At 37.4% G+C, this 72,089-nt stretch overlaps 1 protein-coding gene and 1 long non-coding RNA gene across 4 annotated transcripts; one reads left to right on the top strand and one right to left on the bottom strand.

The window, feature by feature from the left end:
* The first annotated feature begins 21,711 nt into the window (after positions 1 to 21,711).
* TfIIB (transcription factor IIB) lies at positions 21,712 to 69,787 on the top strand. 3 transcript variants are annotated; one of them, XM_070106592.1, is made up of 5 exons: positions 21,712 to 21,875; positions 21,939 to 22,353; positions 36,366 to 36,600; positions 36,669 to 36,790; positions 68,680 to 69,787. In XM_070106592.1, the coding sequence occupies exons 1-5, from the start codon at positions 21,856 to 21,858 to the stop codon at positions 68,962 to 68,964; spliced, it is 1,077 nt and encodes a 358-aa protein (XP_069962693.1). In that variant the 5' UTR covers positions 21,712 to 21,855; the 3' UTR covers positions 68,965 to 69,787. The 3 variants fall into 3 exon arrangements, with proteins under 3 accessions (XP_069962693.1, XP_069962694.1, XP_014099460.1); XM_070106593.1 differs by lacking the exon at positions 68,680 to 69,787 and adding an exon at positions 58,705 to 59,133 and having other exon boundaries at positions 21,714 to 21,875; XM_014243985.3 differs by lacking the exon at positions 68,680 to 69,787 and adding an exon at positions 49,809 to 50,049 and having other exon boundaries at positions 21,714 to 21,875.
* On the bottom strand, positions 24,027 to 61,638 carry LOC138856174 (uncharacterized). The gene is made up of 4 exons (XR_011395230.1): positions 61,412 to 61,638; positions 32,052 to 32,496; positions 24,471 to 24,503; positions 24,027 to 24,327 (listed from the first exon to the last, which is right to left on the bottom strand). It is a non-coding gene; the product is annotated as an uncharacterized lncRNA (long non-coding RNA).
* Positions 69,788 to 72,089: the final 2,302 nt, after the last annotated feature.

The raw sequence follows: 72,089 nt of genomic DNA, 5'->3' as shown, positions 1-72,089 counted from the left end.
GCTCTGAAGAGCAAATGAGAGATACTCGAGGTCATAGGTCTCGGCGTGAAGACCCCGAGGTGCGATCTGTTGAGCAAATTGCAAATACTGTTCAACATAGAACAAGGCGGCAAGATCCGCAAATTCGCTCTGAAGAGCAAATAAGAGATACTCGAGGTCATAGGTCTCGGCGTGAAGACCCCGAGGTGCGATCTGTTGAGCAAATTGCAAATACTGTTCAACATAGAACAAGGCGACAAGATCCGCAAATTCGCTCTGAAGAGCAAATAAGAGATACTCGCGGTCATAGGTCTCGGCGTGAAGACCCCGAGGTTCGATCTGTTGAGCAAATTGCAAATACTGTTCAACATAGAACAAGGCGACAAGATCCGCAAATTCGCTCTGAAGAGCAAATAAGAGATACTCGAGGTCATAGGTCTCGGCATGAAGACCCCGAGGTTCGATCTGTTGAGCAAATTGCAAATACTGTTCAACATAGAACAAGGCGGTAAGATCCTCAAATTCGCTCTGAAGAGTAAATGAGAGATACTCGAGGTCATAGGTCTCGGCGTGAAGACCCCGAGGTTCGATCTGTTGAGCAAATTGCAAATACTGTTGAACATAGAACAAGGCGGAAAGATCTGCAAATTCGCTCTGAAGAGCAAATAAGAGATACTCGAGGTCAAAGGTCTCGGCATGAAGACCCCTAGGTTCGATCTGTTGAGCAAGTTGCAAATACTGTTCAACATAGAACAAGGCGGTAAGATCCTCAAATTCGCTCTGAAGAGTAAATGAGAGATACTCGAGGTCATAGGTCTCGGCGTGAAGACCCCGAGGTTCGATCTGTTGAGCAAATTGCAAATACTGTTGAACATAGAACAAGGCGGAAAGATCTGCAAATTCGCTCTGAAGAGCAAATAAGAGATACTCGAGGTCAAAGGTCTCGGCATGAAGACCCCTAGGTTCGATCTGTTGAGCAAGTTGCAAATACTGTTCAACATAGAACAAGGCGGCAAGATCCCCAAATTCGCTCTGAAGAGCAAATAAGAAATACTCGAGGTCATAGGTCTCGGCGTGAAGACCCCGAGGTTCGATCTGTTGAGCAAATTGCAAATACTGTTCAACATAGAACAAGGCGACAAGATCCGCAAATTCGCTCTGAAGAGCAAATAAGAGATACTCGAGGTCATAGGTCTCGGCGTGAAGACCCCGAGGTTCGATCTGTTGAGCAAATTGCAAATACTGTTCAACATAGAACAAGGCGGCAAGATCCGCAAATTCGCTCTGAAGAGCAAATAAGAGATACTCGCGGTCATAGGTCTCGGCGTGAAGACCCCGAGGTTCGATCTGTTGAGCAAATTGCAAATACTGTTCAACATAGAACAAGGCGACAAGATCCGCAAATTCGCTCTGAAGAGCAACTAAGAGATACTCGAGGTCATAGGTCTCGGCATGAAGACCCGGAGGTTCGATCTGTTGAGCAAGTTGCAAATACTGTTCAACATAGAACAAGGCGGCAAGATCCCCAAATTCGCTCTGAAGAGCAAATAAGAGATACTCGAAGTCATAGGTCTCGGCGTGAAGACCCCGAGGTGCGATCTGTTGAGCAAATTGCAAATACTGTTCAACATAGAACAAGGCGACAAGATCCGCAAATTCGCTCTGAAGAGCAAATAAGAGATACTCGCGGTCATAGGTCTCGGCGTGAAGACCCCGAGGTTCGATCTGTTGAGCAAATTGCAAATACTGTTCAACATAGAACAAGGCGACAAGATCCGCAAATTCGCTCTGAAGAGCAACTAAGAGATACTCGAGGTCATAGGTCTCGGCATGAAGACCCCGAGGTTCGATCTGTTGAGCAAATTGCAAATACTGTTCAACATAGAACAAGGCGGCAAGATCCGCAAATTCGCTCTGAAGAGCAAATAAGAGATACTCGAGGTCATAGGTCTCGACGTGAAGACCCCGAGGTGCGATCTGTTGAGCAAATTGCAAATACTGTTCAACATAGAACAAGGCGGCAAGATCCGCAAATTCGCTCTGAAGAGCAAATAAGAGATACTCGCGGTCATAGGTCTCGGCGTGAAGACCCCGAGGTTCGATCTGTTGAGCAATTTGCAAATACTGTTCAACATAGAACAAGGCGACAAGATCCGCAAATTCGCTCTGAAGAGCAAATAAGAGATACTCGAGGTCATAGGTCTCGGCGTGAAGACCCCGAGGTTCGATCTGTTGAGCAAATTGCAAATACTGTTCAACATAGAACAAGGCGGCAAGATCCGCAAATTCACTCTGAAGAGCAAATAAGAGATACTCGAGGTCATAGGTCTCGGCATGAAGACCCCGAGGTTCGATCTGTGGAGCAAATTGCAAATACTGTTCAACATAGAACAAGGCGGTAAGATCCCCAAATTCGCTCTGAGGAGTAAATGAGAGATACTCGAGGTCATAGGTCTCGGCGTGAAGACCCCGAGGTGCGATCTGTTGAGCAAATTGCAAATACTGTTCAACATAGAACAAGGCGGCAAGATCCGCAAATTCGCTCTGAAGAGCAAATAAGAGATACTCGAGGTCATAGGTCTCGGCATGAAGACCCCGAGGTTCGATCTGTTGAGCAAGTTGCAAATACTGTTCAACATAGAACAAGGCGGTAGGATCCCCAAATTCGCTCTGAAGAGTAAATGAGAGATACTCGAGGTCATAAGTCTCGAAGTGAAGACCCCGAGGTTCGATCTGTTGAGCAAGTTGCAAATACTGTTCAACATAGAACAAGGCGGTAAGATCCTCAAATTCGCTCTGAAGAGTAAATGAGAGATACTCGAGGTCATAGGTCTCGGCGTGAAGACCCCGAGGTTCGATCTGTTGAGCAAATTGCAAATACTGTTGAACATAGAACAAGGCGGAAAGATCTGCAAATTCGCTCTGAAGAGCAAATAAGAGATACTCGAGGTCAAAGGTCTCGGCATGAAGACCCCTAGGTTCGATCTGTTGAGCAAGTTGCAAATACTGTTCAACATAGAACAAGGCGGCAAGATCCCCAAATTCGCTCTGAAGAGCAAATAAGTAATACTCGAGGTCATAGGTCTCGGCGTGAAGACCCCGAGGTTCGATCTGTTGAGCAAATTGCAAATACTGTTCAACATAGAACAAGGCTACAAGATCCGCAAATTCGCTCTGAAGAGCAAATAAGAGATACTCGAGGTCATAGGTCTCGGCGTGCAGACCCCGAGGTTCGATCTGTTGAGCAAATTGCAAATACTGTTCAACATAGAACAAGGCGGCAAGATCCGCAAATTCGCTCTGAAGAGCAAATAAGAGATACTCGCGGTCATAGGTCTCGGCGTGAAGACCCCGAGGTTCGATCTGTTGAGCAAATTGCAAATACTGTTCAACATAGAACAAGGCGGCAAGATCCGCAAATTCGCTCTGAAGAGCAACTAAGAGATACTCGAGGTCATAGGTCTCGGCATGAAGACCCGGAGGTTCGATCTGTTGAGCAAGTTGCAAATACTGTTCAACATAGAACAAGGCGGCAAGATCCCCAAATTCGCTCTGAAGAGCAAATGAGAGATACTCGAAGTCATAGGTCTCGGCGTGAAGACCCCGAGGTGCGATCTGTTGAGCAAATTGCAAATACTGTTCAACATAGAACAAGGCGGCAAGATCCGCAAATTCGCTCTGAAGAGCAAATAAGAGATACTCGCGGTCATAGGTCTCGGCGTGAAGACCCCGAGGTTCGATCTGTTGAGCAAATTGCAAATACTGTTCAACATAGAACAAGGCGACAAGATCCGCAAATTCGCTCTGAAGAGCAACTAAGAGATACTCGAGGTCATAGGTCTCGGCATGAAGACCCCGAGGTTCGATCTGTTGAGCAAGTTGCAAATACTGTTCAACATAGAACAAGGCGGCAAGATCCCCAAATTCGCTCTGAAGAGCAAATGAGAGATACTCGAGGTCATAGGTCTCGGCGTGAAGACCCCGAGGTGCGATCTGTTGAGCAAATTGCAAATACTGTTCAACATAGAACAAGGCGGCAAGATCCGCAAATTCGCTCTGAAGAGCAAATAAGAGATACTCGAGGTCATAGGTCTCGGCGTGAAGACCCCGAGGTGCAATCTGTTGAGCAAATTGCAAATACTGTTCAACATAGAACAAGGCGACAAGATCCGCAAATTCGCTCTGAAGAGCAAATAAGAGATACTCGCGGTCATAGGTCTCGGCGTGAAGACCCCGAGGTTCGATCTGTTGAGCAAATTGCAAATACTGTTCAACATAGAACAAGGCGACAAGATCCCCAAATTCGCTCTGAAGAGCAAATAAGAAATACTCGAGGTCATAGGTCTCAGCGTGAAGACCCCGAGGTTCGATCTGTTGAGCAAATTGCAAATACTGTTCAACATAGAACAAGGCGACAAGATCCGCAAATTCGCTCTGAAGAGCAAATAAGAGATACTCGAGGTCATAGGTCTCGGCATGAAGACCCCGAGGTTCGATCTGTTGAGCAAGTTGCAAATACTGTTCATCATAGAACAAGGCGACAAGATCCGCAAATTCGCTCTGAAGAGCAAATAAGAGATACTCGCGGTCATAGGTCTCGGCGTGAAGACCCCGAGGTTCGATCTGTTGAGCAAATTGCAAATACTGTTCAACATAGAACAAGGCGACAAGATCCGCAAATTCGCTCTGAAGAGCAAATAAGAGATACTCGAGGTCATAGGTCTCGGCGTGAAGACCCCGAGGTTCGATCTGTTGAGCAAATTGCAAATACTGTTCAACATAGAACAAGGCGGCAAGATCCGCAAATTCGCTCTGAAGAGCAAATAAGAGATACTCGAGGTCATAGGTCTCGGCGTGAAGACCCCGAGGTTCGATCTGTTGAGCAAATTGCAAATACTGTTCAACATAGAACAAGGCGACAAGATCCGCAAATTCGCTCTGAAAAGCAAATAAGAGATACTCGAGGTCATAGGTCTCGGCGTGAAGACCCCGAGGTTCGATCTGTTGAGCAAATTGCAAATACTGTTCAACATAGAACAAGGCGGCAAGATCCGCAAATTCGCTCTGAAGAGCAAATAAGAGATACTCGAGGTCATAGGTCTCGGCGTGAAGACCCCGAGGTTCGATCTGTTGAGCAAATTGCAAATACTGTTCAACATAGAACAAGGCGGTAAGATCCCCAAATTCGCTCTGAAGAGTAAATGAGAGATACTCGAGGTCATAACTCTCGAAGTGAAGACCCCGAGGTTCGATCTGTTGAGCAAATTGCAAATACTGTTCAACATAGAACAAGGCGGCAAGATCCGCAAATTCGCTCTGAAGAGCAAATAAGAGATACTCGAGGTCATAGGTCTCGGCATGAAGACCCCGAGGTTCGATCTGTTGAGCAAGTTGCAAATACTGTTCAACATAGAACAAGGCGGTAGGATCCCCAAATTCGCTCTGAAGAGTAAATGAGAGATACTCGAGGTCATAAGTCTCGAAGTGAAGACCCCGAGGTTCGATCTGTTGAGCAAATTGCAAATACTGTTGAACATAGAACAAGGCGGCAAGATCTGCAAATTCGCTCGGAAGAGCAAATAAGAGATACTCGAGGTCATAGGTCTCGGCATGAAGACCCCGAGGTTCGATCTGTTGAGCAAATTGCAAATACTGTTCAACATAGAACAAGGCGGCAAGATCCCCAAATTCGCTCTGAAGAGCAAATAAGAGATACTCGAGGTCATAGGTCTCGGCATGAAGGCCCCGAGGTTCGATCTGTTGAGCAAGTTGCAAATACTGTTCAACATAGAACAAGGCGGTAGGATCCCCAAATTCGCTCTGAAGAGTAAATGAGAGATACTCGAGGTCATAAGTCTCGAAGTGAAGACCCCGAGGTTCGATCTGTTGAGCAAATTGCAAATACTGTTGAACATAGAACAAGGCGGCAAGATCTGCAAATTCGCTCTGAAGAGCAAATAAGAGATACTCGAGGTCATAGGTCTCGGCATGAAGACCCCGAGGTTCGATCTGTTGAGCGAATTGCAAATACTGTTCAACATAGAACAAGTCGGCAAGATCCCCAAATTCGCTCTGAAGAGCAAATAAGAGATACTCGAGGTCATAGGTCTCGGCGTGAAGACCCCGAGGTGCGATCTGTTGAGCAAGTTGCAAATACTGTTCAACATAGAACAAGGCGGCAAGATCCCCAAATTCGCTCTGATGAGCAAATAAGAAATACTCGTGGTCATAGGTCTCGGCGTGAAGACCCCGAGGTTTGATCTGTTGAGCAAATTGCAAATACTGTTCAACATAGAACAAGGCGGTAGGATCCCCAAATTCGCTCTGAAGAGTAAATGAGAGATACTCGAGGTCATAGGTCTCAGCGTGAAGACCCCGAGGTGCGATCTGTTGAGCAAATTGCAAATACTGTTCAACATAGAACAAGGCGGCAAGATCCGCAAATTCGCTCTGAAGAGCAAATAAGAGATACTCGAGGTCATAGGTCTCGGCATGAAGACCCCGAGGTTCGATCTGTTGAGCAAGTTGCAAATACTGTTCAACATAGAACAAGGCGGCAAGATCCCCAAATTCGCTCTGATGAGCAAATAAGAAATACTCGAGGTCATAGGTCTCGGCGTGAAGACCCCGAGGTTTGATCTGTTGAGCAAATTGCAAATACTGTTCAACATAGAACAAGGCGGTAAAATCCCCAAATTCGATCTGAAGAGTAAATGAGAGATACTCGAGGTCATAGGTCTCGGCGTGAAGACCCCGAGGTTCGATCTGTTGAGCAAGTTGCAAATACTGTTCAACATAAAACAAGGCGGTAGGATCCCCAAATTCGCTCTGAAGAGTAAATGAGAGATACTCGAGGTCATAGGTCTCGGCGTGAAGACCCCGAGGTGCGATCTGTTGAGCAAATTGCAAATACTGTTCGACATAGAACAAGGCGGCAAGATCCGCAAATTCGCTCTGAAGAGCAAATAAGAGATACTCGAGGTCATAGGTCTCGGCATGAAGACCCCGAGGTTCGATCTGTTGAGCAAGTTGCAAATACTGTTCAACATAGAACAAGGCGGCAAGATCCCCAAATTCGCTCTGATGAGCAAATAAGAAATACTCGAGGTCATAGGTCTCGGCGTGAAGACCCCGAGGTTTGATCTGTTGAGCAAATTGCAAATACTGTTCAACATAGAACAAGGCGGTAGGATCCCCAAATTCGCTCTGAAGAGTAAATGAGAGATACTCGAGGTCATAAGTCTCGAAGTGAAGACCCCGAGGTTCGATCTGTTGAGCAAGTTGCAAATACTGTTCAACATAGAACAAGGCGGCAAGATCCCCAAATTCGCTCTGAAGAGCAAATAAGAAATACTCGAGGTCATAGGTCTCGGCGTGAAGACCCCGAGGTTCGATCTGTTGAGCAAATTGCAAATTCTGTTCAACATAGAACAAGGCGGCAAGATCCGCAAATTCGCTCTGAAGAGCAAATAAGAGATACTCGAGGTCATAGGTCTCGGCGTGAAGACCCCGAGGTTCGATCTGTTGAGCAAATTGCAAATACTGTTCAACATAGAACAAGGCGGTAAGATCCCCAAATTCGCTCTGAAGAGTAAATGAGAGATACTCGAGGTCATAAGTCTCGAAGTGAAGACCCCGAGGTTCGATCTGTTGAGCAAGTTGCAAATACTGTGCAACATAGAACAAGGCGGCAAGATCTACAAATTCGCTCTGAAGAGCAAATAAGAAATACTCGAGGTCATAGATCTCGTCGAGAAAATCCTATGGTACATTATGATGAACAAAGTAGGAACAAAGTATGATCCCTTCATAGAGAACTTCGCGCAAGAAATCCTGAGTATAGGATTTAAGAGCGCATTCGTGATCAAATGCAAAGAGAACATGCTAGAAGAAATCCTGAAATAAGGAGAGAGGAGCGTGGTAGAGAAACACAACGTCGACAGCTTAGTAGAAGGGGTATGAGGGAATAAATTTTGAATCAGAGACGTCTTAAACAAGGTCAAGTTCGCCTTCGTAGAGATAACCCACTCAATAGATAAATTGAAAACCAAAGGCAGTCCCAACGAATCCGATTAACGAGAGAAAATAATGTTATAGAAACTGATAATAGTGGCAATTTAACAGATTTCAAAAACATTTATTTCCAAAATATATATAAGGGCCCTACTGAAATATGTATTTGCTGCGACGGCTTATGGTTTTCACACCAAGTTCGCAAATTAAATTTCGAAACTATTGCGCAAGGTCACCCGAATGCTGCATCCGCCTTCTTTTCCCGATTGGTTCAATCTTTTCATGCGGCACAAACTTCTCATGATAATCCCTCAGGTAATAATATTTCCACGGTTCTTTTACCTTCAGAGCTAAATCCAGGCGGTCAAGAAACTCTTTTGGACAATATTCCTGTAGAAAACTTAGACCATAACCGTTTAGATATAGCGCCAGGTGAAGGACAAAGACCAATTGACATAGTTCAAGATAATAATTCACAAGAGTTGTCATTTAGAACAATATACGTTGGGCAGAAGCGTACATGCTCTGAAACGTATAGCAAAATAATACGTTCTGAAACTCGCGTGTACCATTCCAAAGTTGTTCTATGATTACAAAAAATTAGAACTGCTACAAATTAAGAATAGTACATCCATTTGCCTTAGAAAGTTTTCAGGTCGCAACCGAGTTACGGCCCAAAATCTATTAAACGAAAACTTTGTTCAAAACTTGATTCAACACGATGATGGTTAAAAGGTTTTGAAAGGCGTTAAATCCTCACCTGCGCACTGGGAAGCTGAGAAGAAAAAGGCAATCGCTATGATTCGCCAATTTGGGCTTCCAACCTTCTTTATCACTTTATCGGCTGCAGAATCTCAGTGGGTTGAGCTTTTGGTCATCCTCTCTAAAACTGTTGATTCTAAAGATATTTCGGAAGAGGAAGCCAACAGTTTAACAACCCAAGATAGATATCGCTTAATTCGGTCAGACGCGGTTATTTGTGCTAGATATTTTGACTACCGCTATCGACAAATTCTTAAGCTTTTTAAAGATAACGCTAGCATTTTTGGAGATCATTTTGTTACAAATTTCTATTGGAGAGTGGAGTTTCAACAGAGAGGTTCCCCGCATGTACATGGTATGTATTGGCTTAATAATGCTCCCAGGATCAACCTTCAAGATCCTCAGACATTACCTGATGTCATTAGTTTTATTGACAATTATATTTCTACCGATGGTTCGATCTGCCACTTAGAAAATTATTTGGGTTATCAAAAGCATAACCACAGCCGGTCTTGTACTAGGGAAATAAGAGCACAACAGTTTTATCGTTTTGGTATACCATATCCGCCAATGCCCTCAACGCAAATACTGTTACCTCTTACAGAAACAAGTCAAAATTCAGAAAGACACAAGGAAAACTTTTTCAAAATTCAAAACGTTTTAAATTCAAATATGACTACAGAAGACATTTCTAATTTAAACGATTTTGAACACTTCCTGTCTGTTAGTAGAGTAAATATGTCTTTTGATGACTATTTGTTAGCCCTTAGCTCAAGTTTAACAAAACGCAAATTTTTCTAAAAAGAAAATTACAGGATCGTTTTATAAACGCTTATAATCCTCTAATTTTGGAACTCCATAGAGCAAATATGGATATCCAATATATACTGGATGCATATGCTTGCTGTTCATATATAATTTATTATATTAACAAGTCTAACAGGGGAATTTCTAGGCTCTTAAATGAAGCTATATCAGAGTTAAATGCTGGAAATTATACTATTAAGCAAAAACTTAAACATATAGGTCACAAACTTATATCAGCCACAGAAATATCTGCACAAGAAGCAGTATATTGCTGCATTGGGCTCCATCTTTCGGAAGCAAGTAATGCAGAAAAATTTATATATACCTTTCGACCTGAGGAACGTGTTCGAATGGTAAAACCTAAAACGGAACTTCAGAACCTTCCTTCAGGTTCGACTGAAATATTCGTAGCCGGTATTTTAGAACGTTATATTCAAAGATCCGATTAGTTAGAAACTCTTTGTTTAGCTGATTTTTTATCTAGGTATAAATATTTTAAATCTAGTAGAAGAGCACAAGATAGTGATCATGAAGAAGAAGAGAGGGAAGACGATAATTTACCAGAAAGCGGGGTTGTCATGCCTCTTAAAGACGGTAGCGGTATTGTGAAAAAACGTACCAACCCTTGTATTATTCGGTACAGAAGGTTTAACCCAGATTTGGCCAGAGTTGAGTATTTCCGCGAAATGTTAATGTTTTACTATCCTTGGCGGCATGAACAGCAAGATCTCATTGAACACGATAATGTGCAGACTTGCATAACACATCGTATTATAATTGAGAAAAAATCAAAGAAAATATGATGTTTTTGAGCAAAGAGAACTTCAAAATGTTCTACAAAGTCTTTATAATGAAATAGACTTGGACGAGGTGCTCAAAATGAAGGTGCTCAAAATGAATGAAATAAACCCAAATATAAATTTGCTGGACTTGCATGGCGAAGATTCAACAGATAATGGCACTGAATCTGATTGCAATATTAGACTTATTAAACTACCCCCTTCATTCCAGTTGAGGAATTATTTTCTTTAGTTCAAAGTCTAAATACTAAGCAAAGAACCTATTTGACACATTTGATGCACCACCTAAAACCAAATCTCCCATTTTATGAGTTCATTGGCGGCGGTGCAGGTGTAGGAAAGAGTCGTTTGATAACTGCAATATATCAAGCTCTTAACCATCGTTACAATTCTACACCTGGATCCAATCCAAGTTCCTTAAAAGTTCTTCTTTGCGCACCTACGGGTAAAGCAGCATTCGGAATAGGTGGAATGACCTTTCGTTCAATACTCTCTTTACCTGACAGTTAATTCATTGTATTCCAGACTTATCGATTTAAAATCAATAATCATAATAATTGATGAAATATCGCTGGTAGGTGCTCGTATGTTTAGCTCTATTGATGCGAGATTAAAACGAATTTTCAAAACAGACAGCCCGTTCGGTGGTATACCGATGACAGTGTTTGGTGATTTGAAGCAACTCTCACCTGTTGGAGATAGGTGGATATTCTCTCTTAATCCCAATGATGCATACAGCACTTTAGTTGGTTCCCCTTTGTGGGAGTTATTTAAATACTTTGAATTAACAGAGATAACGAGACAACGGTAGGATCAGGCCTTTGCAATTGCATTAAATCATATGGCATCCGGTACTATGACAAATGAGGACATATCACTCATTGAAACTCGAGTAGTTAATTTCGAAGAAGTTCCCGATGATGCCATACATTTATTTTGGTCCAATGAAGAGACAAATAATTTCAATGCCCTTAAGCTCAGTCGAATCCCAACAGAAGCTTTCCTTTCAACTGCAAAAGACTCAGTTAAAGGAATTGGTATAAATGAAAATGATAATATTTTGGAAAGAGTTAAACTTTTCAAAACTTCTGAAACGCAGGGACTGCCCTATGAATTGACACTAAAAACCTCCGCCAAATATATAATTATTTTGAACATAAACACGTGTGATGGCTTGGTTAATGGGGCAGCTGAACAACTGATGCAAATTGATTTCCATTGTTCTTTTCCAACAATTCTGTGGATTAAATTTTTGGAACCTTCTGTTGGTTTTATAGCACGATCAAAAAAGCCTCATCCTCAAGAAAGTTCTTGAACATCAATTGAAAATGTTTTAAAATCTTTTTATTGTAAAAGAAATGAACAAATTTCAATTGAAAGAAATCAGTTTCCAGTTGTTCCGGCTGAGGAAATAACTATTCATAAAAGTGAGGGTGCCACATATAATATAGTTGTAGTTCATAATCGATCCAGAATGCCTAGAGCCTCAATATATGTCGCTTGTAGTGGAGCTACTTCTGCAGAAGGTCCATTCATCATAGGAAATTTTATTCCTCCTAACAAATTTTCTGAATCGGATCCCCTATTTAGGGAACTGAGGGAATTGAACACAAATAAAGCTTTGACAACAAGTTTCAATTTTATGATTTCCCGAACATCAGGACATCAAATTTTATTCCATAATGTTCAGAGTCTTCACGCTCACATTAATGATATAAAAAGCGACTGTTTGATGCTATCTTCAGATATTTTATGTTTTGTAGAAACTTGGAGTTATCCTTGCGAAAGTTTTGATATACCAGGATTTACTCCAATTAACGAGCTGAGGATAGATAGCACGGAAACAACCAACAGAAATAAACGGGGCATTATAATATATGCAAAGCTTAGTATTGCTTGCTCTATAGAATCAAAGGCTGTAAAGAAAATTTATTCAGGCCGCAAAGTGTTAGAAGCGGTTTTGTTTCAATATTAATATTCTGGTTCTATATAGAAATTCAGCTTTCTCTGTCAGACAATTAATTGTAGAACTTCAGGAAGTCCTTACTTCAAATATAATCGAATTGGAATGGTATAGGAATTTTGACAGTAGTTTTTAAGACAATTTTAAGAAAAATATGTAAATAATCTAATTAAAAAAATTTAAATTATATATAAAATTTGTTATTATATATGACATTATTATATAAATATATGATGGAAATTAAATAGTATAAGGAAAAAAGAAATATAATTTGGATATATGTATAAGAATCTCTACAAAAATTTATGTTTAATATTGGAAATATTATATACAAATTAATATAATAATAATTATATCATTTTTAAAGTTGTTAATATTTATTATTTTTAAGCTATACATATCGATATAATAAATAAAAAATGTTATTCATTGTCCAAAAATGATTTCTTTTCATACTTCTCAATACAGTTGTAATGCATTCTATATAAAATCAATTATAAGCGTATACAAAAAACACAAGAACGATTTCTCATAATTTGAGTAAATTTAGTTTACAAATTGTTCTAATTATTTTCCTGTGAGTGAAAAGTAAATAACTAAGGCAACAGTTCCTACTTCTAATTATTAAAATATATAAAGAAGTCTCAAACGAATATACCATTTAACTTTGCGAGAGGTTACATCCGAACTTAGTTTTTTGTACATATTCCTTCATTTAATCTGTTTCTTCGTTTTAGCATTTTAAGTTTAATTGTTTTTCATTTCCAGTTAGTATTCACTGTTAACATATTAGCTTTATTGAAATTTTTTTATGTACAACATTTGGTGTAAGATTTACTTAGGCTGAAAAACAACACTATTGAATTAAATTATATAAAAATTTTAGTATGATATTTGTTCAAATTTAGCCTATAATAACTATTTATAACAAAATATAACAACATTTCACCCTAGGTGTCCCGCCTCAATAGCTATAAAGGCGGAAAACGTGGAAATATTTCAATTCAAAAAAAATAAATTAAAAATTTACACTATGAGTAATAAATATAGTATAAAATTGTGCAATAATGGTCAAATATTTATTAATATATTGTAACTGTGTGTATTTGATTTCAAAATTGTTTGAGCAGAAAATAATCCGACATACCCATCGTCTCTTAATTACCTCCTCTGTGGATATACTTATATAATCAGTACCCGCAAGTATTTTTTGTTATTTATAAATATTAGGTGGAAAACTGCGTTTATTGCTGGATATAAATAATAATGTTCTTGCGATGATATATATATTTTTTTTACAATAATTCGATTATTTCGGTATGTGATTAATTATCTTACATTTTTATTCGGCTCGATTTTTATATAATTATATAATAATATAATATTTCCATTAATTTAAATATTTTTATATACAGTAACATATTTTTTATTTATTTTTACTTTTTCGCGGAGGAAATGGATGCACCATTTTGGTGTATCTGAGTCTGACATGGTATGGTACCACCATAAAAATTGGTTAGGGTTAACAGAAGATAACCCCACCATAAATATTTGTTAGTGCCAACAGTGAAGATAATATCGGACTGTGGAAGTTTAGATAAATACTTTAAGTTCCATACAGGTTATTTTCGGCTGTTTCAAGGAGTACATCAGGAGGTGTCCCTTCAATACAATATACAATACGTAAGAAACACTCATATTCCCCACCTTTAGGAAATTTGAAAATTTGGGGCGAAAAATTGTAAAACGCAAACAGATACGAACCTAGGTGAAAGAACTCCTCGGAAAAGAAAATTTTTAAATTGAAAACCATAGCTCTGGGGGTTCACTTCATATTCCCTCTAGCTTACAGATATTTAAAGCCCTATTCTAATTGGCCATCACTAAGAACTTTGACACAATTTATTCAAAGTTGGCCAAGAATTTCTGATAGCACGTACAGCAGCATAACAACTCTGGAATTTTGAAGCCGTGTCAATTTGCTGCGATGAAATGTCTCTGAAGACCCATTAGCAGTATGATAAAAGTAGATATGGGAATTTAACTGTTGGCCTGGAGGACTATGACGATGGGCGATTATGGCGACGAAAATCGTAATATATGTACATCATCGGCGGTGTCCACACGCTGAATTTGGCTAGAGTCGACTCGGTTGAATGTTATCCTCAAACATTAACTTTGGTTGTTTGTTGTAGTTCAAAAACGCCAACAACAAACAGAAATTCTGATATCCAAAATACCGAATTCACTTCACTGTCTTCCTAATACAAGGTGGTCTGCTAGAATCATGGCCGTCAAGTCATTTTGAAAGAATCTTCCCGGATCGATAAACCATTTGAAAGAAGTTAAAAAACTCAACCTTATCGTCGAAACTCGTCGGAACGTTGATGGAATTTTGAAATATAAAAGCTAATTTGAGTGCGTTTTGATGGTCTCCATATGGCTTAAAATCCTTCAGTCCATTAATGAAAGAAACTTAGTTCTAACTAATTTCATTTCAATTTGAATAAGATGTTTCTGTCTTCTTATAAACTGCCAAGTCTTGCTATCCCTATATTCATATTATGGTATAATCTGAAAAATAAATGTTTGGCTGAAAGTCATTATTGATGATTTTCAAAGTCGTACAAAACAAATTTGTTCCACCCAACATTTAAAACAGATGTGATGAGAGCATAAAACACTACGTTGTATTTGACTTATTCTTCAAAAACATATAAGTAGTAAGTGGGAAGATAGTTAATAACATTGATAAAGAATTATAAACATTCCTGCAGAGAGGCAGCCCGGGTGTCTGCCTATGATAACTTTGACTCATCTAAGACCCACAACTTTTGAAAAAATAAGTATGCATTTACCATAGCTACAAAGTTTTTGAGAAACACGGTTGCTAGTGCAATGTTCCCATTATACAGATTTTCTTAATACAGCCGAATTTGTTCTTTTTTTTATCAATAATAATGTAAGAACTACTCCGTACATGTCGTCATGTCTTTTCCGAAAATCGTGGTCCTTAGAACCGCTAATTATGTGACTAAGGGAATTCGTGAACTTTTGATTCTTAAGTACTAGTGTCCAGAGCCAGTTATGACGCTTTGATTGATGATATTCCTTGGTAAACATATAAAAGTTTGCCAACACCACCCGTAGAAGTACTTCAGAAAAAGTCATGTCATGTAGTTATAAGCTATTATAGTTTAGGGTGTATCAAAGTAAATTTTTTGGTTATATAAATAAATGCAAATATAGGGGAGGTAAATGAAAAAATTGCCCATGATTTTAATTTTTGTTTGTGGTATAATACTGGCCACATATTAGCTCTGGAATCAATTAGATGCACACTAAAACTAGAAAGTATTTCTTCACATATTGAGCATTCATGTGGCGGCACATTTACTTCAACAAAAGCAATGTAATTGTAGTAGGAGTATGGTGAATGGTGACTTATAAGCAATAATGGACAAAATCTTAGCATGTGCTAAAAGAGCGCAGAAACCCATTTACATACAACTTTCCTTGCCTTACGTGACAGCGAAGAAAAGTAAGGTAAGTAAAGGCTATGACAGAATGAACGCTTGCTTCTCACTTCTCCCTGACATTTAATGTTTCGTGTTTTGTTTTTTTCGTCTTACTTGAAAAGAAAGTGCGAGAATTGAATTTTGGTCTGATTGATATTGCAGTGATAATATTAAAAATGTTTTAGCTGTACAAGTGTCTCAAAAATATACGATCAAGGCGACGGATGTGGGTCAAGATAAAGATATAAACGGATTCTTTGCAGCTAATTTTGTCCAACTTTATAAAAATCCAGAGCAATTCAAAATAACCACGCGCATGAACTATTTGCTCTTATTAAGGAAAAGTGAACAAAGCATTCAAACAGACCATCAATTACGCTCACGTAAGTAGTTTATAATAAGTGTGTAAGTTAAAATGTTTTCAAGGAAATGTTTACCATTCGTTCAAAATGGGACGATCGACTGTGAACAGTATTACAATATTTAAAACATGTAATATTTTGTGTAATGAGATCAATAACATTTATTTATCAGTTCCAAACAAGCATGAGTGGAAACGAATTTGTAAAGACTTTCAAGCAATATGGAATTTTCCCAACGGTGTTGTAGAAATCGACGACAAGCACAAATGTCGTACTAATTCCGGTTCCCTATATTATAATTATAAAGGTAATTACTTCATCGTACTTTTAGCAAGCTGTCAAGGATGACATAATGCAAGACTCTCTCATTTTCGCTGATTTTTCTGTATTCTTTTTCCCTGATTATTAAAATCAGGGAATTTCGAACAGCTGATGTCAAAATAGGCGGGATGCCAGAAATAAACCCGCTAAAAATAGCTAACAAAAGCAGTGCGAAACGAAATTTCAAGGAACGACACAAATACTTTTGTATAACGTGCAACTAAATTTTATTTGTTAATTTAATTTAAAACGTTCATTATAAAACCATTATCTTTTATTATGACTTGTATTGTTTCTTTGTTATAATTTTTTTTTATTTATATGCTATTTTTTTATGTTATATGATTTTTTAAAAATTTTATAATATAAATACAAGTATATAGGGATGTATATGCGTTATATAGGCCTACTCGGGGACGGAGCACTTAAAAATAATATCGAAATGCAAAATCCCCCCTAGTTTTTTTTATAATACCCAATTCATTTTCGTCCGACAGTGGCATGATTGGCAAATGTTATAAAAAAATGTGGGTTTTGACAGCTCTCTCTCGATTCAAAGAGTCTCGCATCATTTCACCCTTGAAGCTGTGATGCAATCTAAACATTTACCAACATAGATATTGGTGCCTATGGCTTCTGTTGAGTGATACGGTAAAAAAAAACCAGCTGTTTGTCAAATTACGAAATAGTTGAGAGTTGCCCAACATTGTGTTTGGCTTCGCAACGAAAACTTTTTATGTGAACATACTCATACAAAAGCATACATCGAACTTTTCTGTTAAAACAAATGTCTGACGTGAAGCGAAGCAAAAGTTCTATGTGAATTGACCGTAAGCAGGGCAAAACCTTAAAATGCGCTAAAAGAGCGTAAGGGATCGTATACGTATACACACAAATTGTAACTAATGCTGGAAACAGTCACCGACGTTCCGCTCTTCCGTACTTACCGCCCGTATTAATCAAAATTTGTCAAAAGTTATGCCCGTAGTGGAAATGTAGAAATCAACTATTAAAAATAGTCTACCTAGTTATAAATAATTGTTTTGGATAAGATAACTTATTTCCACGAATAAAAAAACCATTTTCGCGGATATCTCACCATACCAGCACCACGACGGGATAAAGCTATCGTCGCTTTCTCAGTCAGTCTATTATCAGCAGCATAGATAAAATGATCCGAAACTCCTCTCTTTGCCTTTCGAGAGAGCTCATGAACTTTCAGTGCTGTCAAGAAAAACCACGAGTTCATGAGCTACTGAACAGATGACAACCAAAACAATGAACTGCCAGATAAAATCCCGTTAAAATTAACTGACAAAATCAGTTCATTATTTTTCGTAAGAAAGTTTAATGCTGAAGCAGCAATAGTTAATGTGATATTGTTAATTAAAAATATTTATATAAGTGTTTATATATAAAATAAAATTGAGTAGGTGGTAAAATATCTTCAAATCCCTACGGAAGCATAAGAGTGTAAACTTTATTTTTTGAATTTTTTTCCCATATATGTAAATATATAAAGTTGAGTTATTTTCATAGCTCTTATTTTCTTTTCGGTCCTTATAGTTATAAATAATTAAATATTACTGAAAAATATATTTGATATTTTGTTTATAAAATTTTAAGATAAATTGATCCGAAACTCTTTGATTTGAGAGAGCGCTGTCAAAGTCCACATTTTTTATAACATTTGACAATGGTGCCACTAGTGAAAGAAATACGTTTTGAGATTTTTTAATGTATTTTTTGGGTATTTTTCGGTTTCCATTTTACGGAAAAATATACATAATTAAAATTAGTTTAACAAGCTAAATATCCTATACGACTTCTATATATATGTACGTGTATATTTTAATCACAAAAGATATTCTAAATTAACTTTTAAAACTCATTTTAATAAAATATTTTAATATTTCAAAATAAGCTAAACATGAACATTACTTAGTTTTTATATACTGAATAAACAAATATCTTTCGATAATTTATTCGGAAGTCAAAGTTTACATAACATTTGCCGGGAATTCTAGACAAAATATGTATATAGGTTGACAATTGGTACTGCTAAGCAAAACAATACTCTGCGACAAAATACACGCTCTTTCTTAAAATCAAAGCTATATTAAATCTCTTTAAATAAAGATTACAAATATACGTAAAAGTCAACAAAAAATCTGATCTCACAAATTACCCACTGATTTCGCATTTTATTTCTGCGGGATTTTTAGTGGTAGTTCATTGTTTTGGTTGTCATCCGTTCAGTAGCTCATGAACTCGTGGTTTTTCTTGGCAGCACTGAAAGTTCATGAGCTCTCTCAGAAAGCAAAGAGAGGAGTTTCGGATCATTTTATCTATGCCGACCGTATTAAACCAAATTTGCTAACGACGGGTTGGGTGGTTATACGCTGCGATTAAGAAGCCGTCATGTCAAAGCGCGTACTTCTACTCCTGCTGTAGTGTAAAAGTAACAAGTAAGGAAGGGCTAAGTTCGGATGTAACCGAACATTTTATACTCTCGCAAAGTCAAATAGTATACTCGTTTGAGATTTCTTTGTGGATTGACTGATATTTTCGGTAGAAGGTCAACTATAGGCACTGGGGTCCACATATTTAGTACTTAGCGGCTTGAACAGTTTTGGTTCGATTTAGAATATTTTTGGCCACTAGGTGGCATACTTTAATCGCATTATTCGCGCAAAGTTTTATCCCGATAGAGTCATTGTTGCCTGATTTGCATAGTGGAAAGTGAAAGAATCAGATGGAATTTAAAATGGTGTTATATGGGAAGTAGGCGTGGTTGTAGTCCGATTTCGCCAATTTTCGCAATATAACATAGAAATATGAAAAGAACGTTATGCACCGAATTCGGTTCAAATCGGTTAAGCAGATCCCAAGATATGGGTTTTCAGCGAAAAGTGGGCTGTGCCACGCCCACTGTCTAATTTTGAACGCGGTTCCTATAAAGTCATCTCATACCATCCCAGAGGTAAAATTTAATGTCTCTGGCGTGTTTAGTGCTTGATTTATCGCGCTTTTAGTAGTTTTTAACAGTACCGTTATATGGGGAGTGGGCGGAGTTGCCAACCGATTTCAACTATTTTCACAAGGTCAATAGAAGTGCTAAAAACATTTGCTTCCAGTGAAGTTTGTTGTTATAGCATTAGCGGTTTAGGAGATATGCACATTAAACATATTAGAGGCGGGACCACGCCCACTTTTTAAAACAAATTCATAACTGCAGATGCCCCTCCCTAATGTGATCCTGTGTATTAAATAACAGTCTTGTATCTTATTGCGGAGCTTAGTTATGGCAATTTATTTGTTTTTGATTAATGGCGTTTTGTGAGCGTGGCAGTGGTCCGATTACGCCCATCTGCAATACCAACCGTCTCACGGTACCAAGAAATATGTCTACCAAGTTTCATAAAGATATCTCAATTTTTACACAAGTTAGAGCTTGCACGGACGGACGGACAGACAGTCACCCGGATTTCAACTCTTCTCTTCATCCTGATCATTTATATATATATAACGCTATATCTAACTCGATTAGTTTTAGGTGATACAAACAACAGTTAGGCGAACAAAACTATTATACTCTGTAGCAACAGGTTGCGAGAGTATAAAAATTATGACAATGAAAACCATATAAATAAAAATACCGTTTTTACCACTTCGCTGAGCTGTGTTTCAACTTAGGGCCTTAATAGACCAAGACCATAAACTTGCCAATTTTGAAATCACGGGAATGAGCGGAAGAGTAGTCCGAAATTCAAACAAAATCTACCTCATTACCCTAATTTCCCCCAAAGCGGATAAGCGCATTCCAGCAGAAGCTATTGTTTTACCGCAACTAACAAATATGCTTCCAAGCTATCACATAAATAGCAAGCATTGGCAAAAGGTTTCACACCTCAAGTTAGACATTCTATTAGGTAGCTATCTCATACCTTAGATACTACTCGAGGGAGAAAGTTTCAAACACACTATTGGCACAAAATTATATGTCCATGATTTTATCCATGACCAGGGATAATGGGATGCCCAACTCTTTCCAGTGTGAGATCGTCTCAAAATTGTCGTTTTTTATAACATTTTCCATTGTAGCCAGTATCCGTTAAACATATGCAGCAATAATTAAACCCTGTTTTGTTATTTTGTAATATATTAAAACAATTGATTTTTGAACTTTTAATGCTTAATCAAAAAAATATATGTATTAACTCTCAATTAATAAATGATTTTTATAATTTTCAATCGAAAATTAATACAACTAAGCATTTTTCAATTTTTGTTAGTGATCTTCAACAGCAGCAACAAATCTCTCTGTTCACTATTTTTCTGTAGGTTTTTAATCTGGCCGTCCCTATTTTTCCAATTGCTAAACGTCAGACCTCCTGAACTTTGACAGTTGCCTGAGTTCAGGAGGTTTTGACGTTTAGCTATTGCGCTCTCATTTCCAGTGAGAGACGAGTTGTTCATCTCTTTATCTCTGTCAATGACGGTCGGTAACTACGGAAGGGAGGAATGTCGGTGACTGTTTGGGCTATCAATCTGTCAACATGAAAATTTCGTTGCCGTGCAGTCGTCTTTGTGTTCAGAGCATAATACTTCTATTATGGTATTGTGACGAACACGGATGATAGAACAAAATCAAGTCGACGATAAATTCTCAGAAGCAACTAGACAACGAATTCGAAGTTGCCAGAATGTTCTATAAGCGATACTCTGTTAAAGATCTACTATATTAGGGCTGCCAGATTGTGCAGCAAACACAGTTTTAGTTAGAGTGTTGCCGCGTAAAGAGCAATTAAGATATATGTAAGTAAGAAGTTGTAAACTCGAATAACGAGTAATAAGTGTTAAGTTGTTGGTATTAAAATTATGAGTAAGTTTATAGCCATTAAATTGGGACTTTTATTTAACAATCCAGTGATCGAACTCAAGTGTTAGTTACAAGGTAGGTGCTTTATTGAGAAATCCGTTACAGTATTGTTACCACATATATAAGTTACTGATAGAAACCTTAACCTTTTCTTGTAGCTCTGTTACGTATTTAGTCGGCGACTTAACCGATTAATGGCTCATAAGGATGTTGCCAATTAAAGCAATATGCAGGCTCCAATCGAGATGTTGATAGCAATAAAGTTGTCTGAATAACATTTATTGATTGCCTAGATCTCCTGCTAGGGTTAGCTTTCAGCGCTAATAAGTCTCAGAATAGGACGGTTTCTGTGTTTATGTACTAATTGAGATCTAAAGAAAAGTAGTTTCTCCAAAAATTTTCTAGTAATATTTACTATATATCCCAATATTTTCAATATTAGAAAGAAATGTCGAATATAAGTAGTAGGTGAGTATATCAAGTGTTTTGTAATGTATATTAATACCGAAAGTGTTGCATATACATATTAAGATCCGATAGCAGTAGCAAATTATGCTGCTATGCTCATCCTGAAGCACCATTAATTGAGGACTACAGGGCTGGAGACATGATTTGTTCAGAATGTGGACTTGTAGTTGGTGATCGTGTTATTGATGTAGGCTCGGAGTGGCGTACGTTTAGTAATGAAAAAAGTGGTGTTGATCCAAGCCGTGTCGGAGGAGCTGAAAATCCGTTGCTTGGTGGGGGCGATCTGTCAACAATAATTGGTCCGGGAACAGGCTCTGCATCTTATGACGCATTTGGTGCACCAAAATATCAAAATAGACGCACAATGAGTAGCTCTGATAGATCATTGATATCAGCCTTCAAAGAAATATCTACAATGGCTGATCGGATAAATCTTCCAAAAACAATAGTTGATCGGGCTAACAATCTCTTTAAACAGGTAGGTAAAGTGTAAATTTTGGGTAAAATTTAAAATAGCATCCCTTGAATGCGGGATTGAAATGAGGGCAGGGATTTAGAATAGCATTCATCGAATTCGATGTTATAATAGGTATGCACAATTAGAAGAGGTTCCCCGCATTAAGACAATATGTACAATGTACATTTAGTAGCTACTGACTTATGGTTATTGAGATATTTGCATTTAAAGTTAAAAAGTTCAACTACTTAAAGTGCGCGTTTTTTTGCTCTATAATGAATTATACTCATACATTTTTAACTTTTATATCCACTTTTTAAGTTTCAGCCACTACTGGAGGGCTCCAGATTAATAAAGTTTAAGACCGATTTGCTAAGTCTTACAAGATTGCACTATTGCAGTAAATATAAAAATTGTACACCAACATATGGCGTACGGTGCCTAGTAGAGGGTGCAAAGTAGACTCTCAAAGCCGAGCCGAGCACAAAGTTGATAATTCTACAAATCAACTTTAAAACATTGCACGTACACTTTCTTACGAAGTCGCACAGGTACCGCAGGTTGGAAGACGAGCGTAAAGCTCATCAATACATTTGTCGCCACCGACTCGCGTGTTGCATAGTTCATTCGTATGGTGGGGCTCGCTTTGTCCGCGCCGGCCGCAGTAGATTTCACCTGCTGAACGTCGCTGCAGGAGGTATGTCATGTTGTTGTTGTTGTTGTTGTAGCGGCAGAATTCTGCCGAGTTTACAGTCCTTGACCGGATCAAATCCGGGTCCGTTCCGGTTACGTAGACCCGACTGTCGTGGGAACGAATGTCATCATTGTCGTCCCTGGCATACTCCTCGAATAGCGCTCGCTCCTCTGGCGAAAGTGCGTCCAGGAAGCTGAACTTGCGTTTAGTCCCTGAATCTCCCTTACCTGCACCGGTGCTTGTGTTGTTCTTGTCCGTGGTCGTTCGCGGTTGTGTTTGTTGTTTGTTCATCTTGTTCGTACGACCTTAGGTTCGGCATGGTGAGCCATCGGGTCAGCGTTTATTAAAAAGCACACAAAAGTTCGCCGCACCAGAGCCCAATGACGCGGTAAGCCCACCGTTACTTTCCAATGCGGCTCGGTATTAGGAAGGCTTCGTTAGACAACAGTCGAATTACCTCCTGGCTGTAAATCATTCAATGAGCACGGGAGTCGCATAACACTCTGGATTAGGAGGTGGCAGCTCTTGGTTGTCGCACGCATGTACGGATTGAGTGCACACAAATGCGGTGTTTCATAATATTCAAAACCTTAATAAATTTGTAAATTTCCACTAACTACCGTTAGCAAGGAAATGTAGAATTGCGCATAATTTTATTATGAGAAGTACTCAGGCCGAAACTATAATACATTTTTTAATATAGTTAAATTTTTTTTGCTTTAACACACTTTCTAAAACATCCTGCTTGTAAGTTTTTGTCATAATTTCATGGCAGTTGACCGCGTGCTGTGAAAAAGCCGTTGCATTTGCTGATCCTATTTTGCTTCAAACGCGTTGTCAGATGAGCAGTTGGTCAACGTTTGGCTTTCATATGGAGATCATCTCGATTAGGTCTTAATATTGATATGGTCGATATATCCATTGCCTTGACGTAATATTCTGTTTTCTAAGAGGAATGCGGAATACAAAATTATGAAGTCAAATCAATACGCTTCATACATATTTTCAATATTTTTATACTATATTTGTTATTAGCATATTCAATAACGAACGTTTTATTGTTTGTTTTTCTTTTGATAAGATCTTACAATTAATTAATTCTAAACAAAAATGAATTATTTTATTATAAATGTTATAAATTTAGTCACACCGCCTTTCGCCTTAATTATGGCTTTAATACGTCTCGGCATTGATGGAACCAGGTTTTGCAACAATGCTTCCGAAATACCGTTGGGCCAATTGTCCATTATAATGTTATGGTTATGGTTATGGTTAGGTTTATTCGGCTTTTTTTTAGGTCTCTTATTTTTTTACGTCCCCATTCCATTTGAACAATACCGTTTTTTTCAGAAATTTTTTTATTTGCAACAAATTAAGAATAAATTATTGGTTTTTTGATTTGAAATTTAAACAAAACACTTGTGAGATTTAAAACATAACTTACTTTGTTAGATCGGTGACATGGCGCAGAATCATCCTGAAATATAACATCCGTTCTTAGAACTGGTTTAATGATAATACAAATATATTCAAAACTGTTTATTTATACACAAATAAAAAAGCTACTTGCCGCTAGAAGATTCATACTCAAGTTATAGAACTTTAAATAGGGATAATTTAACTGTCTTTTTTTTTTGCATAGGAGTGTAACATACAGTAGGGAGCACAAATGAGTACATGTTAGTGATATTTACCTTTTTCGATATTTATTCCTGCATAATGGTAGAAGTAGCAAAGAAAATTTTAAAAGTTTTTTCCCTTTAATTGATGTTCAATTCTAAACAAAATGGTTAATAATATAAAAAATAAAATATGCAATTTTAAGAAAGAAACAAATAAAACTAAAAGAACTCGCATGTACCCAATAACTTAACGGGTGCATAGTTAAGCTTTTAACAAAAAATATCAAAGTTTGCCGTAAGTTTGCATTGCTTACGACTTAAATAAAACATTTAACTGAAATTGTGCTTTATTGCGCCTGGTAAGAACTTTTTAATAAATTAAAACATTGTTTTTAACAGTTATAACATTAATTCTATAGCTCTTCAAAATAATGAAGGAAGCTATCACCACGCATTGAGGAGAATATAATAGCCATGACAAGAGCAGGCTCTTCCTCAAAAATAGTAGCTTAGAGCTTAAAATAAACCAATCAATGATCATAAGCGTTCAGAAAAGGCGAGTTATTGTTTCCAAAGTACATGTAAGGGCCCACAGAAAAATTTTAGACGGATGCAGACGCACGTCTAGTGATAAAAAAATATAAATACGAACAAGCACTTGACACCAAAGAACGCATTCATAGAAATAAATAAGCTTGTTAATAAGTGGAAGGCCAGAAGAGCGCTCAGCGACATTGACAATATCGCCCACGGAAGACCATCCAAAAGGACCATGTTAAACAAGCAGTGAAGTATGGTGATAGGGCCATCATGGTATGAGGTTGCTTCCCTTGGTGGCATGTTGTACCTCTGCAAAAAATCTATGGAATAATGAAGAAAGAAAACAATCTGCATACTTTGCAGACTCATATATCCGATTTAGTGGAGAGGAGTGCTTATCTTAATGAAGAAGCCATATTTTAACATAAAGGCGATCCAAAATATATGTCCAAAATCGGGATGTAATGGCCTACGGAACAAAATTACTTACTGATGCAGGAGCCAGTCCAAAATCCTGATCTCAATCCTAATCTAATTTGTGGTCAAAATAAAGTTGGGACAATACCGATCAACCCCAATGAATGTGGACGAAATTTGGCAACGGATACAGCGGTAATGGCAAAGCATTCCAAATGAAATTATACAGAATTTGGTGAAAAGTATGCCAAACCGTGTACAAAGTGTTTTGTGTAATAAAGGGTTATGGATTAATACTAAAAATTAGTTATTTTTTGAAAGTTTCTGTAAGGTGCAAAATTGAGTACATGCGAGTTGTTTTAGTTTTATTTGTTGTTTTCTTAAAATTGCATATATAATTTTTTGTATTAACCATTTTGTTTAGAATTGCACATCAATTGCACAAAAAAAAAGCATAATTACCAATAAAAATAAATAAAATGTACTTGAAATCACAATAGTTACGAATTTATTTGAAATTATTTTTTTTTATTATTACGTATTTGAGTTGCTTGCTAAACATAAAATCCGACAATCGATTAATATATATGATGATTTTTAAAATGAAGTGTCAATATATATAAGATGGGGAAAACAATAATGCTTATTAGTGTTGTGACCTACTTACTATCAGCTGACAAATTAGAGACAGTATTTTATGACTGAAGACTGGAGACTCTATCGTGAATAGTAACTTGCCTCAAATTGAGACTTTTTTTCAAAAGGTCTTAAAAAGTGACTAGAGACTGCTTACTGAATTGCGCTATAAATCTATCATAGCTGAAAACTGTCTACAATGACTGAAAATCGATCATAAATGAAAATACTGTTTTGCGCAGTTAAAAATATAATTGTGGTTCCTTTAATAACTCTAAACATTTAATTCATATATTCGTACATATTTATATATATATATATTTGAACTATTAACTAATTTTTTGTTGTACATTTTTTTTTGATTATACATATGTGCATATAAATATATAAATATATATAATTGTTTTTTTCAATTATAAATATAAACAATATAAAATTATAAATATGAAACAAACAAGACAATGCACATATAATCAAAAAAAATGTACAACAAAAAATTAGTTTCTAGTTCAAACAAAAGCGTACATTCTATGGTGCCTCATCTCAATCTCTCCTTTTCACGAGTTTATCTTAACGTCTAAATTAAGAAGAAAATTTATTTGAAATTTGTTTTTATTATTTGTATATACTTCCACTTTATTTAAGTTAATGTAAGAGGCTAAAATTTATTCCAACTTGAACAACGTCCAACTTGTTTGATTTTTTCAAATAATGGCAGCCTGGGTATTTCAAAAATTCTCGGAACTGCTATGAAAATGTGTGCTACCTCATTTTGGCGTATACAAAATTTGCTTTTGGAAAAACCGTAGTTGAGAGTCCAGTTACTGTTCGTTTGATCGTTAGTGACGACAGTACTAAATATTCCAGCTGTTTCATTCTTCCATATACATGTAAAACAATATTAAGCATTATAAGTCGTAAGTGTCTCTTTTTAACAACAACAGTGACGGTCAATTGACAAGTAAATCGAATTCAATTCTGACCCTGCCAGCCAAAAGTGGTTATAAAACTAGTGAAACACTACGTTTTCAAACCCTCAAAACTGGTGAACGCGCAATAGGCGGCGTAAAAATCCTCACCACTTTCTCCTAAAATGTACGTGTACGTGTGATCATGCATCCTCGTTGCACTCATTCAGCTGTGTCATACAAAAAACATATAGCTATACTTTTCTAATTTTCCTAATCGTCAGCTGACGCAGGGTTGCATTTTCAGATACCTAATTTAAAACATTTTTAAAATTTTTAACATTTCTTAAACATTTTATTTATACATACATATTCTGTTGGTTTTGAATATGATATGTATGTTTATATTATATAGGTATAATCCGAAACAAAATACTGGCATTGCTATGCTATTTTTGAATTTATAGTGATTTTACTCTTATGTGTACCATATTTGTTAACACTTACTATCAATATTTATTATATTTATACTGTAGGATCGAACAGGATTGTTTTTTTTATGGTTGGTCGGTGGTCGCTATTGCAGAAATGGCTTCCAACTCAACTGCATTTTAGTTGAAGTTCTGAAATTCGATATTTTTATAAAACAAGTAAGGAAGGGCTAAGTTCGGATGTAACCGAACATTTTATACTCTCGCAAAGTCAAATGGTACACTCGTTTGAGATTTCTTTGTGGATTGACTGATATTTTCGGTAGAAGGTCAACTATAGGCACTGGGGTCCACATATTTAGTACTTAGGGGCTTGAACAGTTTTGGTTCGGTTTAGACAATTAGCGGTTTAGGAGATATGCACATTAAAAATTTTTAACTGCAGATGCCCCTCCCTAATGTGATCGTGTGTACCAAATAACAGTCTTGTATCTTATTGCGGAGCTTAGTCATGGCAATTTATTTGTTTTTGATTAATGGCGTTTTGTGGGCGTGGCAGTGGTCCGATTTCGCCCATCTGCAATACCAACCTTCTCACGGTACCAAGAAACATGTCAAGTTTCATAAAGATATCTCAATTTTTACTCAAGTTACACCCGGATTTAAACTCGTATCTTCATTCTGATCATTTATATATATATAACCCTATATCTAACTCGATTAGTTTTAGGTGATACAAACAACCGTTAGATGAACAAAACTATTATACTCTGTAGCAACAGGTTGCGAGAGTATAAAAATAGTATAAGCTTAATCCTCCAAAAAAATGTCGGCACTTCGAACTTTCACTTTTTCGTGGTATTGCGGTTTTCACCACTGCTAGTGCGGTTGACTACAACTGCTACCATGTTGAACATAAGTCAGCTTATTTCGGAAAAATATTAAAAGAAAATAAAAAATTTATGAACTTTAACTTTTAATAGTTTACAAGCTTACAACTCCATAGAAAAAACCAGGTTATAAATTGAAAAACTTGTTGAGCAGTAAAAATAAAATTAAGGAATTATGGGAAATGCTAAAAACACAAGGCGACGATACATTCCCTAGGAATGTACGGTTGAAAATTTATTTTTGCATATCGACTTATGGCACAAAGTCTTGCTTGGAATATGCTCAAATTAAGATGTAAAACTATAATTTAGTAAAGCGAATCTCAGAAGGGAAGGACAAACATATTTACTTTGAACTTTTTTAAATCTTAGCTGTAATCTATAATCCAAACTTGCTCAGAACAAATAATTACGGCATCTCCTAAGGCAGTGTGAAAATGGGGGGAATCGGATGATAACTGCGCCCACACCTTATATAACTGTTATGTTGAAAACTATTAACATTACCATAACTCATTACATGTGTGAGTTAGAAACAATAAATTTCACATCCAAGTTTGTTGGAAAGGGCTTCACAGGAGCCGGTGTCAAAATTTGATTATTGGTGTGGCACCGCCTATTATTAATTGAAATCATATATTTTACGAACCACTTTTAACCACATTTTTGCATAACAGTATCCCTAAATTCTTACATTGTGAAAATGAGCATAATCGGACTAAAACCACTCCTAATTTCCATATACAACAATTTTTAATGTTTATACGTAGCTCTTTCAAATTACAGTATATAAATCGAGAGCCAAGGACGTTATCGAAATAAAACTTTGCACAAAAAGTGCTGTTAGGTTTGTCATCTCACGTCTAAAAATTGTTGAAATCGGATCATTTATTTTCAAGCTTACCTAAACTATCAGTCAATCTGGGAGATATGTTATTGAAATTTTCAAACTTCCGGTTGACTTTATAGCATATATGTTATAATATGTCAGTCATTCAAAAAGCGAATTTTAATTAAACTCAGATAGTATCATTTCCTGCTAATAATTTGTCTTACTGCCAAAATGAATAAAATGGTTGAATACAACCTGTAACCCCAAATTTCAATTCTTCATGTCGGTCAGTGTGTGAGTTATCTTCATAAAATTCCGTTTAAATATGATCTAGAGTATAATTGAGTATGCTCGCCAAATTGTATGATATTTTAATGATATTAAGTGAAGTAGACTTTGGTGTAACCCTTTTCGATTCTCTGGATGACTTATTCATCATATATCCAATATATTTAATTTAACTTAGCCGAAGAGTTTGTATCACATATGTATATCCCATTTGAGTTAATTAGGTTAAATTTAATATAAATAGTAGTAAAGAAAGTAAATGAGTCTATGACCTATAGCATAAGATAATAAATAAATAATACTGGATGGAGTACAATAATCTGGTATCTAATTAAGTACTACATCCATTAACGAAACGATCTTTCTTACTTGTTAAAATATATGGTTTTCCTTAAAAACAATAAAAGTAAAATATTTATACATTTTAATGCACATAGACTAATAACAGATATATTAAGCGAAAGCATATGAAGTGTGTTTTGAACTTAAATAAGAAATATAAGTTTCCGATAGCTATACAATATATTATTACTCAGAAAATCTCTTCTATCACTCGGTACCGTGTTTCTGTTCTGAAGCTTGCCTGTTTTTTGCTGATACAGGTTTATAGTTTTAAGATGTACATATGGTACATAACTTTTTACGTTTTAAATGAGTGTTACAGTTATACTGTTCACTCTTTTATTCATCAACTCTACTAAATTGTTTGTATTCATTTATTTTATATAATTTAAACAGTTTTAATCCAACATTCAAATTTTTATTAAAATAGATTTTTTCACACAGTAACAAAAGGACTGTAAACTAACGAATTATTGGTGGTGCATTGCATTTTAAGATAATGCGAAATAATTAGAGATTTCGCAGGTAAATTTTTATAACGTTAACCTTTAACTAGAAAGAAAATACATGCTTGCATATATGTTAAATAAATTTTAAGAAATTAATAAGATAGCTTGTTCCCCAAATACCAGAAACAGGTTTGTGTCAGCGATATATGTAGGTAGTTATTTCAGTACAAGAGGGTTTGAAAAGCGTTTCGATTCCCCCGCCGAGAAGGGCCCCGCCAGGCCCGTATTTTTAAGAAATTAAGTGAATAGTTAAAAAATAGAATGCTTTTGATAGTTGATTAATTCGAACATTTATTTAAATGTTGTGATTGCCGATAAAGCGTGTATGTACAAAAAAAGCAGTTACGTACATTAGCACAAACTGACAAAGCAATGTAATAAGAGTGGGCAAAGCAGCTGCCAACCGCCTAGCCCATGACACTGCATGTCATCTTTCTAACACCCTCTCGCGACGGCAACGCAAGATACAGATAAATAACGCCAACTATTGCAAAAATAATGGATCTTTTTACTACACCTAATATCTCGATTAGTTTTGGGTGTTACAAAAACCGGTAGGTGGACAAAACTCTGAACATATTGTGAGAGTATAAATATGTTGAATTTGAATGTACATTCTTTCTTAAACGAAACAGTGAATCGATTACAATCATACTTGGGCTTTTATTTTATTGTTATACAGGTATGTATAAATACCACATCAACATTAATAACACAGCTTGATCTTGTGACCAAAAGATTGAAGAAGAAAAGAAGTTTCTTCGTTTTAAGTGTCAGTATGTTTTTGTCATCGGTGCGAAAATTAGCTTCGAACAAAGAGCCAACATTAAATTTTGTTTTAAAATTGGTAAAACTTTTACCGAAACGTTTCAGTTGATGAAACAAGTTTATGGCGATGATTGCCTATCCCAAAGTGGTCGTGAGGACATAAAGACGGACGAGCCGAAACCCAAAAAATCGCGCTGGAGAAGTCAAAAATTAAGACAATGCTGACTTGTTTTTATGATTCCAAGGGTATTGTCCACAACGAATTTGTTGCACCCGGCCAAAAAGTTAATGCGGTATTCTACCTTGGTGTTTTGAAGCGTTTGGTGCGCCGTATTCGACGTGTTCGTCCCGAATATCGCGAATATGGAAGTTGGCGTTTGTTGCACGATAATGCGCCGTCTCATCGATCGACGCTTGTGGCCGATTTGACCAAAAATCACATTTTAACAATCAACCATCAGGTATTCACCTGATATGGCACCGTGCGACTTCTTCCTTGAAAAATGCATTTGCCGATGAAAGGAAAGCGTTATGCAGACGTGGAGGCCATTCGAAAGGCTTGCACCGGCATACTGGCGGACATACCGGGCCACGAGCTAAAGCACTCGTTCGACATGCTTTTGGACCGTGCAAAAGCCTGTATTAAAACAGAAGGAGACTATTTTGAATAAAATTAATTGATTTTGCCGATAAATCCATTTGTTCTTACTTTTTTTTAAAAGTCCTGTTTTTTGAAAATTATGTATTAGGTATATGGGGTCTAAAAGGTGTAGTGACCCGGTTTTATCAATTTTTATATGATATAATAATATGCTCCCTAAGTTTTAATAAGGTACACTTACCATCACCAATATTTATGAAGTCAGCCGGATGTTCGAAAATCTTGATATTAGTTATATGGGGGGGCTAGGGCAAGGTTTCACTCGATTTTATTCATTTTTGGAACACATTTACACTGCTATTCGTAAAACACGCTCTTTCGTTTTCACTAAGATAGCCCACATATTGAAAACTGGAAGTTCGAAAATCTTTATTCAATTAAATTTTGGCATACAGATATAATGTTATCAGGAAAGCATTTGCTCCAAATTTCAGTAACATATCTCACAGATTGACCGATATTTTCGATAAAATGTTGTTAAGAACTCGGGTCCACATTTCCGGTATCTGGGACTTGAACAGTTGTACTCCGAATTTGAAAATTTTTTGTCATAAGGTGGCCTACTTTAAGCGCCCTATTCGGGCAAAGTTTTATCCCGATACATTAATTGTTGCTTGATTTGCATACTGGAAAGTGAAAGAATCAGACAGAATAGAAAATTTTGTTTTATTTGAAACTGGACTATAAGAATATCAAGGTAAAACTACATACTAAATTTGGTCAATATCGGTCGACCCCGGCTCTTATAAAAGTCCTTTTGTATTATCATGGGTGTAAAATTTAAAGTCTCTGGCGTATTTAGTTATTGATTTATAGCGATTTTATCCATTTTCTCACTGTCGCTACCGGCTCTTAAAGAATTTGTTCTAAGCGAATTCAAATATTGTAGCTTTAGTGGTTTAAGAAACATAGCTTTAGTGGTTTAAGAAACATATACATTAATTCTATTAGAGCACAGGGTCACGCCCATTTTTAAACCCACAGGTGTCCCTTGTTAGTGCGATTCCCTGTACCAAATTACAGGTAAACATATATTATATCTTAATTTAGTGCGTAATATAGCATTTTATAGGTTTTCGATTAATGGCGTTTTGTGGGGATTTTCAAGTTATCGCTTGCACAGACGGAAGGACGGACAGACAGACAGTCCCAACTCGTCTCATCATCCTGATCTTTTATCATTTTATTTATTTATATCATTTCTATATACATATATAACCCTCTATCCAAGTCGATTATTTTTAGGTGATACAAACAACCGATAGGTGAACAAAACTATTATACCCTGTAGCAACATGTTGCAAGAGTTTAAAAATTTCGATGGAGTAGGAACACACGCAAGCTGTATCGAATTCTCCGACATACATCGCAAAATCATCCCAGGACGAACCTTGCATTCCTGTGAAGGATTTGAACGAAAACTGCAAGAATAAACAAGTATGGGTGGCTATGCTCCGGCGCACAATATTAGATTTTCTCTCAATTTGCAAGAATCCAAGGCGGTTGCGATTTTGCTAAAACTGTATATGGAAACAAATAAGGAAGCGCCAATTTCGGGTGCAACCGAACATTTTATACCCTCGCAAGAACCGAAGCCTGCGAAATATTTTTAGGTGTTGGCAAAACTTTACCTTTTATGTTACATATTGACCGATATATACTGTATAAAGTCATCCGGAAGTTTGATACATATTACCAGAAAAATACGCTGGGGTGTAATGTCCCGATTTTATCCATATTCTATAACTTTATATATTAGGTGTAGTAAAAATATATTCTTGCAAGAAATTGACGGCTTTAATTACCATAGTTAGAATGATCTGATTTAGGTCAAATAGGCACCGTTTTGTTCGATAACTTGTTGCCATTTTAAGCGTAATTTTATTATGCCTCTCTCATAGAAGCCTACGTTCCCGGTGCCAAAAAATTCAGACAGTCGATTTTCACAAGCCTCTCTTAAAGCGAATTCTTCACCAGCAAAATTGTTCGCCATGGACAGGAACAGATGGTAATCACTTGGTGCCAGGTCCGGACTTCTGGCGAGTCAGTATCTATATGTGTGGCCTGGCGTTGTCCTGAAGGAACATAATTCCTCTCCTATTGGCCAAAGCTAGCCTCTTCTGGGCGATTGCTTCCTTCAGACGGTCCAATTGTTGACAGAACAGTTCCGAGTTTTGCCGTATAAGAGCAGCTCATAGTAGATAATTCCTTGCCAATCCCACCAAACATACAGCAAAACCTTCCTGGCCGTCAATCCTGGCTTGGCCACCGTTTCCGCCGTCTCACCGCGTTTCGACCACGACCGTTTTCCCATGACGTTGTCGTAAGTGATCCACTTTTCATCGCCAGTCACCAACCGCTTGGGTGCTATGGGTCGATTTTGTTGCGATTCAGCAGCGATTCGTAGATGGAAATTTTGTCCATGAGGTTTTTTGCGTCAATTCGTGTGGCACCCATACATGGAATTTCTTTTCGTATCCAGCCTTATTCAAATGGTTCCAAACGGTTTTTTGTGCAATCTTTAGCTCTTGGGCAATTGAAACAGTGGTTACATGATGGTCGGACTCGGCAATGTCCATTTTTTTTTTATCGACATTTTCGACATCGAAATTACCGGAACAGAATCGACGAAACCAAAATTGCGCGTGATTAGCTGTTACAGTATCAGGACCACAAACGCTATTCACATTTTCAGCCGCCTGGCTTGCGTTTTCGCCCTTATCGCAAAAAACTGTAAAAAATAGCGTATTTTCTCTTTGCTAGTGTCCAGCTTTGACGCGCGCTCAAACAAAACTGAATCGACCAAGCATGTCATCTTTCTAACACCATCTCGCGACGGCAACGCAAGATACAGATAAATAACGCCAACTATTGCAAAAATAATGGATCTTTTTACTACACCTAATATCTCGATTAGTTTTGGGTGTTACAAAAACCGGTAGGTGGACAAAACTCTGAACATATTGTGAGAGTATAAATATGTTGAATTTGAATGTACATTCTTTCTTAAACGAAACAGTGAATCGATTACAATCATACTTGGGCTTTTATTTTATTGTTATACAGGTATGTATAAATACCACATCAACATTAATAACACAGCTTGATCTTGTGACCAAAAGATTGATTTCGGAGTCACCCGACAAAAACATCAATAAAAATTAAAACAACATAGTTCTTAAAATGACAAAAAATACGTTGACTTAAAGCTATATTTCTACTAAACTAACAACAAAGCAATGAATGCTATGGCTAAGCGAATGCGAGCCAATATCAGCCAGCGCTTAATGAATGACGATTATCTCGTTAGTTTCGAGCGAGCTACCGCAAGTCAGACGGCGCCAGCGCAAGTAAACTTGCTTGTTGTGATTGTTGAGTGTTCTTAAAATTGTTGTAAAAGGATTTTTTTTTTGTGCCAAACGAAGTCACTTGAAGTGTTGGTTAAGCTTGATACTTATTGAACACGATCGGTCTAGAGCTTTTAATTGAAAGTCCCAAAATTCGTTATCAAGTTGGTACATAGTAAACGTTTCGCAATATTTGTCTTCCAAAAGTGCGGATTGTTTTATGGTGTATACGCTCTATGATCGAGTAAATTCAAGAAGTTCCGCATAGTTTGAGGGTAAATTTTTGCAATGCCAGCTGCCTTCAACTCCTTAGTTACAGCCAATGCGGGCATGCAAATTTTTTTGAGCTTTCCGTTATAAAATTTGATTTGGACATGTTCATTTAAACCGAATCGATAACAATTTTGGCTTGTTTTTTGATTTCCTTATGTCAATTAGTGATTGTTTACGACGGGAAAAGTTTTTCAGCGGGCTCGTTTAAAATTTTGAAAAAGTGTTTTAAAGAGTAATTTATCATGAACGCAAGTATTTGAGTGTCACAAAGCATTCAGTGAAAGTCGTGAAGTCATAGAAAACTTGCCTCATGCGAGTGGTTCATCCACCAATATACAATGTCAAAAAAATTGATAAACAGTGCTTGAAATACGTCGTGTTGGTATTAGAGAGATAGCAGAGAATCTCAACATCTCTTATGGATCGACTCAACCGTTTCCGGGAATGGTTTAGGTATGAAGCGTCGTGAGTCCAGAGTCCGAAGTTTGTAACAAACATATAGAGAATTGGAGCATTGTCATTCTTCTATTGGCTCAAAAGGAGCCTTTTTAGAATGCGAAATTAAAGATTAGTATTAAAATACCTGAACATGTTCTTGATGATATAAGCAAATATGCTGTGTTAATGCTGTGTGTACTTTAACCAAAATGTAAGACTTGCGTACCCATTATACGCAACATGAACATGCATATGACACTACCACAACTTTTGCTAATCAAGTTCATAAGATGTGCTTCGCAAAAAATTGTGTCCGAATAGTAGTAAATAGAACATTAATTGATATTTTATACATGATTAATGGTAGAAATAAAAATTTCGGTGAAAAATTTCTTCGAATTTTAGTACTTTTTATACATTATATATCCTATTTATAGGTACATGATGGTAAAAATCTCAAAGGACGTTCTAATGATGCTAAGGCATCTGCGTGCTTGTATATTGCCTGCCGACAAGAGGGTGTTCCTCGTACTTTTAAAGAAATCTGTGCTGTTAGCAAAATAAGCAAAAAAGAAATTGGTCGTTGCTTTAAGTTGACTCTAAAAGCACTTGAAACAAGTGTAGATTTAATTACCACAGCGGATTTCATGTCCAGATTTTGTGCCAATCTTGGTAATATTTTATTAATTTATTAATGAATTTGTAAATATAGTTTCGGTTTGTTGTTACGTTTACTTTAGACCTTCCAAATATGGTACAACGAGCGGCGACATATATAGCGAAAAAAGCTGTCGAAATGGACATTGTTCCCGGAAGATCACCAATTTCAGTTGCTGCCGCAGCTATATATATGGCTTCCCAGGTTTGTATATACATTAAGTAAAAATTTAGGTGCAACATACTTATCTATAACATGTTTAACCTCTGATAAAGTTTTTTTTATACGATTATTCAAGCTTTAAATTCTGGTATAAAAACTAGATATGGTTACTATCACTGTATTTTTTTTTAATACGTATCGCTACTGATTTAAGTGCACAGAAATCCGGATATCTTATATTCTTATCTTCGAGAAATGGCCCAGTCAAATGGCCGCCAAGATAATGCAATTTAATTCATCTAAATTATTTTCTCTGGGGGTATGTTAAATCAAAGGCTTACGTCAATCAACAAGCAACGCTCGAGAAGCTCGAAGACAACATTCAACATTAGTGGGGGAGAGTGTCAGACTCCTTGCAGAGAAGAAGCGAGAAACATCAGAGAGATGGCCGTTTACTTTAGAGCACATGCCATCGATTCCATTGCCCGACGTCAATATTGTGCAGTCATCAGCGTACGAGGTCACGGAAATTCCCTCTGGTGGTTGAGGGAGTTTCGAGATGTAGAAATTAAACAGTAAAGGGAAGAGAACACCACCCTCCGGAACACCCTGTTTAATTCTTCTCAGTTTGGAATTTTGACCTCGAAACAGTACGGCTGAATGCCGACAGCTCAGGTAGTTCATGGTCCACCGTTTCAGCCCAGGAGGGAGCGTAGATTGTTCGATGTCGTCAAGTAGCGTCGTGTGGTTGACTGTGTCGAAGGCTTTTAACAAGTCCAACCCTACGAGGATCGTCCTCTCGCAGGGTGGCTTCTGGTTTAGGCCATGAACTATCTGGCCGTTTATGACGCTAAGTGCTGTGGTGGTGCTGTGCACTTTCCGGAAGCCATGCTGATGTTCTGCTAGACTAAGGTGGTGAGTGAACGTCGGGAGTAGCAAGGCCTCAAGTGTCTTCACTACTGGGGAAAGGAGAGTTATCGGGCGATAAGACTCCCTTTTGTTGGCAGGTTTCCCAGGCTTCAGTAGTAGGACCACTCTTCCGACTTTCCACACATCGTGTATTTGAAGAGTGGCCATCGACAAGTTGAAGAGCTTGGTGAGGTAGCATACTCCCGTCGAGCCTAGATATTTAGCATCAGCATACTTATTCCGTCAGGGCCAATGGATTTGGACGATTTGGCCTTTGTGATGGCACTCTGAACCTCCCCATCGGTGAAAGTAAGTGGTGCGCAGTCTTTTGGCATTTTGCGCAGCCGTCGGGTAACACATCGTTTGGTCTTGTCAGTCGAAGGGTGCAGTGTAAACTGCCGGCTAAAATAGCTCGCGCACTTCTTCGGGTCCGAGGAGGCATGACCATCGAATTGAATTTCAACCCGATCATCATGTCTCCCCGGATTTGACAGGGCTTTGACAGTAGTCCAAAGCTTACTTACACCGGGGGAGAGGTTGCAGGACTTCAGGTGCTCTATCCATTTTGTCCGCTTATGATGGTTTACCATTTGCCGAATCTCCAAATTGAGATCCCTTTTTCGGGGATCACAGGGATCGGCATGGCGTAAGGTGTCGCGCTCGTTTGCGAGTACAGCTGCTTCGGCTGGGAAATTAGGGCGGAGTTCCGCGATTCTACCAGCCGGTATGAAGCGAGCAGTAGCAGCAGCGATCACCTTGCCGAATTGACGCTCGCCAACGATGACGTCCGTAGGAATGGGTAGTGCGTTGAAGGTGCTCTCGGTAAATTCTGTGAAGCCGACCCAGTTAGCTTTGTTAAAGTTAATAAAGGTGCGGTTGTTTACAGAAATAAAGTCAGGAGGTTTATCAATCGAGATAATTATGGGCAGATGGTCTGATGCGTGAGTTAGCATAGGTCGCCAGGTTATACTATTTATCACACCACCGCTAGCGATGGTAATATCTGGCGAACTATTACAGGTGCTCATAATTCTGGTGGGGGCTTCGTCATTCATTGTGCAGAATGTCGAATCGTCAATCTGTTCCGCCAGCTCCATCCCCTTTCGATCGTTTGACAGGCAGGAATGCCAAAGATCGTAATGCGCGTTAAAATCGCCTAGCACCAAACGGTTTTCACTGTCTGACTGGAAGTCATGCTGTCTGTGTGAGCTCCTTAGGGCCGTGGAGCTCCTATCTTCCCCACTCGACTGGAGTGGCGGCGCAGTGCGCGGACATGGTGCAGGTTGCACAGCCGTTGAGACAGATGTCGCAGTATTGCGTTGACAGCATGGGGCCACGTAACTCGTGATCTACTCCCTATGTGTCTTAAGGCCTGAGCAGGTCTTAAGATGGCTCCATCCATTGCATGTATTGCACCTAACCGAGGTGGAGTTTGGATGGAGCCTTCTAGCGCAAGCGCAGCAGTAAAATTCCTCGGGGCCGGGTTGGACTCGATGCCAGCACGGGTCAGGAGGATACGGAGCAACCCTGCGGCGTTGCTCCAATGACGACAAACTTAACCTAGAACTTACCGATCCAAACAGGGTTAGATCGCCGAAATAACAGCCCTTGGCCGGATAAAATCCGGGTCAATTCCGGTAACGTAGAACCGGCTGTTGTGGGAATTGATTAAACATCACATCGTTCTTGTTGGTAGACCCTATACCTTAAATCAAGATTTTCTAACTTCCGGATATATCGGTCAATATGTGACTTATCTTAAGGAAATTACACGCTAAAAGAGATCGTATTTTTCCAATAACAGTGTATCTTTCAGCCTAAAATGGATAAAATCGGGTGAAAGCTTGTGCTTGTCGGCATATAAGGTTTTTAAACATCCGGTTGTCTTATATATTACTATATTATTCTAATGAAGTTCAGAGAGCATCTTTGTCTGTTAATAATATGTAGTAATACCAAAAATAGATAAAATAGGTCCAATACTACCCTTATACCTCATATATCTAATATAACGTTTTCAAACTTCCGGTTGGCTTTATAACGTATCGGTCAATATGTAAGATATCTTAACAAAATTACCTGAGCGTATAATATTGGATACACTGTAGTTTAATGCCAGAAATATGTGAAATTTGTCTACGAATTGCTTCGACTTCTATATACTACATATAACGACTTTCATTATTCTAAAAAACCTTATGGCGAATATGTCGGTCAGTATGTGAGTTATATATACTACTATTATAAAAATAAAATATTTGATTGTGCGACTTTCGCTATTCTAGAGCTTTAAGTTGGCATTACTTTTCAAGATGGCTACCGATTTACCAGTTGTCAAGTGATTTATTCTCAGTTTGGTTTCGCGATTCATCATGTATGGACTCACGCCAGAACAACGCTTGCAAATAGTGCAATTTTATTTCGAAAATAACGGCTCTGTGCGGAATACGTATCGCGCATTACGTTAATTTTATCGTATGATGCGATAAAGCGCACTTATGGTTAAATGGCTACGTCAAAAAATAAAACTGCCGCATTTGGAGTGAAGCTAATCCTCAAGTGTATGTCGAAACATCGTTACATCCAGAAAAATTGACCGTTTGGTGCGCTTTATGGGCTGGTGTCATTTGTCCGTACTTCTTCAAAAACGATGATGGCCAAAACGTTACAGTCAATGGTGATCGGTATAGAGCCATGATTACTAACTTTTTCATTCCTGATTTGAACAACCATGATGTCCAGGAGCTGGGGTTCCAACAAGACGGCGCAACATGTCACACAGCTCGTGCCACAATCGATTTATTGAAAGTGATCGTGACCGCCTAATTTCACGTTTTGGACCTGTGAATTGGCGTCCAATGATCTAACACCGCTAGACTATTTTCTGTGGGGTTATGTAAAGTTATTGGTCTATGCGCATAAGCCACAAACGCCACAATAACAATTTGGAAGACAACAATCGCCGTGTTATGGCCGATATACGGCCTCAAGTGTTGGAAAAACTCATCGAAAATTGGACGTCCAGATTAGACTACTTCCGAGCCAGCCGTGGCGGTGATATGCCAGAAATCATATTTAAAATGTAATGCCACAAGATTATCTTTCGGATATATAAAATTCATGTCAATCGAATAATCCATCGTTGTTTTATTGCAATTTAAAGTTCTATACCTCGAAAAAAAACACCCTTTATGTACTACTATTATAAAGAGGAAAGATTTGATTGTTCGTTTGTTTGAATAAAATGTAATCCCAAACTACTCGACGGATTTGACAAATTCTTTCTCCATAGGGTAGCTACACTATCTCCGATTAACATAGGCTTTTTTTTTTATAAATATATAAATCTATTTGATGGAAAAATATCAAAAGAAAAATATAATATCCAGTTTAAAACTTTTGGAATTCATTAACCTACGAAATTTCAGACACAGATTTCGCCCCAACTATGCTTTCATAAAAACAGTTATGAGTTCTATGCTTCCTTCTAGCGATTGAATTACATATATATGTCGTAATCCACAGAACTAGAACTGATGAATACATTAATCTCAGAGACGCTTTAAATCAAGATGCAACGCATCTAACACCAGCCAACTCGTAATCTTGCAATCTTCTTTCAAGGGTTCTCCACGTTATCTGCATTAAAAATCCCAAGATGCCGTAACTTGTCCGAAATTATGGGTGACCAGATTTATTTGTTACTTTTACGTGTACCCCGAATGGCGCGAATTGAAACTGGAACTATTATCAGCGGTCTTTCAATCGTCATAATATAATTTTAAGAGTATTTCATTTAATGATGAAAAAATTAATAAAACTATTCACGATAGATGAAATTTTCGGCAATGTAAAATGTTATATAGCAAGTGTGGAGTGATAGAAACGAGGTTTGTCACACTATGACTTGCTGTTTTGGCTGGAAAGAAAAATCCAGCCAGACGAAATTGACAGTGTCATAATTGAGGAACTCTCCGATATTGTACGATATCGTAACTAAAAATATGGTGCACGGATCATGCAGAGAGCATAACCTAACAACACCATGTATGAAAAACGGTATTTGTACAAAAAAGTACGCTCGGCGTTTGGTCAACGATATCTAAACAGAAGAAGGCAGAAATCCAGTTTATCGTCGCCGTGACACCGAAATTGAAGGACAGAGTTCTACACTAAATATTAGAGAAAGTATTTGACTTCTTCTCAATCAGAGTGTTCTTATCTTATGATGTTAATACATCACGTATGCGGTCAAACCTAATTCGAGTACTTAAAAACCGTTGACGGAGTTCAAAGATACTATGAAGCATTTTGCTGTGGCAGACGTTTGCTAGAAAAAGATGACTATTGAAAAAATACTTTGAGAGAAACATCGCTTTCGCAATGTCCAGTACTGAGAGAGTTGCTTATGGTCATACTTTTTTTGTCAGCAATCGGAACGATTAAAATTATAGGACAATTTCAAAAACGAATTATGTCAACATATTAGACATATGGTAGACGCCGACAGCAAAATCAAGACTTCGCCTTACCATACAGCGAAAACATTTATAATATTGGTTTGATACAAATAGAAAATAAACTCTTACAACTAAGTGATAAAAGCCTAAGTTATTTTGGATTACCGTCTTCAGTTCATACAGAAAAAAATTTTTACGTATCAATACTATAACAAAAATAAGTTGACCGCTTCTGTTAATAAAAATGTGCCGAAATTAGTCCCAGATCAAAGATATGCTTTTGACATTATATTATATTATATAACGTGAATAATAACTTTTTTATTTATTTTTGGATGCGCCAGGTAGCCCTGGAAAAACGTTTCTTGCAAATTTAATACTTTCTAAGATAAGACAATCAGGGAAGAAAGCGATAGCAGTTGCTTCGTCAACTCTTCTAAAGGAAGGAAAACCTGCCCATAAAACTTTTAAACTCTGTAATCTGGAGCAGCAATTTATATGCTTTATTCGCAAAAATGGTCCTCTTGGTAAACTATTATAAGACTACTCCTTTATTATGTGGGATGATGGACCATAGAACACATATAGAATAAGTTCTTCTCCCTTCATAAATTTCGAAATGTTAAATCACGAAATGTGAAAATTTGAATTGGTTGATTTGACTTTTTCAAATGTTGCAACATTTTTCCGTAGAATAAGATGTTTTGCTATGTTGCCGCAATGATTGAAATTCGTACAAACCCTATTAGTGTGTGTGTGTTAAAATTGATAACTTGAAATGTTTGTTTAATACACGTGCGAAGCCTGGGCGGTCTAGCAGCAGTATATTTATTAAATTGCCTGAAAGTCTTATGTTCATTATGTTAGCGAGTATACCTCATCAATGTCAAAAGTTAATGCAATCAGCTCGAACCTTTTTCTGCCCTTAATATACTTTACATAGTGATTTACGACTTTCCAGCTGACTTTAAACCGTTTAGGTTGGGCAAAATGTTTGATTTTTAATGAAATTAGGTCAAGTTTTCTTAAAGATTAAAAAATTATATTAATGGTTTAGCGCTGAATATGAATGGAGTTGGTGTAGACCTTTGTCTAAACCTCATATCTCTCTTACAATGAACTCCTACTCTCTTGTTGACGTTTTCCACATCAACTCAAATATTGAATTTAGCCGTCGACGCCATTAATCGAAAACAAATAAATTGATATAACTAAGCTCCACAACAAGATACAAGCCTGTTATTTGGTACAACGATTCGCATTAGGTAAGGGCATCTGAAGTTTACAATTTTTTTAAAAGTGTGTATGTGGCCCTGCCCACTATTAATTTTAATGTGAATATCTCCTAAATCACTAAAGTTATAGTAAACAAATTCAGTCAGGACATATCTTTTTAGCACCACTACCGACCGAGTGTGAAAATGGGTGAAATCGGATGATAACCACTCTCCATATAACGGTTTTGATTAAAACAACTAAAAGCGCGATAATTCATTAAATAAACAAGTCAGAGATATTGAATTTAACACATAGGATGGTAGAGTTAACTTTACAATAGGCAATACGAAATTTGGACAATGGGCGTGGCACCGCCCACCTTTAGGTGAAAACTCATATCTTCGGTAACATTACATGTCACACATGCCTATGTCACAGTGCAAAAATGGGTGGAACCTATTTCCCTTTAACACAAATTTAAATTCCATTACTTTCCAGTATGCAAATTAAGCGCTAATGAATATATTGAAATAAAACATTACAAAAACAGTTAATTCCAAGTCTCAAAGTTGTCAAATTTGGCCATAACTTTTTAAGCCCTCATACTAGTATACCGAAGATGTGGACCCCAGTTTCCATGGTTGACTTTTTACGGAAATTATCGTTCAATGTATGCAATTATCCTTTCCTGATAATATAATGTCTGTATGTCAAAAATGGATTGAATCGGGTCAATACTTCTCTTAGCCTCCATATATCCAATAGAAGAATTTTCGAACTTCCGGCTGACTTTATACCGCATATATCGGCCAATATGTGAGTTATCTTAATACAATTTAGAGAGCATGTTTTTCTAATAAAGGTGCATCTGGATTAAATCGGGTGAAAGCTTGCCCTTAACTTTGAGCCCTGTTTTAGTTGTATTTGTTAGAATTTGCTACATTGCTTATATTATACTGTGAAAATTATCAGCATGAGCCTTCTCGCAATTATTTTTGGAAACTTTTATTAGCCCAAAATCAATATAGGTTAGGTTAGGTTATTCTGGCAGGCTCGTGAGTTCATGGTAGTTCATGCGAAGTAATCATAGTTCAGAATGCCAGCGTTTGACGCGAGTTCATATAGATGCTGCGTCTCTTCTATTAAGAGTGAGTAGGAACTTTGTGTATTTTTTATCTACCGTTTTGCACATCACTTTTGCAGTTTTGCATCCCCATAGATTATTCTACCGAATTTTAATCTTCCTTGCCATGTTCTTGTCCAGATCTTCATAAGGACAATGTATGGTTTTATGTCGATCACGTTATTGGATGACAGCCGTACACCACTCTTGGCAGTCTCTTCCACTATCTCATTGCCATCGATACCTTTGTGACCTGGCACCCAGTAGAAGTCTAAGCGCTTGTTCCTGGCGACACTCCACTGCTACCCTACTTCCCAAGACACTTCTGGCCGATATGCGAACCGAGGTAACTGCCTTGATTGCTGCTTGGCTGTCAACGTAGATATTAACTATGGATTTGTTTGCTGATGCATTATAGGCTAGCTCCGCGGCTATCCTGATAGCGAAGACCTCTGCTTGGAATATGCTGCAGGAAAGGCTGCCTTATGTGATTGGAACCATGAAGTCGGTGCTTGCCAAACCGCCATTACTCACCACGCTATGCCCGAAAGTTGTATAGGTTGTCAAATATCTCCCTTCCGCTTTTTTGCTCTTCATTCAATGCTTTATAAAAAGTGTTACAGTGATCGGATTTAGTTAAACTATGCGCCGTTTAGTTCGATGATCTGTTTCCACCTAGACGGCAACTTCATAATACCTTCCTCGTAGAAGCCCCCCTCCTTATTTGCGAAGAATTCGGACAGCCACCTTTCACAAGCCTCTTTTGAGTTCAACTTCACACCATCAAGGGCATTCGCCATGGACAGGAACAGGTGGTAATCACTTGGCGCTACGTCCGGGCTATATGGTGGATGCGATAAAACCTCCCATCCGAGCTCCCGTAGCTTCTGACGAGTCATCAACGAAGTGTGTGGTCTGGCGTTGTCCTGGTGGAACACTACACCCTTCCTGTTGGCCAATTCTGGACGCTTCTGGTCGATCGCCTGCTTCAAGCGGTCCAGTTGTTCGCAGTAGATGGTAGAATTAAGCGTCTGGCCATATGGGAGCAGCTCATAGTGGATGATTCCCTTCCAATCCCACCAAACACACAGCAAAACTTTCCTGGCTGTCAATCCCGGCTTGGCCACTGTTTGGGACAATTCACCGGCCTTCGACCACGACCGTTTTCGCTTGATATTGTCGTATGTTATTCATTTTTCGTTGCCAGTCACCATCCGCTTCAAGAATGGGACGAGTTCGTTCCGTTTCAGCAGCATATCGCAGGCGTTGATTCGGTCCAGAAGGGTTTTTTGCGTCAAATTATGCGGCACCCAAACATCAAACTTTTTTTTGTATCCAGCCTTCTGCAGATGGTTCAAAATGGTTTGGTGACTAACTCCCATCTCCTGGGCGATGTCACAAGATGCCATATGCCGGTCTAACTCGATGTATTCCATGATTTGATCGGTATTTGTCGTCACAGGTCTTCCGCCGGCTGGCTTATCCATGGTGTCGTTTTCACCGGCTCTGAATCGTCTAAACCATTCCTCCGCGGTTCGAAGTGATAGAGTACCATCCCCCAAAACACCATTAATCTTACGGAACGTTTCTCTAGCGGATTTGCCTTTAACCAAGGAAAACTTTAAAATACTCCATGTTTACACGTCTATAACTGTTGAACGCAATATCCAAACTAATCATGCATAGCGTTGTTTTGTAGGTTATGTCAAGACCTTTCAAATTATGTATAGTGTTGCCAGATACGAGCTCTGTAGCGCTAGGAGATCCGCTTTCTCCGGATTCAACCCCAGACCCACGTGCGGTGCCCAATTCTGGGCTGTGTTGATTGTGGTGTTCGTTCCACAAACGTCATTCATTACCATGTACGATATTAAGGTCTCGTATAAGCTTATATTGCAATATGTACATAACTCGCGAAAGATATAGCTAAGAAGAATTTTTGTCGACCCACAATCAATATAATGTTTTGACTATTTAAAAATTACTTAAAAATAAAAATATTACAAAACTTATGACTGGTCATAGCGTTGCGTGGGGAAACTTAATGAAAAAATAGTATTTTTCTTTGTTAGTAGTGGGCGTAGAAATAAAGTCATTTAAGATTCAGTTATTAGCAGCAACGTAAAACTTTTCGAATTTTAACTATTAAGTATTTGCGTAATATCAATTACCTTTTATAAATTCTATTAGCAAGCATAAAATCAGTTTTTGACCAATTCAAAATATGTAATTTTTGGTTTTAAATTTTTTGTAATCTTACTGAAGAAGAACTCTTCGTTTTTACCAGATAGCCTTTCAAGTGCGTTTGAAATGTTCTCCAATAAGCATTCTCTACTTTACCACCCGAGGAATTACTTTACGCATCATTTTAATGAAATTACACATGTTCCTTGGCACTTCTTGGAGGTTTGGCAAATTTGGCGCATAACATTTACTATACTATCCCATATAATAAAATTGAAATTTCTTTCACATTCAATATACAGTATACATCCAATATAACCAATCCAATCCAATATATCGAGTTATTTTTTTTTTACCTATAATACAACTATCTTTTCAAATTAATATCCGTTTAAAATATCAGCTAAAAATATATACATATATAATTCAGTTCAACTACAACAAAAAATTTTATATATTACAAAAAAAGTTCTTCGATCTCTAGTTTATATACACACTACCCATATTAAATAACAGCTACAGCTTTCCACCATAATTCTTAAGAAGATGTATTCCGAAGATTATTTTAAATTTAGTCGTCTATTCAAAAAATTTCCCACCACCACATATGGTTTCGAGATTGATCAAAAATCATTTGTAGAAGATCTGCTAAGATCTAGAAACTTCACTTTGTCATTCTTCCTCTTCTGCAAACTGCCTGTTCTGTGACATGGAGTCGGAGACCCCAAAACACTTGCTAATGGACTGCACAGCAGTCTGCAGACGCAGAATTAAGGCCCTGGGATCCATGTTTCCAAACAGGGATCGCATCGGCTCACTAGCACCTAGCAGTATATTGGTTTTAATCAATGTGCTGGGGCTAGATGAGTCGCTGTGACCTAGGGGAGGGCACAATAGACCATAGGTCGCGGTGCATACCTCTATCCTTATCTATTCTAAGTCATTCCTCGATTTTAAATTTAATTTCACGGATATGGTCTTTACTGAAAGCCCTTGGTGAAAACATCCAAAATCTTTAGTTTCTTTTGCAATAATAAACGCTTCTATTTGGCATTGCATTTTCTAAACCAAACTAAATAGAATTAACCGCACGAAAAAAGGTATTTTGAACTGACTGAATAACATTTAATTCCAAGGCAATGGAATGGTTGAAAAAAATTAATTTATATTTTCTGCCGATGTTTTTGCAGGGGACGCAAAGTTCACAATATACAGCAACATTCGCACTATCAAATAATTAAAGTTCTTTGCGTTCGTAAAATAGGAACATCAATAAAATAATTTTGATAATTCGTTAAACCGAAAATTCGTTATTTCGAAAGTTCGCTATACTGGTCGCCTACTTTATATAAAAATCATGCACCGTTGAAGACATCGAAACAAGACTACACAAGTAGTACATTTAAACCTCTTTTTTTGTTAATTATATGTCGTGATGTCAAACTTAGTCAAATTAGAGCAATCTTATCTCTAGCTTCCATGTACCTAACTTACGAAATTCAAACTTCCGTTTGGTTTTATACTCTATACAATACATCGATCAATGTGTAAGATATCTTAAGAAACATAAGTGAGCGTGCAATATTAGTGAATATATAATTTTGGATATAAGCGAACAAAGTATTGGACGACAACAAATATGATTATAATCCAATCACAACTTATTCGACTGATGAATTTTTACGCAACATTCTTTAATATAGTCTCCGCGGCCTTAATCTGTGAAAATTGCGAGAGTACTATAATATCGAACTTAGCCCTTTCTTACTTGTTATTAATATTGGTTTCGTGTGGCTTCGTAGGTAATTTTGAAATAAAATTTGCATATATTTATATTTATACTGATATACTCGTATTTATATTTCCGACAAATAATTGCAAGCAACGCCTTTACATCTTTTCGTTCATGTCGTCACGAACCAATGTGCTTTTGTGTAAAACGCACCCTAGAAAAGATTGTGACAATAAAAGACTGCAAAGTTATTGTAAAAAATATGCAACTACTGAAGGTATCAATTTTTAAAAATAAAGTGTTTTCCAATTAGAGTGATATGATTTTTTTTTTGAAAAAAAAAAAACACTAATTGTTAAGGAAATTCAAATGTTTTTTGTAATGTGAAAAACAATCGATACACTTATTATCTGAATAAACATCATTCAAATGGCCTCCACGACTTCTTTCGCAATAATGAATTTTATAAACCCAATTTCGAGCATGTTTTTCCCTAAACCAAGTCGTATGTCATGAATAGCACGTTCAATATTGACTTCTTAAGCTTGAAGAGAGTCTGGTTTATTGCTAAAGACCAGTGCCTTCAAATAACCCCACAAGAAGTGGTCTAATGGTGTTAAGTCACAACTTCTTAGAGGTCATTCAATGTCAAATTTCTTGAAATTGTCGAATTTCTAAAGTTTTTTCGCAATTATTCGGTTGTTGCACGTGCTGTGTGGCACGTAGCCCCGTCTTGTAGCAACCAGATGTTGTCAAGATCAACTTCCTCCAACTGGTGATGATTCCACCAGACCAAAAACCACACCAAACTGTCAATGTAGGTGAATGTAATGGTTGTTCATCAATAATTTGTGGATTTTCTTCGCACCAGAATTGACAGTTTTGTTTATTTACCGCACCACTCAGATGAAAGTGAGCCTCATCGGAGAAGATGATTTTCTTAAAAAGTTGTTCCAAATCATAATCCAATTCTTGAGAACGTCTTGGAATCGACAAATTGTAGTCTTCGGCAACACTTGCCTGAACGACAGCAATATTTTCATTTCTTCGAGCGGTTCTTTGTCTTATTGGCTCTTGAACATTATGTAAAGAAAATGTACTATCGAAATTTTCAATAATTTGACGAATAGCGAGCACAGGTGGACGATTATTATGACCATAAAATGCAATTGCAATTGGAGAACGATTATTTTAGGATAAATTTCAATAATTTGTAAACGTTGTACTTGCGTATATATTTCCATGATGTAATTGTAAGCATTACTGAATACAATGAAAAAAATTGCAGACATATTAAAGATGTCCGAAAGATACTTAAAAATCATATCATTCTTATTGGAAAGCCCGATATTTATACCATATATTTCTAGCATGTACCAAATGTATATTGCTATTATTTTTGCTATTATAAAATGTATGCATATTTATTTATAGGCTTCTGAACATAAACGTAGTCAAAAAGAAATTGGTGACATTGCAGGCGTGGCCGATGTGACAATAAGGCAATCGTACAAATTGATGTATCCACATGCACTGAAGCTATTTCCTGAGGATTTCAAGTTCACTACGCCTATTGATCAACTACCACAGATGTAGAATTGATAGTTTTATACTAATTTTCCGTTATCAACATTAGAGCAAATAAATACAAAAACTAATAATTTGTAATTAAAAACACGCTATTAAATTAATTTTAGTAGCAATTGGCTCTGAACTACTGATTGGTGTGTAGCTGTACCTTTCAAGTCGTATAGTTTTTTGATTTCTTTATTCTTTTTTTTAGCTTATTTTTTTTAAGTATATTATCCCTTTTGATAACTTAATTTAATTGTCTAATCTATTCTATCAAGCTATTTATTGCGAACCATTCAAATAAATATTAGTAAGGTACTAAACGCTATCAACGTGTAACCGTATTACAAAACTACTGTTCAATAATTCAATTCGACATTCTACGTTACTGGAATTGACTCGGATTTTATCCGGCCAAGGGATGTTATTTCGGCGATCTAACCCAGTTTAGATCGGTAAGATTTAGGTTAATTTTGTCATCACGGGCGCAACTCCTAGCAGCAGAGCTCTCCATCTGCCTGATCCGTGCTGGCACTAAGTTCAACCCGGGTGAATTTTTTTGCTGCGTTTTCGCTAAAAGGCTCTCTTTATATGGGCGCAATGCATCCATACCATATCAGTTAGGCGCAATACACGCAACGGATGGAGCTATCTTAAAACATGCTCAGTTGTATCACTCTAACTCCGAATTAGGATAGAGGAGATCATAAGCCGGAAACTCGCATCGATAGCAGCAGTCCAAAAAACCAAATTAAACAGCCGCTCAGATCGTCTGAATTGTGCAGGTTTCAACGGTATATGTAAGGATCGAGCGAAATATTAATGAAGACCTGGCTTTCATACTGCATATCACAGTCCAATATTCTCTTATTGACAAAGACATCGACCGTGGAACTTCAACCGAAAAGGCAGGAGACATGTTACCCGGCGGCTGCAAGCAACAGCGATCCGAAATCGCTTATTCCATTCGCCCGGATGGAATTAACATATTGATTCTAAAACATCTGGACACGAGAAAAAGCTACTTAACCAAGGTCCTTAACCTGTCGCGGCCCAATCTTTATATACCCAAAGTATGGAAAGTCTTATCGTCCGATAAATCTCCATTCCCCGGTAGTGAAGACACTTAAGGCCTTGTTACTCCTGTGTTTCACTCACCACTTGACTCTAGCAGACAATCAACATGGCTTCCGGTGAATGCAATTTATGGTGATATGCGAAATTCTCTTTCCTATGAGTGGCTTACTTTGCGCTTAATAAGATATAGTTATCATTCAGCGCTGCCACAACAACAATAGCGAATGTAATCATAGCATAAAACCTGTTTTGGTTGGAGTATTATCAGTGAGTTACGCAGCAACAACACCGTGGTGTAACATTGAGGCACTAACCGATTTTTACCTCTCCCACTGGCATCAACCGTAATGCGGACTTTTGGAAATCGGTTCACTCATTAACAATGAAGCTGAGCATGATGAGTAGAATGTGGCAATAGGCATTCTTAGGAATAAAATAACAGGTACCGCCAATTTGACACTCTCCTCCTTTAACACTGTGCTAAATTTCAAAGCAATAATTGCTAAACTCGACCAAACATATGCAGATAAACGTCCAATTTATGTCTTAGAAAATGAGATGAGTATTCTAAGGCAGGGTGACCTTTTTCCATCACGGATTATTACGATACGGTCGATAAACATTTAACACTATAATTAATAAACAAATTATGACTCATGGAGAAAATAACGAGATAATTGAAGCTCTTAACGAACGAGCAAGAGAAAATGCACTTCGCATTTTTATCTCTGGTCTCCGTCGCCCCCTCTGTAATATCCTTCCTACAGCATTAGCTGTCGCACAAGAGTTGGAAACAAATAACAACCGGTATAGTTTCGCACATACATTTGCCATGGTTATGCCGTATCGCAACCAGGTAGCTGCTCCAAATTCACACCCGATTCCGATGGAAATCGATCGCAACACTTCGATTCATCGCCATCCCCTACCTCATTTAAACAGGGACCCAAACCAAATGCAAAGTCACAAAGTTAATCCAGCCTATGCTAACAACCAACAACAGCAGAAGATAGCTTTCAAACGTCTTCGCGAACCATCTGGATCCTACCAGAGACATCAGTTAAAAACACAACGAGTTAATCATATGCCCGAAGCGATGGCTACAGTGTATGACGAGTCCAGTTACTAGAGGCATAACGATCATTTTAACCTTTCGTACGCTAATAATGCGCACCATGATGAGCTCGAATATGACGGTAGTAATTGGAACGACGAGATCAATTTTTTAGATTGAATTCGCATTCATAACAAAACCCACAACAAATGGTCAGGAGCTGCGAATACTAATTGATACCGGAACTTCTAAAAATTACATTAAAGACCTTCCTTTCCTACAGGGAATTCAGTTAATGGAAAAAACGTTTATTTTAAAATCAATTAACAGAATTAACACCATTAATAAAAAGTGTTTAATCAATATTCTTTATTATACCTCAACATTTTATTTGCTAAAAAATTTAAACTCATTCGATGGTATAATCGGGTATGACTTCCTTAAACGGTTATGACTTCCGAACCGAGCTTTACCTAACAACACAAAAGTGGAAGGTACTATTCGCACTCTCAGAGGAACTCATTTATAGTAAAAGCTATCCCTACCCAATGTCAGCTTCTGAATTTATTACCAATGAAATCGGTGCCCTCCTAAAGGATGGAATAATTCGCAAGTCTAGTCCTGCTCTCCATAGAACTCACCCATTCATGTCGTGACAAAGAAAGGTACCGACGAGAATGGAAAGCAGAAGTTGCGAATGTGAATTGATTTTAGAAAACTCAACGAGAAAACAATCCCTGATCGCTACCCTATACCTGACACTACGGTCATACTAGCGAATTTAGGCAAGTCACGCTACTTCACAACCCTAGACTTGAAATCGGGCTTTCATCAAATTAACATGCGCGAAAGAGATAGGCAAAAGACAGCATTTAATGTAAATAATGGCAAATACGAATTTTGTCGCTTGCCATTCGGCTTAAGGAATGCGCCAAGTATCTTTCAACACGCAATAGATGATGTTCTGCGAAAAAATATTGGTAAAACATGTCAGGTTTATATCGATGACATCATTATTTTTTCTCCCAATGCGGAAACACATTTAGTTCATGTCAATACCATTTCCATTTAAAAAAAAATGTGGAAAACGGTTGGCCTCAAGGGCCATCCCTGCAACTAATTTCATACGCTAACGTTCAAATTTCGCTTTTTTCACTGCTTTTGAGCTCCTCGAAATTTTTCGTTTTCGATATCTAGCAAGTAAATCAACCGATTTCGACCCGGTTTGCGGCAAACGATGTGTTTCTTCAAGGTTTAGAACTGATTAGTGTCGATCGGTCAAGTCGTTTGGAAAAAATTCGAAAAAAACGATTTTTCAAAATTTTTATTTTTGAGATTTCTCGAGATCTACTGGTCCGATTGGGTCCAAACTTACACGAAATTCAAGTGCAATAAAACCCTTTGGAATGCCGTTTAGTTTATTCAAATCGGTTGAGCAGCTTAATAGTTATAAGAGGGTCACATACATCCACACACACATACATCCACACATGCATACAGACATACGGACATCATCGTAGAAATGTTCGGGGAAGCTTCCTCGACCCTCAGAACGTCGAGATCTGTTGAGAACTCGATTTTTGCAAAATGGGGTGAAACCAATATCTTCCCGATTTTTAGAAAATTTTCCATTTTCTTAGCGGGAAGTTAAAAAACTAGAAGCGTCAGAAATGAGGGTGTCGTCTGAAAAATCACAGTTTTTCAAAACGGAACTCTAGTTTTTGGGATTCTTAGTCTCGCAAAATGGGATAAAGACTTGTCCTAGTAAGATTAGGGATATTATTAATTACAAAACACCAGAGACGTTAAAAAAACGAAAGAAGTGCATTTATAAAAAATAAAAAATACATATATTTACATAAGTATGTACATATAACAAGTGCAGTTATTGAAAGCAAATTAATTATGGATATACATATGCACCGGTACAAAGTTTCGAGCCACATCATTCAATACGGCACCCCACCGCACGCATCTAACTCGAGCAGACATCTTTTCACGTTTTTCCGGATACACCGGCGATTGGACCGACACGTCACATCGTTTCGTCAAAGCAATCCCGCATATCTTTCGATATCAGTTTGTAATAATTGTGTTACTTTATAATATTGTAATTATGCGAAAATAAATATAAATAATAATATAAATACCTGGAGATTTTCCTTAACATATTCAGTGCGTTAGTGAGTGGAATATAACATTTGAAATATATTGATGAGTTTTCCAATAAATTGGGTCCCCAATTTATTCATGGTCCTTCAAGCCTAAACGAAAGGCACTATAATTTACGTCCAAGACACAAAATTTGGTGACAAAAAACAAAAAATGTAAACACAAACCTACCAACGATACAGTGAAGTGAAGTGTAATGGAAAACAAAATAATATACATAAACATACAAAAATTCACACAAACATATACATATTATATAAAGAAAAAGTGCGTATAGCCCAAAACATAAAGACAATAACAAATACGAAAGGGTTTAAACAAACCAAAATTCACACAAACGGGCGCGAAATACTAAAGCACCTAAATACAACAACATAAATAAAAACAACTTAAACGGGCGCGAATTTAAAACAAACGATAATAAACAAAAACAACAATCACTAAAGCCAAGCACAACTGGAAGCGGAGAAAAAGGAATTGACAACAAAGGAATACACAAACGTACATACATATATATTATCCCCTCAAAAAACCATTGAGGGAGCATAAAGTGAGTCGTATCGTTTCCTATTATTTTATTTTTATTATTTTCTTCCGCAATACCCCTATGTTAAAAAAAAAAAAAGCAATAAGCAGGATTGCATAAACTAAGTAAGCAAAGGCACAAGTATAAAGTAAAATTCTAATATAAAAAACAAAAAGAAGAAGACAAACAAAAGCATACATATATGCATATTTGCTTACATCTTCTACCTATATATATATTTGATATACATATTTACATACCAAAACATAATTGTACATAAATACAAAGTGCATACGGGAACATACCTGCACATTATTCACTTCGCTTTCGCGCTCTTTTTGAACATACATATTTATACATACGGCATATAATCTATGCCTATGCTTATATACCCTATATAAATTGGGTCAATTACATATTGAAAATTTACAATATAAAACGTTGTGGTAAAATTAACACTACACCAATTGCTTGTATATATTAAAAAGTTAAAAATAATAAATAATTTTTTAAAAACAAAAATAAACACATTTTCAAAGTCCACATTGGCATACATCCCGCAATACCCCTTGTAACAAACAAGCAGGATTGCGTACAAAAAAAAACTAAAAGCACATTGATCTCTTCAACGAGCTCTCAATTGTATTAGGAAATAAACATACATACGCACAAACAATCCGTGCATACTTATGTACAAAGTGTATTGATCTCTTCAAAGAGCTCTCAATTTCACGAGCACATAAATATATACTAACAAGTCCGTGTATTAGGGTGTACCTAAATACATCAACATAAGGACATAAAAATTATTATTGAATTAAAAGTGCGATTTTTATCAATTAAATTAAATAAAGCAATATGTTCAAAATAAAACCACAACAAAATCATATCGCAAGTAAATTCAGTTTACACTGAAAAAATAAATAAAAGGTTATATATTAATAATTCATTGAAACATGATTTAAATAGCATAACAAAAATGGTTAATGGCGACAAAAGTCAAACTACACCTGTAGGAGCTACACGCCCAAAACAGGTTGCCAAATTCCTTTCTGAGAGTGACAGATTAACACGATACTGCACTCGATTTTCATCTTCACCAATTCAAGACATCTCTGAATCGTTATTGGAAATAAAAAAACAAAATATTGACAATTTTTGGACTCGTCTCCAAACGGTTCATGACGCCATAGTAGATTATGCAATTCAGATCTGCCATACGATTTTAAATCATCGGCTTACGCACTATACGAAAACTGCTTGGACCAGTGAGAAGAAACAAAAGCTATGATTTCTGATCAATTAAAGCTAATAAAAGCAATTGCACCTACTCCACATCAGCGAGTAGAGCTGCCACAAGTACAAAATCAAGAGGCAAGTTCAGGCATCCATCTCGAGGTGCCCGCACGTGACACAGAAATATTTTATGGAGGTTATGAAGAATGGCCGACCTTCCGGGACATGTTCACTGCCGTATACATCAACCATCCAAAATTATAAAAAGCGCAAAAATTGTATAACCTCAGATACAAAACTAAAGGTCAAGCAGGCGTCATAGTCAAACAGTTCGCACTAAATGACGACAATTTCAACTTGGCTTGGAAAGCTCTAAAATCAAGATATGAAAATGAAAGAATATTGGTCGATAACCAAGTAACGACACTAATAAACTTGCCTAAGATTCAAAAAGAAACCAGTGAAGAGTTTATAAGACTACAATCCACTGTTTCAAACTGTTTGTCGGTTTTATCGACACAAAATATTCCCACAGACAGCTGGGACCCTATACTGGTAAACCAATCCATCGCTGAAAGGGTAGAGAAAAAGCTAATTAAAACAAAAATTGTACAACACGACCTAAACAGAAGCTTCAATAGACCCCAAGCTAGTCGCAAAAATAAATTAGAAGAAGCTTCTACAAATCTCAATCGTTCACATCCGAACAGAACAATCATACTGTAGGGCTACAAAGCTTTTCTTGTAGCCGCGTAAATATCGAAAAAGCGAAATATTTAAGCGAAGTTGTAACAGCGATAAAATACAAAGAGCCGAGTAATGATGATATGTGTGGTCAGTTATTAGACTAACTTTATTTGCAAAATTCTTCTCCTTAAATAATATTCTAAGCAATATTGCAATCAATACATAATTTCCGCTAAGTACATAGTTTCGTTTTCTATTAGTGCATATATACATAAGTATGTAAGTTATATAAAAACAGTTCATAAATAGAGAATAATCCATGTACATACTTTACTCTATTGCTCCTTCGTATATAATGTAGTTATTAACAAAAGAGAAATATAAAAAAATGGGAACGCAGCATTGCAAGAGGCTGCTTACATATTAAGCTTAGTACATGTTAAATGGGACTAGCTAATGTGCACAAACAAATATTCATATAATTGCGTGGACGAAAACATAGCGGTAGCATAGGTGTAAAAAGCAAGCGCAAGCAAGCAATAAATATGTAAGTATGTACACAATGCAAATACAATTATTAACTGCATTGAGGCGAATGACTTCTAATGCTTACCCTTGAATATTAGGCAAATAAGTAGAGAGCAAGAAATAGCAAAAATATAATATATAGAACATATGACCGTATAATGCATTGGTTCTCAATCGGTGACCCAACACATACGGCATAAACACATAACAAACTATTGGCACAAAATACTATTTTCTATTGGATCCTAAGTGGACTAATTACGGAAAAAGTTACCACTATGACAATTGAAGTTGAGGAAATCTCAAATGAATACCTCAATTCACAGTTGAAAAAATTTTGGAAGTTAGTAGAACTTCCCTCTATTTCAATTACAACCCCAGAAGACTTCTACAAAGCCACAACTACTCGATCAAATAATGGCCGGTACGTCGTACGACTACCACCAAAGCCACAATCTTCCAACACTCTACAAATTTGCACAAAAAACCATTTCAGAGTTTCTTCTGACAACCCCAGTGTTAAAAACACAAATATTTATAATTCAACCAAATCATCGAGATATATTACTAAGTATTCAAAAAGAAAATTTGTTGTACACTAATTTCCTTAAATTTGAAAAGGGCAGTACAACATAAAAATACATGGGATCCAATGGAATGCGATATCTGATCAGCTTTCATATGCTACTGAATCAATATCCGCATTATCCGCAATAACATTTTTGACGCCGCAGGATGGCTTTCGCCAATTATTATACAAGCCAAAAACCTAATTCTTCTTCACTTAGAAAAATGGTCACAATCCTCAAACAATCTTAACGATATCCGAATCTACCGATTATTGGCCACAATCGCCCACTTCCATACATAGTATCGTCCGCAACATACGAGTAATTGTCATAGAAAGTCCAAAAATCGATACTTCTCTTACTATAGTGCGTCATAGTTGCCTAAATTTTCATAATCAAATACAATTCAAAATTAAAGTTAAGGAATCACCATACTTGCAATGTGATACAGTGACGCACCCAGACTTACAAAAGCAAAGGTCGCACTTATCGCATCTATCTAAGCGCTCATCATACGGATAGCTTATAAGAAAAACTTGTAAAAGTTGTAAGTCTCAGTTCAAAAAAGTGAGCGAAAATCACAAATCTCACTCTCGCAAGATCCCTCTTCAAAAGTTTGAAAGGAGTACCCATCCTGGCCATATCTGAGCCAGGAGGGGAGTCGCTATCCTCATAAGCCAATAATAAAGAGATTGCAAATAATTGCTGATAATACAGAAAAGGAAAATCATAAAAAGTCGATACAAGAAAACAATCGTAATACAATCACTACTTATTGTATTGCCAACTATAAAACCAAAAAAATTGTCAGAATATAGTTGCGTATCTCAAGTCTATACCAAAATACAAATCGCAAGCAAAACCACTTGTTCTTGTTAAGTTGATTAAAACCAAATTTGCTTCTTACAGCTAATATTACAGCCCTCGGCTACTCCATCAACAGTACGCCGGAATACATTCAACAGCACATATGTGTAATACTAGGCAAAATATTCGCCTAGGGGGCCCAGATTGTTTAAATAAGCTAAGCCTCAGTACCACCACTCTCTTAGGTAACAATAAAACCTAATGCAACACACCACACCAGAGAACAATTACAGGTTCTCAGCACTCGATGAAAACACACCATAACACGGCACCTGTACATCTAACAAAAACGACGGGATCTAACTCGAGCAGGCATCTTTTCACGTTTTTCCGGATACACCGGCGATTGGACCGACACGTCACATCGTTTCGTCAAAGCAATCCCGCATATCTTTCGATATCAGTTTGTAATAATTGTGTTACTTAATAATATTGTAATTATGCGAAAATAAATATAAATAATAATATAAATACCTGGAGATTTTCCTTAACATATTCAGTGCGTTAGTGAGTGGAATATAACATTTGAAATATATTGATGAGTTTTCCAATAAATTGGGTCCCCAATTTATTCACCATATAAGCGGGTGCGAAAGTATCAACAAAATTAACAATAAACTTAAGCGGGCGCGAACTAAAACAGAAAGGATAAAAGCACATAACATCCAAACAAACAGACACGGATTTTACAACAATTAATATATCAACAATCTGGAACACAGAGGAAAGGATTCTACAACACAGATAGGCTCACCTTAATATTAAATAAATATATATTACACCCCAAAACCCCTGGAGGAATGTAAATTAACTTCCTTCGTTTAGGAAGTGTTAAAAAAATATAGTTTTCCGCAAACGCGCGGAAGAAATCAAATATGGTAGTTTGAGTGATCCTGACGGATTTTCGATTTCGTAAAAAATTTGTCTTTTACCAAAGAGAGTAATAAAATGATAATAACGTATTATCGAAAATCCATTCATTGGTTTTACTTTTATATATATTTAATTCGTTTTTATTCTTATAGGTTCCTGATTTTATATACAAGTAGCGACTTGGTGCTCCCATATCTACTAGTATTTTAAAGTAGCCATTAACCCTGTCATGTAAGAAAATATATGGCAGAGTTAGTTTTGATCTAAAAAATTATCCTCTTTAATATTATTTATCATTTGTGTTTTATTTGGTGGTTGATTACTTAGTTGTGCGCTGGCAAGATGCTTTTTTTTTATAATTTATATTTTTTTGATCCTTTCTAGGAAAGAAAACTCTTTTATTCTGAAGGGTCTGGGGTTCAGAATCGCAGAATTGAGTTTATGTTATAATACGGAGGGTCCCCCTTGCGGTGGTGAATCGCGGTTTCAAACTATTTGTTATAAGGCTGGTTGAGCCTTCATTTATAACATGCTTTTTCTTATAAATTTGAGTACTTGTAAGTTTCAGATTTACAATGCTCACAGAACTTAGACTTAAAATATTTTATATAACTGGGATTATTTCACAAAATTTTTAGACAATTTTATTGTTATGTATTAAATATATCAAAAATATATTACAGTATTAACTTACTACTTTTTGTCCTTTTCTATAGGGATTTGTTGATTGCTGTTTTAATTCCTTTGCCAGTGTTGATAGCTGTTTAGCTTCCCTGGTCGTTTTGTTTTTAATTAATTGTGTCCCTCGTTGGTAACGCTTCGGCTTAGCGTGCAATGCCTCAATTCTTCTTTTTTGTGTTATTCTGTTTGTTCTAGTTTTAATGTTATTGTAAAACATGTATTCACTTGTGGAATTTAGTAATTTTAAAGTTGAATAAAACATTTATTCACTTGTCGAATTTAGTAATTTTAAAGTTTTGTAAAACATTTATTCACTTGTGGAATTTAGTAATTTTTGTGTTGTTGTAAAAAATTTATTCACTTGTAGAATTTTGGAATTTTAATGTTGTTGGAGAATTCGTCCTTGTTTGTTTTGTTTTTTGCTTTTCTCCTCCCGAGAGGATACTTGATTATTAGATTTGAAAGAAATCAAATATGCTAGTTTGAGTGATCCTGATGGATAACTGATCTCTTTATTTCAATTTACTCTTATTTATACAATTTTCTTATTTGCTTAATTCAGTAATTGGTTTAATTGTTTACATTTTGTGGGTGGTCTTAGCTTAATGAAAAAGAATATTGATTACTTAAATAAGCAAAGATGCTTATTAAGAAGCTGTATTATTGCTAAGTGCAAAGATACAGTTTTGTTTATAATTAGCGTAAAGCTACTGTGTGGAGGCTGCTGTTAACTTGCAAAGTGAGTTGTATCGTTTCTTTTACTCATTATACTGTATATATGTAAGTATGTAGTATGTTGAAATACGATTTTATATAGATCATATAAAATCAGGAATATATCCGCTAACGGCCAAGACAAACGGGAACCAAACTGTTTCAATTTACGGTTATTTTACGGGAAAACTGGAAATACCGCTATCAGGCAAAACAGTTTGCTACAATATGTATAATGTATATTAGTACATATGTAAACTCAAATACTTACATAACAAATCAATGCCTATAAGCTTACAATTTTGTTAAAACACATCAATTTATGAAATAAAAAAAAAATTTTTTTGGACAGACCCCTTAGGCATAACAAAGCAATAAGCAGGTCTTCTTAAAAAAGGAAGCTAAAGGCAAAATAACAATTTAAATACAATACAAGAAAATAAAGGATAGAAAAGAAACAAATTTGAGTAAACATACTTACATACATATATCCATTATACACGTATATTCACAATCATTATATACATACGTACTTAATTCCTAAGTGCAAAATAGCAAAGCGAAAGCGAAAGCTAAAAAAGATGCTCATTTGCATACACACAAATTTAGATACATAAACATATTAACTCATATCTATACATACATAAGTGCAGTTGGTAAAATTCCGATTTATCAATTATATGTGCCTTATGCCCTCAATACATAGGGTACAATCGTGCGAAAAAGTAATCGTAACATTTCGCAAATTAAAACATATACATATGTATATTGGTTGAGCAAAAACAAAATTATATTCAACGTCCACTTCGGCATCTATTCGGCAATACCCCTTGCATACAGAAATTCCAAGCACAAACAAATCGTGCAGTGATACACATTTGTATACATATATTTGTATATTTAATACAATACATATAAACTGATCCGCTTATAGGTATACCCTATAGGACTTGCGGACAAAGAGAAAACAAAATTTTAAATAAATAATTGCGGTTATTAATAAACAATTTAATATAAACTTTTGTAATTATTACAAATAATAAAGTATAATACAAATACTTATTTTCTATCTCAAATATAAATACAAACCGGTATTAATAAAAAAAATTTAATTCGAGCACATTTGTTCATTGTATCCCAATTAAAAGCTCGTATTTACGTAAAAGAGTTTCGGTTGCAGTTATAATTTCCATAGTAGAGCTTTTTTTATTAAATATACACTGAGAAAATTTATTTCATTAATTTTCCATTTTTTTAAATGAACACAGATTCCAAAGAATCTAAATCTTCACAACTATTAAAAGTACCAAAAATTAATTCGGCCGAAAAAAGTCAATGTACACCTGCAGAAGCTACACGCTCAAAGCAAGGTGCCACAAAACAAAAAAGGTTGAAAGACATTACATACAGTAAATTCATTACTGAGAGTGACAAATCAATAAGATACTGCACTCGATTTTCATCTTCTCCGATTCAAGATAATTCTGAATCGGCATCAAAAAGTAAAATCTCGACAATTTGAATACGTTTCAAAGCTTTATATGACGCAATAGTAGAATCTGACGACTCAGATCTACCAGAAAATTTTAAGTCCTCGGCTTACGCCAAATATGAAAACTGCTTAGACCAGTTCGAAGAAACTAAAGCAATGATTTCCGATCAACTAAAGCTAATTAAAGCAATTGCACCTACTGGACATCAGCGAGTAGAGCTGCCACAAGTACAAAGTCAAGAGGCAAGTACAGGCATCCATCTCAAGGAGCCCGCATTTGACACAGAAATATTTCATTGTGGTTATGAACAATGATCGTCCTTCCGGGACATGTTGACAGCCGTTTACATGAACCACCCAAAATTATCAAATGCACAAAAAATCACCTCCGATACAAACACAAAGGTGAAGCAGGCGTAATAGTCAAACAGGTCAAATGACGATAATTTCAACTTGGCTTGGAAAGCTCTGAAATTAAGATATGAAAATGAAAGAATATTGGTCGATAAGCAAGTAACGATACTAATGAACTTGCCTAAGATTAAAACGGAAACAAGTGAAGAGTTTATAAAACTGCACTGTTTCCAATTGCTTGTCGGTTCTATCGACACAAAATATTCCCACAGACAGCTGAGACCCAATACTGGTAAATATTATACACGCACCACCGCTTTACCAGAAAAATCGTTACTTTTGTCGAAGCAATCGCTCTCATCGCGGAAAAATTGCCCAACGTGGCAACAGATGAAAGACTCTTTAATAACCCAATACGAAATCGCAGAAAGGGTACATAAAAAAATGGGCAGAACGAAAACCGTTCACCCCGACCTAAATAGAAGCTTCCACAGACCCCAAGCCAGTAGCAACAACAATTTAAATAAAAGTTTCTTCAGAAATCAAACGTTCACATCCGAACAGTACAAACAAACGTCATGCGAACTATGTACATGGGGGCATAAGCTCAAATCTTGCGAGAAATTCAAAAAATGGAATAATATCGACCGAAATAATTTCATAAAAACAAAAAGACTTTGTACAAACTGCCTGTCACATGTGCATACACTTAAAGAGTGCGAAAGCAAATTTAATTGCGTTTATTGTCATAAACGACATCATTCAATACTTCATATAAATAATTTTTCCAGTTCACCCCAAAATAGCGCAAATATGAAAAGAGCCACGGGTTTAGTTGCAACAGCAAATCACTAAGTGCGTAATCTTGAAAATTGCCAAGAAGCACCATGCTGCTCAAAGGCATTAAGAACTTAAACGCTACACGGCGAGAACCAAAGTAGCGTACTACTACCCACAGCAATCGGCTCCATCGAACAACGAGGAGAACTGTTTAAACTTAGGGCCTTAATATACCAAGAGTCATAACGATCCTTCATAGCGCCCAAGGCACAAGTCTGCGACTGTCAACAAAACAAGCCAACTTTGAAATTACACGAATGGGCGGAGAGTAGTTCAAAACTCTAATTAAATCTGTCCCATTCCTTAATTTCCCCCCAAGCGGATAGGAGAATTAAAGCAGAAGCAATAGTGTTACCGCAGCTAACAAATATCCTACCAAGCTATCATATAAATAGCAAGCTTTGGGAAAAGGTTTCACACCTCAAATTAGCAGAACCCAACTACAACACCCATGCTCAAACAGGCATCCTATTAGGCAGCGATCTCATACATCTGTTAATAATCGAGGGTGTTGAGACAATTTCAAACACACTATTGGCAAAAAATACCATTTTCGGTTGGATCCTAAGTGGGCTAGTTACGGAACCAGTTACCACTATGACCACTCATGTTGAGGAAATCTCAAACGAATACCTCAATTCACAATTAAAATAATTTTGGGAGTTAGAAGAACTTCCCCCCATTTCAATTACAACCCCAGAAGATCAGTATTGTGAAGACAACTACTTGATCAAATAATTGCCGGTACGTCATACGACTACCACTAAAACAACAATTTCCCAACACAATCGCCTTAGGTCACTCTCGCACCTCTGCAATACAGCAGTTTCAAAGAATGGAAAAAAACCTACTTAAAAAATTCGAACTCAAACCAGAAAATGATAGTGTGTTGGAAGAATACCTCCATTTAGACCACATGGAGGAAATAAGCCCATGCGAAAAAATCATCAACAGCAAATACTACTCATTCTACTTGCCGCACCATACAGTAGTAAAGCCAGACAAAAAAACAACTAAAGTAAGAGTTGTCTTTAATGCATCAAGAGCCACTAGTTTGGGGAATTCCCTAAATGATATTCTATTTACGGGACCCACGCTCCAACCAGATTTAATGCTCCTCATATTAAATTGGCGTATATTCAAATACGTATTTAACGGAGACGTCGAAAAAATCCATCCCAGTAGTCCACTCCGCGACTATAAATTGAAAACAGTTACGAATTTTCAGAAAATACCAAGTCAGAATTTCCTCTGGCAACCCAAGTGGTAAAAACACAAACATATGTAGACGATATCTTGTCTGGAAGTCACAGTCTTCCACAAGCATACGAGTCACTATCACAAGTGGTAAGAGCCCTCAAAACCGCAGGGTTTCCGTTGAAAAAGATAACGGCGAACCACCCTAAAATTTTATTTGTTAGATACTAATTTCCTTAGATGGAACCGACTGGGACGAACAAGTAAAACCACTTCGTTTAGAAAAGTGGTCCCAGTTTGCGAACAATCTAAACGATATCTCACAGATACAAATCCCACGATGGGTATACTATGCCCCAGAGCACAAAGGCGAACTACACGTCTTGTGTGACGCCTCTGAAAAGGCATATTGCGCCACTTTATACGTTCGCACACAAAGCGACACTGCGACCACAAGCCACTTACTAGTAGCAAAGGCAAAAGTGGCTCCCTTAAAAACAATAAGTCTACCGCGAATTGAACTGTGTGGAGCGCTATTACTAGGTAAACTAGTATCCATGGTGCGAATGCATTTAAACATGGCAAAATACAAATTGTATCTGTGGTCCGATTCTGAAATCGTACTAGCCTGGTTAGAAAAACCACCACATGCATGGATGACGTATATTTCCAATCGAACGTCTCAAATACTTGACCTAATAGGATCAGCCACCTGGCGACACGTAGCCAGTGCTGACAATCCAGCTGATCTAGGTACAAGAGGGTGTAGACCCCTGAACCCTGCCACTACCACCCTCTGGTGTAATGGCCCCCGATGGTTGATAGAATCTCCCGATTCTTGGCCAAAATCGCCCATGCGGAACATAATTGCCCCAGAGAGTCGAAAAATCGACTCCTTTCACACAACATTGCAGGATAATGACATCCTCGAGCGATTTTCCTCGTACCCCAGAGCACTCAGGGTAATCGCTTACATGCTCAAGTTCATAAAGCGACTCAAAATTAAACTTAAGGGAGTACCCTCATTATATCCTCAATGCGATACAGTGACGCACCTAGACTTACAAAAAGCAAAGGTCGCTCCTATCGCATCTACGCAAGCGCGTTACTTCAGCCGAGAAATATCAGAATTATGGCTTGATGAATCGAAGCCGATAGATAAAAAGAGCTCACTCTTAGTCTTAAATCCATTCATTGACACTAAAGGAGTACTCCGTGCGAATGGTCAGCTTGCCAATTCAAGTCTGACGTATAACGAACGTCATCCCATAGTTATCCCAGAGAAATCGCCACCGTATACCTTAACTATGTCCACGTGCTATTGCTACACGCAGAACATCGGCTTATGCAACAAATAATCCGTCAAGAGTTTTATATTCCAAGACTCAAACCCAAAATAAAGAAATGCAGTTTCATGTGCACGATCTGCACTATGCATAAGCAGAAGATGCGAACGCAGATTATGGCAGCACTTCCACCGGAACGCTGTAACTTCGCTCTGCCTTTCACCATTACAGGTGTCGACTTTGCTGGGCCTTTTCAGATAAAGGCATCCATGTTAAGGTCTCCCACCCTCATGAAAGGCTATGTGGCTGTCTTTGTTTGTTTCACGACAAAAGCAGTGCACCTCGAGCTATGTACGAATCTGACAAAGGAGGCTTTTCTCGCGGCATTTGCTCGCTTCGTCGGACGACGCGGGTTTCCGTCAAAACTCATGAGCGACAATTGCAAAACATTTGTAGGAGCTCAAAGAGTCACAGAAAAGCAGTTCGTGAATTTTGTCAGACAAGTCTCACCTGAAATTGTACAAAAGTACGCTCCCCAAGGTATTAACTGGCAGTTTATCCCTCCAAGCGCTCCTCATATGGGTGGTTTATGGGAATCAGCTGTAAAAAGCTTCAAATCCCACTTTGAAAAGTAGCTGGAAACTAAAAATTTAATTATGAAGAATTTACAACATTATTAATTCGCATTGAAGCCATTCTCAATTCACGGCCACTTACGACACTCTCGCAAGATCCCTCAGATCTCACAGCCCTAACTCCAGGGCACTTTCTAAAAGGAGCACCCATACTGGCCATACCTGAGCCAGACGTGGAGTCGCTGACCTTACATAATAGATGGTAAAGAATTAAAATTCTCCATCATGATTTCAGCCGGCGATGGAAGGAGGAGTATATAAAGGACCTTCATAAAAGGTACCGCTGGAAAACTCCCGAAAAAGCGCCAAAGCTGGGAGATTTTGTCTTAATCCATGACGATTGTCTCCCCCCTACAGAATGGCGGCTTGGTTGCATAGAGAAGCTACATCATGGTTCCGATGGTCATATACGAGTAGTTGACCTCCGTACTCGAACTGGTACGCTAACCAGGCCCCTCGTTAAACTATGCTTCCTACCAATCGCAGACAACAGCGAAAACGCAAGTAATAAAACATCCGTACAATAATATATGGTTGGCCGTTATTTCCCTTCCGCTCTTCATTCAATGCTTTATAAAAAGTGTTACAGTGATCGGATTTAGTTAAAATATGCGCCGTTTTGTTCGATGATCTGTTTCCATCTAGACGGCAACTTCATAATACCTTCCTCGTAGAAGCCTCCCTCCTTATTTGCGAAGAATTCGGACAGCCACCTTTCACAAGCCTACGTCCGGGCTATGTGGTATGCGATAAAACCTCCCATCCGAGCTCCCGTAGCTTCTGACGAGTCATCAACGAAGTGTGTGGTCTGGCGTTGTCCTGGTGGAACACTACACCCTTCCTGTTGGCCAATTCTGGACGCTTCTGGTCGATCGCCTGCTTCAAGCGGTCCAGTTGTTCGCAGTAGATGGTAGAATTAAGCGTCTGGCCATATGGGAGCAGCTCATAGTGGATGATTCCCTTCCAATCCCACCAAACACACAGCAAAACCTTCCTGGCTGTCAATCCCGGCTTGGCCACTGTTTGGGACAATTCACCGGCCTTCGACCACGACCGTTTTCGCTTGATATTGTCGTATGTTATCCATTTTTCGTCGCCAGTCACCATCCGCTTCAAGAATGGGACGAGTTCGTTCCGTTTCAGCAGCATATCGCAGGCGTTGATTCGGTCCAGAAGGGTTTTTTGCGTCAAATTATGCGGCACCCAAACATCAAACTTTTTTTTGTATCCAGCCTTCTGCAGATGGTTCAAAATGGTTTGGTGACTAACTCCCATCTCCTGGGCGATGTCACGAGATGCCATATGCCGGTCTAACTCGATGTATTCCATGATTTGATCGGTATTTGTCGTCACAGGTCTTCCGCCGGCTGGCTTATCCATGGTGTCGTTTTCACCGGCTCTGAATCGTCTAAACCATTCCTCCGCGGTTCGAAGTGATAGAGTACCATCCCCCAAAACACCATTAATCTTACGGAACGTTTCTCTAGCGGATTTGCCTTTAACCAAGGAAAACTTTAAAATAGCGCGAATTTCGGCGTTAGTGAACTCCATGTTTACACGTCTATAACTGTTGAACGCAATATCCAAACTAATCATGCATAGCGTTATTTTGTAGGTTATGTCAAGACCTTTCAAATTATGTATAGTGTTGCCAGATACGAGCTCTGTAGCGCTTTGTACATAGCAGCGAAAATTCAAAAGACAAAAAAGCGGAAGGGAAATAACGGCCAACCTAATATTATATACACGGAGAAAACAAAATATCCGTCTAATAACCTAAAACCGAAATAAACCGCAAATATGATAAATCACCACAATATATACTAAAACAATAATGGGTGGACTAATACGACCCCCACCAACCAAATAAAGTTGGTTACATTTTAAAGGATTCATTATCTATATCACTGAGTCGTAACTAAACTCGCCCTTTTTTCCCATACAGGTAGTTATGGACGCTGAAATGCCAGTTACACCTACGCCAACCATGCGTTCGGCTGTCACTGTGCCGCGCCCTGGGGCTACCCCCGTAGCAGCGCCACGAACAACACCAGCAACAGCTGCACCGACAGCTGCTCGACGTGCCATGCGCCCAACGCCTACTTTAGTTTCGGAGCCGCCTCGCCTCCGCTGCCCGCTCTGTTGCCGTTCACACCGGCTGCAGCACTGCCCCATTTTTACGGGTATGACACCCAATCAATGTCAGCAGGTGGCCCAGGGCATTGTTTGAATTGTTTGGCCCACACGGACGATATCGTGTGCCAACACTGCGATTGGCCGCATCATACCTTGCTGCATCGAAACACAAGACGCCCTGTCGCACGGGCCTCATTACCCTGCAGACATGATGCAGGCCGTCGCCCACAACCAAGCCATGCAGCACGACCCCGATGGCGACAAGCACTCGCCGCACCCCGTACTTGGCGTCAGCTCAATAACACCTCAAAACGACACCAATCCTTAAGGCCGCATACTCGCCGCAGGACAGGCCTCAGCAACGTCGTGGCAACGTTGCAACAACTCCAGCGACTGCTAGGCTGAACATTCGCCTAGGGGGGCCGGGATGGCTAAATGAGTTCAGCTTCTCGCCCTAATGCAGTCAACAACACCGCACAACACACCACTCATGCGACAGCACAACACACCGCTCACACGACAGCATAACACACCACTTACAGGACAACACTGGCACACCACACCTGGAAACATCAGCACACCCACACACCACGCACCAAGCCAACCTTGCTGGAAGCAGCAGCATACACCCACACACAGAATAACTCTACACACCAACATGAACAAAACCAGGAAGGACGATCGCGCCGAGCCTCTTTTCCATCAAAAGCGGCAACAGGGAAGTGGCAATTTGAAGTTTCGCCTTTTGTCCACGGTCGTACATCCCGATTATACCTTTATATTATCCAAGTGACGTTATAAGTTTTTGATTTGTTGAGAAAATATTAACATATTTATAAATATATTACATTGTAAACTGCGTTCAACGTTTGCAACCGGAATAAATTGGGTAATATTTTTTTCCTAATTTTTACAAATACGTGAGTTTTTAGTGGAACGAAAAGTGAAGCGAAAAGGTGAGAACAAAGTTACAAAGCTAACTAGTACCTATTAAAGATATTTCAGAAAATGGGGAATAAGGATAAAAATAAGCTTACCAAAAATGCTATAAATTAATAGAATTAGCGTGGAAGCTAAGGAATGAACACTCACAGTCAGAGTTCTGGTTAGATTTATTAGGGGTGTTGTGGAATCCAAGACATATTTGTTGCTGTCAGAACTGCAAACCAATTTTGATTTTCAATGCTGTTTCAGAATTTGATTGTATTTTCGTCTTTTCGAACATATGCAAAACCAATATTCGAATAAGCTGTTTACTATCGTGACAGAACTTACAAATTATTAAATTTGGAAGAGTTTGATAAATTTGAAATACTGAATGAAGTCTACTAAATTTTACAATGAGTTCCGCTATTTTAGCTTTTATTTTATTTGAAGAAATAAGTAATGAAAAAATTAAAAGGAATATTTTTGAAGATCACAGTAATCCACTTAGATGCACCAAAGAAATCGCATGTGAAATTTGGCTTGCATTTAATTGTATCTATGTTTTTATACATCTTACTTTACATTTTTTTTTACACATTATCGACTGAATAAAGACGAATAAATTGCGTTTTGTAAATCCTTTTAAAATATCTAGATATTTTCCTAAACTTAATAATTATAACATTTTGTATTTAATTCTTATGTTTTCCCTCATAGAAATAACGATAAATTAAATCGTTACCATACAAATTATTTTCTTAACTTACATTTCAAATCTGTCAGCGAATATCCTCTTGCTTTGTTCTTATAACAAAACCGATACAATATCTGTTTCGAACGTCAAACCAATATCTGAATTCATGACACCTAATAAATTTTTGTTATTGGTTTCAATTCTGTCCAACAACTATCAGATTCTACAATACCCCTGATTAATTTGATCTTGAAAACCACAGAAACAGAAATCTCTTGTAACCTCCTAGGTAATAAATTCGGTCTGTTTAAAGAAGTGACTTAACCGATAGTGGGCTTTCGACGTTAGAAGTTGCAGACCCAATGACATACGAAATGAAGCCAAAAAAGAATTGGATATAAAATGATCAGAAAACGATCAATGACACCTATGACTATCACGTATCTTTAATTGTGCAAGTGTAGCAGCCGTTAGACAACATAATACTAAATTATATTTAATATAAATACTAAATTATACTTATAACTATACTAGTCAATATCATCTACCTACCGCTGAAAATTGCGTCGTCTGTCACTATTTTGGGTATCTTAGCGAATAGGCTGTGTTCGTTATGAATTTATTGCCGCAGTGTTACCTTTGATGAGCAAGCATTACGTTCTTTGCGAAAATTCTAGATACTTCGGTCACACGTTCTATCGGTAAATTGTTCTGATCTATTGCGCATCCCTAGCAAAACAAACACGGCATACAAATTTTAACTTCGCTTTTAGATTGAGAAGCTGTTAATGAAATTTGTAGTAACTATTAATTTTATGTTCGATAAAATGTACCAGATGTGGCTATTATTAAATAACGAGACTGCTTACTAAAAATGGTTTAATTAAAAAAGTATGCTACAATCGAACTTTCCCCGTCAATATACTCCCCTCTCCTTGCCACACACCGCTCTATCCTTTTTTCCCAGCACTGGAGTACCCCTAGCGGTCAAATAACTCTTAACAGAAAGTGCGTTGTGCGCAGGTGCGTTATCCTGGTGCAGAATCCTCCACGAATTGTTTTTCCATCACGCCGGCCCTTTTTTACGAACTCGTTCGCGCAGTGTTGCCAGAACTGCCAAATAGTATTGTTGGTTCACCGTCTGCCCCTCTGGAACCCATTCAGTCATCACAATGACGTTGATGATTTCGGCTGATTCGGATGATTTTCGGCGTAGGAACAAAAACATGTTTATTTTAAACCGCTACAGAAATAAAATACTTTACCGCCAGACATGTATTCTCGTACTGGAATAGTAGACCCTTCCAGCTGTACAACGGCGCATTAGGTTCCGGCCTACCCTCTCCTGCCATACTTCTGAAAAAGTTCTTAAATTTTATGACTTGCAGCATTCTTTAAACTGATTTTTTGTCTTCTTTTAACTGTATTTATCAAAAATCTTTTGTCGCTAATTGTACTTAAATATTATGAATAATTGTACTTGTATGAAGTGAGCGTTAAGATACATATGTATTGGTAGGGAACATTTGTTGTGAACGAGCCTTAATTTTTTTACTGTTTCATTTGCATGACATCTGTCAAACAGATTCAATAACCGT

This window comes from Bactrocera oleae, chromosome 3 (assembly GCF_042242935.1).
Source record: "Bactrocera oleae isolate idBacOlea1 chromosome 3, idBacOlea1, whole genome shotgun sequence".
NCBI lineage: Eukaryota > Metazoa > Arthropoda > Insecta > Diptera > Tephritidae > Bactrocera > Bactrocera oleae.
This window is presented reverse-complemented; position numbering and strand designations above follow the sequence as displayed.

What these genes read in the sequence shown, in the direction of transcription:
- TfIIB (XM_070106592.1), top strand. Translation starts at nt 21,856, where the DNA reads ATGTCGAATATAAGTAGTAG. An exon ending in CAGATTTTGTGCCAATCTTG is followed by an intron (nt 36,601 to 36,668) that starts GTAATATTTTAT and finishes CGTTTACTTTAG; the next exon opens with ACCTTCCAAATATGGTACAA. An exon ending in CTATATATATGGCTTCCCAG is followed by an intron (nt 36,791 to 68,679) that starts GTTTGTATATAC and finishes TTTCCCATACAG; the next exon opens with GTAGTTATGGACGCTGAAAT.